At 37.0% G+C, this 69,485-nt stretch overlaps 13 protein-coding genes across 13 annotated transcripts; 10 read left to right on the forward strand and 3 right to left on the reverse strand.

Moving 5' to 3' along the window:
* Positions 1-1,882: 1,882 nt before the first annotated feature.
* LOC147276308 (DNA-directed RNA polymerase subunit beta, putative (DUF630 and DUF632)) lies at positions 1,883-8,329 on the forward strand. Its single transcript, XM_086255049.1, has 4 exons — positions 1,883-3,547; positions 3,761-3,933; positions 4,575-4,798; positions 6,691-8,329. The coding sequence occupies exons 1-4, from the start codon at positions 2,275-2,277 to the stop codon at positions 7,433-7,435; spliced, it is 2,415 nt and encodes an 804-aa protein (XP_086111175.1). The 5' UTR covers positions 1,883-2,274; the 3' UTR covers positions 7,436-8,329.
* A 6,058-nt stretch (positions 8,330-14,387) lies between these two features.
* LOC147276309 (serine/threonine-protein kinase BSK1-like) lies at positions 14,388-18,953 on the forward strand. The gene is made up of 9 exons (XM_086255050.1): positions 14,388-14,851; positions 14,972-15,107; positions 15,708-15,841; positions 15,954-16,059; positions 16,191-16,276; positions 16,989-17,177; positions 17,673-17,837; positions 17,933-18,046; positions 18,462-18,953. The coding sequence occupies exons 1-9, from the start codon at positions 14,525-14,527 to the stop codon at positions 18,714-18,716; spliced, it is 1,512 nt and encodes a 503-aa protein (XP_086111176.1). The 5' UTR covers positions 14,388-14,524; the 3' UTR covers positions 18,717-18,953.
* A 3,931-nt stretch (positions 18,954-22,884) lies between these two features.
* LOC147276310 (uncharacterized) lies at positions 22,885-23,724 on the reverse strand. Its single transcript, XM_086255023.1, has one exon. The coding sequence runs from the start codon at positions 23,722-23,724 to the stop codon at positions 22,885-22,887; it is 840 nt and encodes a 279-aa protein (XP_086111149.1).
* Positions 23,725-25,785: 2,061 nt separating this feature from the next.
* On the reverse strand, positions 25,786-26,738 carry LOC147276311 (uncharacterized). Its single transcript, XM_086255095.1, has one exon. The coding sequence runs from the start codon at positions 26,635-26,637 to the stop codon at positions 25,786-25,788; it is 852 nt and encodes a 283-aa protein (XP_086111221.1). The 5' UTR covers positions 26,638-26,738.
* A 1,022-nt stretch (positions 26,739-27,760) lies between these two features.
* Positions 27,761-29,911, reverse strand: LOC147276312 (uncharacterized). Its single transcript, XM_086254143.1, has 3 exons — positions 29,450-29,911; positions 28,906-28,924; positions 27,761-28,167 (listed from the first exon to the last, which is right to left on the reverse strand). The coding sequence occupies exons 1-3, from the start codon at positions 29,909-29,911 to the stop codon at positions 27,761-27,763; spliced, it is 888 nt and encodes a 295-aa protein (XP_086110269.1).
* Positions 29,912-30,908: 997 nt separating this feature from the next.
* On the forward strand, positions 30,909-31,703 carry LOC147276313 (uncharacterized). Its single transcript, XM_086254144.1, has one exon. It carries the CDS (start codon positions 30,909-30,911, stop codon positions 31,701-31,703), a length of 795 nt encoding a protein of 264 aa, XP_086110270.1.
* Positions 31,704-32,793: 1,090 nt separating this feature from the next.
* LOC147276314 (uncharacterized) lies at positions 32,794-33,588 on the forward strand. The gene has a single exon (XM_086254148.1). The coding sequence runs from the start codon at positions 32,794-32,796 to the stop codon at positions 33,586-33,588; it is 795 nt and encodes a 264-aa protein (XP_086110274.1).
* Positions 33,589-36,037: 2,449 nt separating this feature from the next.
* On the forward strand, positions 36,038-36,949 carry LOC147276315 (uncharacterized). Its single transcript, XM_086255216.1, has one exon. It carries the CDS (start codon positions 36,038-36,040, stop codon positions 36,947-36,949), a length of 912 nt encoding a protein of 303 aa, XP_086111342.1.
* A 2,586-nt stretch (positions 36,950-39,535) lies between these two features.
* LOC147276316 (uncharacterized) lies at positions 39,536-40,516 on the forward strand. Its single transcript, XM_086255083.1, has one exon. The coding sequence runs from the start codon at positions 39,551-39,553 to the stop codon at positions 40,400-40,402; it is 852 nt and encodes a 283-aa protein (XP_086111209.1). The 5' UTR covers positions 39,536-39,550; the 3' UTR covers positions 40,403-40,516.
* A 1,727-nt stretch (positions 40,517-42,243) lies between these two features.
* Positions 42,244-43,101, forward strand: LOC147276317 (uncharacterized). The gene has a single exon (XM_086255787.1). The coding sequence runs from the start codon at positions 42,259-42,261 to the stop codon at positions 43,099-43,101; it is 843 nt and encodes a 280-aa protein (XP_086111913.1). The 5' UTR covers positions 42,244-42,258.
* Positions 43,102-44,847: 1,746 nt separating this feature from the next.
* On the forward strand, positions 44,848-45,702 carry LOC147276318 (uncharacterized). Its single transcript, XM_086255786.1, has one exon. The coding sequence runs from the start codon at positions 44,848-44,850 to the stop codon at positions 45,700-45,702; it is 855 nt and encodes a 284-aa protein (XP_086111912.1).
* Positions 45,703-49,272: 3,570 nt separating this feature from the next.
* LOC147276319 (endochitinase 2-like) lies at positions 49,273-50,909 on the forward strand. The gene is made up of 3 exons (XM_086255785.1): positions 49,273-49,708; positions 50,073-50,223; positions 50,313-50,909. Exons 1-3 carry the CDS (start codon positions 49,303-49,305, stop codon positions 50,713-50,715), a joined length of 960 nt encoding a protein of 319 aa, XP_086111911.1. The 5' UTR covers positions 49,273-49,302; the 3' UTR covers positions 50,716-50,909.
* Positions 50,910-61,088: 10,179 nt separating this feature from the next.
* Positions 61,089-62,562, forward strand: LOC147276320 (endochitinase-like). Its single transcript, XM_086255224.1, has 3 exons — positions 61,089-61,415; positions 61,668-61,818; positions 61,908-62,562. The coding sequence occupies exons 1-3, from the start codon at positions 61,112-61,114 to the stop codon at positions 62,308-62,310; spliced, it is 858 nt and encodes a 285-aa protein (XP_086111350.1). The 5' UTR covers positions 61,089-61,111; the 3' UTR covers positions 62,311-62,562.
* The last annotated feature ends 6,923 nt before the right edge of the window (positions 62,563-69,485 follow it).

Below are 69,485 nucleotides of genomic sequence, written 5' to 3' on the forward strand. Positions count from 1 at the left end.
ACTCTTTTGGTAATGAAATCCAAGTCCTCATATTTGATAGGGACATATCTTTCAAAATAGAAGCATCAATATGCTCTCTTTAACGATTACAAAATCCTACTAAAATGCTAGTTTATGTTACTTCCCTCACAATTGAGTATTTCTTTTGTGGATCTAGTAGAATGAATTGACAAAATTAGGGAGTTTATAGAGTCAAGTCATGTCCCTAGTCTTTTCATCAATATCAGATAAAATTCAAACTATGTATAAGGATAACATGTATAAATCAGGAAATTATGTATTAAAAGAAAAAATAAATAGAGTAAAGTCCTAGTCTAGTGTTGCTTTTCATTTTCACTCTAAATCTTATGTAGCTGGAAACAAATAGTGTTGATCATGTAACACATGAACATTGAATGTGGAAAAGATTATTAAAGAAAGAGGAAAAGCTTGCTTGTTGCTTCTAGACACCGGCGTTGCAAATTGGATTCTCTTTTGGGGTGCTAAGTTCTGATTTATTTGTTTCTTTGATACATTAGTAATTTAGTACAAGCACAATGTTCAAGACCCATGAATGAATATATTGGAATTCTTGTTATATGGTCCCAAGACTCCCAACCTTCTTTTCACCTTTAGCTACCTTCCCTACTACCCTATATATGTATGATGCTATCTCTTAGATGCCAACTCACCCTACAGTTTTATTTTTCTCATTTTTGTTTCACTTTTCTTTCCTCTAGAGTAATGCCAAATTTTGAGTTGAACATATAGTTTTTTGCCAAATAGTCTAATGTTTGGTTATTGTTAAATTATAAATTTGGACTGTAGATTCAAATAATAGCCAATATAATTAATGTTCTAAACTTGTAGTCTACCAATATAAAATCTTATATTGCTAGACTACCAGGCATTATGGCAAAAAATCCTTTATGGCAGTTAGATATTTATACATTCTCTAATCCTCTAATTAGTTTTTTGGTGAGTACCCAATGCGAGCTAAGCCAAGAGGCAGTCATGCACTTCACATGCAACTCCCATTCAAACAAAAATATGACAACCCATTTTTATCATGTTCACCAAGATGCCAAATGACATGATTCTTTTCAATTGGGTGAAACAAGAACTATTTAAATTCATTTCACTATCACATTTGACTCCATCTGTTAATTGGTACCAATGGCCAGCTCATTCATGAGCCACAACTATTTACACCTTAGATTTGTAACTGAAATTACCCAAACCAAGAATAAATGAAATAATTAACATTATAATCCTAATGGGTATTGATGATTCATTAATGATAGGTATTTCCAAGAAGCAGCAGTACTTTGAAGGCTTGAACAATTGGGTTGTCTAAAAGTGTAAAAATACAAGTCCACTGAGAAAATCCCAGGATAAAGAGAGAGAAACCGCCAAGAAAACTACAGGGGTATTTCTGGAAAATGGTACCCGCGCGAGAAAATGTGCAGGCGGCAACAGGCGTCAAACTTTCCGTCAAACCAAACACCCACCCCATACCGAGTCTGTGTGTTTGTCCCAGTCTTTCTAGCTTTGGTCCAAATCCAAAGCCCCCAAAATAGAATATTTTAGGCCCTCCCTAAACCCCAAACCCAAAACCCCCCAATTTCAATTGTGTGCTTGTGCTATAATAAAAGTTGTTACTTGCTAATCTACTAATCTACCTACTAACCATAAACCCATCTGAGTCTCAAATCCACTAATCAGTTGTTACCCAAATTGTTTTTGGTACAAAGGCGGGCGAGTTATTACCCAAATTTTAACTTAAAAAAAATTATATAAGAATATCAGATATGGTCTAAAAAGTACATACCCATAATAAAATAAAATGAAACAAAATAAAAAATTATTTTTTCACATTACTACTACACAGTCTACACCGACGCATACTCTCTCAGTCTCTCACACATAAACACAAACACAAACACAAACACACTGTTCACTCTCTCTCTCTCTCTCTGCTTTCTGTGTCTCTGCTACAAGCCGACGACAAACTCCGCGCTGGCAAAGATTCCCTTCTCCCCTTTGTCCTCCTCCTCCTCCTTTCCCTTTTGCTTTTCTCTTATCTTCCTCCCCACAAACCCTAAACTCGAGATTTTCCCGAGAAACAAACACCCCCCAACGGTTCCCAACAGTTCTCATCATCATCATCATCATCGTCATATATCACAATCACAATTACACCCGCCATGATTTTGTTGATCTCTTCTTGACCCACTACCCCTCATAAAGTCACTCTCTTTTCTCAGCTGGGCTGAGCTGAGCTGAGCTGAGTTCATGGGCTGCACGAGCTCCAAGCTCGACGATCTCCCGGCCGTCAAGCTCTGCAGCGAGCGCTGCGGCTTCCTCGACGAGGCGATTCACCAGCGCTACGCCCTCGCCGAAGCCCACATAGCCTATATTCACTCTCTCAGAGGCATCGGCCATTCTCTGCACAATTTCATCGAACAAGAGGTGGGCAATTCCTCTGGGTCGCCTCCCTCTCCCACTCTCAACCTCCCTCCTCTCCGCAAAGGCGATCCCGCCGCCGTCGTCGCTTCGAAATCGTCGCCGCCTCGCCACTCTCACTCCAATTCCGGGTCCCACCTCCACTTCCACTCCGACGACGACGACGACGATGACGCCGAATCGGGCTCGCTCCACCACTCGGACCACTCCTCGCCTCTGCATGGTGTTGGCCATATTGATTACATGGGTTCTAATCAAGAAGGTTTCACTTCGTACCCAGATGGGTATATGCAAATGAATTACATGAGGAACAAAGCGACGCCGTCTGTGGTTTATAAACAAAAACCCATGAGCCCAGAGACTGTTTATCATATGGGTGAATCGTCTTCTTCCTCTGCATATCCTCCTTATCCTTATTCGAATGCTAGTGCTAATCCTTATCCGTATGATGGGTATTCCAATTACGGTGGTGGGAATAGTGGGTATTATGGTAATTCTTCTCCGCCGCCTCCTTACGGGGCTTTATCGCCGTCACCAGCTTCGCAGCCCACTACGTCAAAGCCACCTCCTCCGCCTTCGCCGCCACGAGCTTCGGCTTGGGATTTCTTGAATCCGTTCGAGGGCTACGAGAAGTACTACTCGGCGTATACGCCGAGCCGGGACTCGAAGGAGGTGAGAGAGGAAGAGGGAATTCCCGATTTGGAAGATGAGGAGTACCAGCAAGAGGTGGTGAAGGAGGTGCATAGAGAGCATAACCATGTGGCCGAGGGTGGTGGGAAGCATTCCAAGGCCGTCGTGGACGATGGGGTCCGCGGCGGCGTTGACCCACAGGCCTCGCTTTATCAGGCGAGGCCAAGTGTCGAGAATGATGGTGGTGGGGTTGAGTATGAGGTCCATGTGGTGGACAAGAAAGTTGTGGATGACGAGGAGAGGCGCGAGGACCGCGCCAATGGAGCTGCTGCAGCTGCATTCAAAGGGTCTCGAGATGCTTTCGAAGTGGCTCGGGAAATTGAGGCTCAGTTTCAGAGAGCCTCGGAGTGCGGCAACGAAATTGCCAAGATACTTGAGGTGGGAAAGCTTCCCTATGGTCGAAAACATCACGGTGGGTACGAGATTATACACTTTTTAATAGATTACTATAATTATTTGCTGGCTTGCTTGATCTGTCTGGAAAGTTTTATGCTTTTGGTGTGTAGTAATTTAGTTTCCGAAAATGGAAAGATTATCGATCAGGATTTTTGTGTTGTTTGGTTGAAATTGAAACTCTATTTAGCAGAGATTTGACTTTTTGAGTTATGTGGGTCTATATGATCAGTTGCTTCCAAGATGTTACATGTGGTTAAGAGTGCTGAGCCATCTTCCTCCACCGAAGTGGCTGAGCCTGCTCAATTGGGTTTTGATGAAGAATTGATGATGAGGTCAAGAAATCTTTCTTCTACCTTGCACAAGCTGTATCTTTGGGAGAAGAAACTATATAATGAAGTCAAGGTATGCTGTTTTAGTTTGTTCCTGTTTCTAGCTCCATGTTTTTATGTTCATTTTTGTGCCTTTGAATTCTTCTGCGCCATCTGAGTTTCCTTGAAAAATGAAACTTTTCCTTTTATGTGGCACCAGTTACATGGTTCACGACCCTTTGTTCTTCAAAGTTCTCTAACAAGTAAATAATATAATGTCTGTTTGAAATTTATTTTATATTCCTTAGACATAGTAATTTTTTTTTTTCTGCTTAAATGTGAAATTGAAGTATTGATATTTTTCTCTTTAATCTAGATCTCAATAAAAGGAACTTCTTAACCGGTGGTCTGACCATTGCATGTTTCCCTCCGAAGGCCTCTTTATTGGTATTTGATGTTCTCATAAACATAGGTCATGATTCACCTACTAAAAGTAGGCTCCTCTGTGTCCAACATGGCTTTGTCTGAATAAATCATAGCCAAGTTTTAATTTTTATTCAATCATTAACCATTAAATGAGTTTGACCAGGTCTTTTGGTGATTAACGTTTGCCTTTCTTATAATCTAGTTTTAGAGCTTTTGGCACTGGAAATGTTCCATATTTCTATTCTTCCTAATTTGTGTCTTTGTGAGCTGTGGCCCTGATGATGGGTTTCCATTTTTATAATTTTTCAGGCTGAGGAAAAGATGCGGGTAATCCATGACAGGAAGTGCCGTAGGCTGAAGCGCTTAGATGAAAAGGGAGCGGAGCATACCAAAGTTGATTCAACTCGAACTTTGATAAGGAGTCTGTCCACAAAAATAAAAATCGCAATTCAAGTTGTTGACAAGATATCTGTGACCATAAATAAGATCAGGGATGAAGAATTATGGCCACAACTAGACGAATTAATTAAAGGGTATGCTATTCTACCAAGTTCCGTGTCAATTCTTTGCAAGCTCTTACCCTCTTTTGTGTTGTGGTATGTACTTGTGTGAGTCACAATCCCTGCTATGAATATTTGCTCCTTATTTAGAGTATGTATACGGTGTTTCCAAGAAATTTCTATTTTTAAATTGTGAGCCTTTTTTCTTGATTTGAGTTACTTTGGTGATGCTAGTTTTTGTTTATATGATTGTTTGTTGCTATATCATTGGCTATGTATCTTGTATAAAATTACAAGTAGAAATTTCAAATTTGAAACATCACAATCAGTCTTATGAATATCATGATGTTTTCGGTAATGTGAATCTTCTAATAAATTTCAGACGAAAAAAGAATACTTACCCTAAATGTGAATCTTTTAGTATACTTACTGAATCATTCTATTTGCTAGCCCTTGATACTTGACATGTTGATTTATTGATCAAATAATTAGTTCCATGGGATTGATGGGGGTCCATTGATACTCTTTCTTATATTTTATCTGTTGTGAGAATGTTCTTCAAACCTAGGAAAGAAAAATGCCTCATAAGGGCAACGATTTGTGATTAGATGTTAGAATTGATTAAGCCGGAAAGAGACAGAGGGAAAAGTTAGAAGAGAGGAAAAATCTTTATCGTAGTTTTCTAGTGGTATTTGTTAATTTGATTCTCTATTCACCCACATTGAGATCCTCAAGTAGGACTTTTTGAATCCCTTGTGACAAGTATAAACCTTTCCAACTGTTTCCAAAATTTGAAATAGGGCCTTAAGTCTCATATTGGAAGTTCTATATTATTGATTGGTGTGTTAAAGAACACCAACCATAATGTGAGGTTTCCTATTAAGAATTAAAGTACTTATAGTAATCAGCAACCTCAATTTAGAAAGCCCAAGTGTCATGTGTACTTGCAGCAAGGGTACAATTCTTTCTTGTTAAAGGATTGGAAATAGGGAAGATTGGCTAGGAGGTGAAGATAGTTGGGAAGCTTATATTTATCATAAATGTAAGTTTAAAAGTGAGAACCATGGTGCTATTGAGTCAAAGGTGATGCTTGGCTGCCAATTTTGGTATAATCACCAATAAAATTCTTGGGAGAAAGTCCTAGGAGAGTGGAAGGAGTTTATGGGAAAAAGAGTATGTGTGCACAGGTGTAGTAACATTTCTGGTTGTGGTTACTGTATTGGTATTTATGTTCCATTATGGGACGAGGCTTTGAGACTATTGTGGCTTTGCACATTTTAATGGAAATTATTCATAGTAAAGATGTCACCTCTTTATCAGTTTGTATTGGTGAAGGTGGTCCCCTTTGCATTGTTTGAAGTGTGTTTACCAAGTCCTTTTTGGGATGATAGAGAAATGATTACATATGGCCTAAAAGACTCATTCATTTTAACATTTCATTGACCTTGGCAAGTTGCTCTTCCTCTGTTTCATCTGGCTTCTGGAGTTCTTCCTGGATATGCGAGCGTGTCACGTCTTTATGCTGTATGCTGCCTTCTAGCCCACATAAAAAGAGGGATAAACTCTATAGGAGAAGGGCTGCGAATTGAGTTTGTGAGGAGCTATGATTATGAAATCAATCTTAACAAAAATGTTTAATCCTATCTAGGTGTATGATTATCCTCTTAACTTCCTGGTTCTCCCAAAAAAGAAAGGGACAAATTTTGTGGCCACGTAGTTGTGTGCTTATGTGGGTTTGACACAGTTGTTGTTGTTTCTGATCACATATACGTAACCTTTATGCTTTCATTTTCTCAATGATTTCTAAGTTGAGATTTATGTACTTTGTGGACAAAAGAATGTGAAAGTCATCTGTGTGAATGTGCGATTTTGCAGTTAATGGCTTTTGCTTTATTTTCTTATGGGTGGAACTGGTGTGATTTCAGGTTAACCAGGATGTGGAAATCTATGCTTGAATGCCATCGTAATCAGTGCCAAGCAATTAAAGAATCCAGGGGTTTAGGTCCTATTGGGTCTGGAAAAAAGCATAGTGATGCTCATCTTGATGCCACATTGCAGCTTGAGCATGAGCTTATTAACTGGACATTCAGATTCTCTACTTGGATTAGTGCTCAGAAGGGTTATGTGAGAGCTTTGAATAATTGGCTTTTAAAATGTCTTCTGTATGAACCTGAGGAAACACCAGATGGAATCGTTCCCTTCTCACCTGGTAGGATAGGTGCACCTCCGGTTTTTGTAATCTGTAACCAGTGGTCACAAGCTTTGGAGAGGATATCAGAAAGAGAGGTGGTCGATTCTATGCGTGTTTTCACCACGAGTGTGCTTCAGATTTGGGAACAAGATAAGCTAGAAATGCGCCAGAGGATGATGGCAAACAAGGATCTAGAGAAGAAAGTTAAGAACTTGGATAGAAAGGACCATAAAATACTGAAGGAGGTTCAGGCATTAGACAAGAAATTAGTGCTAGTCTCAGGGGATGGTGACAGTCTCTCAGTTGATGGACAGATTGTTTATCAGAGTGACACTAGAAATAGTACTTTACAGGCTAGTCTGCAACGCATTTTTGAGGCCATGGAAAGGTTCACTGATAACTCCACAAAAGCTTATGAGGAGCTTTTGCAACGTGGTGAAGAAGAAAGGCTTGCTAGAGAGCCCGAGAGAGTTTCATAGGGCTATGTCGTTAGATGGAGTTACGACTATCCTTTTTGCATTGGTGACGTGGTTTATTATCTGCAGGTTCAGCCATTACGATGAATGATTGGAAGGTCAAGATCCTTGAGGTGTTATTGTCATGGAGTTTAAAAATTGATTCATTGGCAAAAACCTTTCACTCCATCTGTTGCGGCCATTTGGTGCTTTGCCTAGTTAGCGTTGCTGGGAGAAGACATGGTTATAATCAGGATGATCTGTAAGAATTCAGCAGCAAACCACATTTGCGGCTTATATTTGGAGAACTTCAACCTTGATGTCGAGGTAAGATTTATTGAGACAACCAGTACAATTGATAGGCAATTTACACAAACAGAGACAAGGGGCCAGAATTTACACAAGCAAGGACAAGGGGCGACAATTTACACAAGCAAAGATGCCCTAGGGGCAAGGACAAGAAAAGTTATTACGATATTGCTGATTATAAACCAACTTGACCTCTGCCTGACACAACAGAAAGGATTCTAAAGCTGATTCTGGGCAAAGTATTTACTGAAGCTATATTGCTGGTAGAATAGCATCAATGAGCAATTCTCAGTGCTTTATGAATCAGCCAAATATACTTTTGCAATTTGGCAGTATGTGAGGGTTGCATGGAAATTGGAAAGTGGGTAGGCTCCTGCCCACTTTCACAAATCAAAAGGACAAGACCACAAGAAGTGCACAACTGGGCCAAAATGATTCAAGTAAGCGGGTATCGTTTTCAGTTTTGTATGGTGATGAGTTTAGTGCAAGTCTGTATGGCCTGTTTGGAGTGACGCAAGTCCTCCTGCATATGCCCAAAAATAATTAGATGTTGTATAATATTTATATTCTTTCCTTGTTCTTATTTGTTCAGTTTTTCATTTATATTAATTATTGTACAGACACCCTTTGGCATTTGAGCAAAGTGACGGGCACCTTTAATAAGACAATGAACCCAGTGAATAAATTTTCTTTTTACAGCAACAACATTCATGTGGATGGATGGGAGTGAAAGCCAGTAACATAACACAATCATCAAGTATACAATTAAATAAAAAAAGAGATCAAGATTTAGAACTGGTATTACACTATTACACAAAGAGTCAAAGACAATTGGTGATTTTGATTAGTGCAACAAATATGTAAAACATAATTTTTCAACATGCTTATAATAAATAAACTCTAGTCATATATATTTAGATGAATTCAGAAAATTAAAGTATAATTTAGGGTATAATGTCATTCAAAAAATGTGTGATACAATTCTTACTAATGATAAGAGGATAGAAATGTGCTATTCACACTTAGGAAGTAATTCGGCACACTCCTCTATTGTTTTTTATTATTTCAACTTTCCTTTAAGTAAAATATTAGATATGGATATTATTAAATATTTTGTTTGTGATCTGGCCATTTTGGTTGCCAGCAGCCACACTTCGGTTTCATATGTGGGCTGTAGAAAAAAGAGACTACAGTTGACAGTTGACAGTTGACAAATGCATTGCAAATTCTATGCTTCTTTCCAGCTGAAGTTCACCTTCATAGTTTCATGGCTTTGAAAATCATTAATTACGTTTAAAAGTCCAAAAGAGGTTTATGGGGTGGTCCACACTCCACACCACACTTCACAGCCAGCCATCTAAGGCCTAAGGGGGACTTCTTCCTTGAAATGAGAAATCATTTATTGGCCTTTTACATATGCTGATTAAACCACTCAACATTTGTTTTTCTTCTTCAAATTGTAAACAAACATGTTTTAGACTTGAAAAAACTGTAGACCAAATGTTAAAAAAAGACTTGGAAAAACCAAGATGGGGTTCATATGTGAGTTGAGCTAAAGGAGACAGTTTGAAGAATAACCCTTTTAGGTTTTCATTAAAGACTTTTAACATTTTTAAATTTTTTTAAAAATTTAACTATCAAATGGTGGTTGAACTTGAACCTCCAATAGTGCTCGAATCTTGTTAAATAATGAGGGGTATTCCAATACTTCTCAAAGAAAACTTGAGCACTATTTGAGGATCAAAATTCTATAAATTTTAAAAATTATTGAAAATATTTAATTAACTCAAATTTGAATTAATTTTTCAAATTTCTCGAGCTATAGGTAGACTTATCATATTTTCATCTTCACCCTCCATCTTGATCCATATCTTGTCTCCCATCCCCAATCTCATCTTGATCCACATCTTGATTATGGCACAAACTTAACATGATGCGAAACATATAACTGGAATATATTTTGAAGAAATTCTCTGACCCTTTTTGGCATGTATTTGGTGTATAACATGTGAACATTTTGGGGTAATTTCCTAGTCTGCAAATTGTAGAGCAAAGCTCCTCTAATGTTGCAGTTCCCAATTCCAGATCACCATATAATAAAATGGGTTTTGCTGGTACAACCAGAATAAAGCTTGTGACTAAGACTATCATGGAGGAAAATAACAATTTTTTATAGCTCTTCGATAGCCTAACTTATTCTCTTTTTGCGAGTGGAATTAAAGCAATGGACGAATCAACAACTACCACTCCAACCAGTCTTTTCTCAATTCAGGGTCACTAAACAGCTCAATGACAATTTTTTTCACTCTATTTTCCTTTTCCTTTGGTAACTGTGCAGAATCTTCAGATAGATATGATCTAGCTACAGAGTTTTGATGCCAATCTCGGGTAATGTGCATGTACTGTGTTTAGGGTTTTCTACTGTATCTTGGGTAACAAGAAAAATCTTTACTACTCTTTTTTTTTTTTTTTTTTTTTTTTTTATGGAACATAAAATCTTAAGATAGAAAGTTAAGTTATATGCAATGATATTGCTAATCACAGTATCAAGTAAACTCAAATGAATTTGTGTTTGTGAATATATATAAGATGTTTAAGTTTACAGTTGGCTTTATACTTATTTTTTTTTGTTCTTGAATCACTGTGTATACCTCATGAATTTTATCATATACACTAGAATGCATTATAATTAGCATGTTTTTCATATCTAAGGTCCATTGTTGGTACTTTTATGGAGTAGTTGAGGTGAAAAAGGAATGTACCACCTACACCAATGTGTTGTATATGATGATATATCAAAAGGTGGTATTTAGGCATAATTCACTATTGAAGGGTGCGTACAAAATGATTCAATGAATGATACTGTTAACAGTGGCGGATCTACATTGGGGTCAATGAGGTCACTTGACCCCATGAACTCAAAAAGGCTGAGTATGATGAAAAATCTTGATCCCATGAATGAAGTTTGTGTCTTGGTTGTAGCCATGGCTGGCAGGGGCAAGATTGCAGAGCAGGGGAAAGAACCAGAGCCTGTCGCTGTCGCTCGTCGCCCCTTGCTCCCTTGCTGTAGCCGTCGCCCCTTGCTCCCTCGCCGTCACCCGTCGCCTCCTGCTGGCTGTTGCCTCTGCTCGCAAGTCACAAGCCTTCCTTCCGCCCCTGTTAGGTTTATCTTGCCCCCATACCAGTGAATGTCTAGATCCGCCACTGACTCTTAACACAGTAATAAGTGGCCTGTCATGATTTGTCTCCACAAAGAAATTAATAGGATCTTTATGAGTTGCGAATATATGCTTCCCATCATATTACACTTAATACACATCAAGACATGCATATGTATAAAAACCAAATCGAACCACCAAACAAGTTCTGGTATCCATTGGACCATAAGCAAAGCCAAACAAGGAAAAGCAACATAGGACAACTTAAGTACAGAAAAATCAGTTGGCTTTTCTTATATACAAATCAATAATTCAATTGTGGTACAAAATAACAGGTCATGAGATTCTATGTTTGGTCCAAACACATTAAAAGGTGAAACCAAATATGAGGAGTCTGCTTGTGGAAGCGCATGTACACCACTTTTACTGGTCATTGATTCTGTAATTTGCCTGTCACTGTGTTCGTATATGCCTTGTATTTTAATTTTATGGTCAACTACACCAAGAAACTTGTTATTTGTTTATACATATTTTCTTCTTTCTTTCATTTGTAATGATAATAATCGACACACTTGGGGATAATTTAATTGATGATAATAAACCTTCTAAATTTAATTTTAAACAGGGGAAGTCTTTTGTGGGGTTTAAGGAAAAAAAGAAAAAAAGAAAAGAAAAGAAAAGAGAATGATAGAATCTTATTACTATTATAATAAATTTAAGAAAGTCCCTTCAAAAATGTTATTTCTCTAATTAAAACCTATGTCTTTCATTTTTCACAAGTTAAGCCCTTTGATTAGTTGACAAATAACTAACTTTTCATATATTAATTTCATAGTCAGCATTTTCTAAAATTTACATATTTTAAATCTCTTTTATGCCCTCAACCTCATGTCAGACGTTTTTTCATTATTTGACTTTTTTCTTATTAACTGCTATAGATGTTACTTAAATAATAGTGCTTATAATGCTCATGATTTTTTTAATGTTTTTTTTTTTTTTTTTAATTTCAAACATGATCGAATTTTTCATAAGCTACCAAACAACCTGCACATAGAATTCTACTACATCTATACATCAACACACAAACACCAAAAAATTATATTACTCATATATCCATTAATTTCTATTCATTGTCGTTATAACTTATAAGAATTAATATGTGTACTAATGAACCAACATAATAATTATAGAGGGCTGCTATTTGCACACCCTCTTTTTTCTTTTTGCACACCCCTTTTGAAAAAAAAAAAAAGCCTCAAGAAAAAGACCACTTTAACCCTCCCCTCACCCACACACCCCATTCCCATCCCCCCCTGTACACACCCCTCCATCTTTCTCAAGCTTGCACAGCCACGCCCACCACCATTCTCCCTCTCTCTACCATCTATCCCGACCACCCCAGCCCCGCCCCAGCCCACCCCAACCCAGCCCCGACCACCCCAGCCCCGCCCCTTCTCACCCCAACCCAGCCCCGACCACCCCAGCCCTCCAGCCACCGCGCGCAGCGGCTTCCAACCACCGGCGTGCCCTTTTCTCTCTCTCTCTCTCTCTCTCTCTCTCCGAGTAGCTGGTTCGGCGAGCACTTGCCGAACGGGTCCTTGATGTTCAGTGGGTACCTACCGAACAACACTCACATCGTTCGGCGGATGCCTGCCGAACGAGTGTGACATTTTCGGCGGGCCAGTGTCGAACGGATGCGCAGCTGCGCGCGGGAGGAGAGAGAGAGAGGAGGTGGTGCTGCTACAGGGCTGGGGTGCGGGAGGGAAGGAGGTGGTCCGGTGAGGGGCTGAGTGTGTGGGTCGGGGCTGGGGTGGGCTGTGAGGGGTGGTCGGGGCTGGGTTGGGGTGGGCTGGGGAAGAGAGAGAGGAGGTGGTGCTGCGGGGGGGGGGGGGTCGGTGCAGGGGCTGAGGGGCTAGGTGGGTTGGGTGGAGGGGGAGGGAGGGAGGGGTGGGTCGGGTGAGGGGGTTGAGGGGCTAGGTGGGTTGGGTGGAGGGGCTGGCTGGCTGGGGGAGGGTTGGAGAAGAAGAAGAAAAACAAAAAAAAAAACAAGGGGAGGGGGGTGTGAACGTGAGAAAAAAGAGAGGGAAAGAAAGAAGAGTGTGTAATGAAATGAGGGTATTTTAGTAATGGGTTAGGTGTGTGTTGAGAGATTTTGAATTTGAAGTAAGTGTGTGGGGTGTGTAGGAGAAAAAAAGAGAAAAAATGTGTGCAAAAAGAAAAAAAAGGGTGTGCAAATAGCAGCCCTCTAATTATATTACCTACACCAAAAGATATATATATATATATAATGAACCTACATACATTCTTATAATCAAATAAGTAACTTACAACAATTAAAAAACCTACATGAAACAAATCACCTACACTAACAAATCAATATAATGAACCTACAAAGAATTCTCAATTGTAGGTTTTTTATTTGAGCTACTTAATCATGGTCTAAAGAAGGGATCTATATATATCACACCATAAAAGGTGTCTTAATTACACAATTTAAACAAACATTAATTATATAATGGCATAATTTGTAAATAATAGGGAATTCATGGAATATTGTTATCCTACATGGAGCACGATTTTAAATATGAACTTTAACTGTTAAAAAAAAAGTAATAGTGACTCTTAAAATATTTAATTTAATGGGCTAATGTCTAAATGGTGAGATAAAATTTGGTGAGTTAAGGCTCTTTGAAGTTTAGCTTAAGGCTTAGTTTGAGATTGCTGTGAGAAAAAACAGCTGTGAAGTAAAGCAGCTGTGAAGTAAAGTCAGCTGTGAAGTAAAGCAGTTGAGTGTTTGGTAAACTATATTTTCAAAAGTGTTGTGAGTACAAAAAGTAATATGAAGGTGTTTGGTAAATTGTAATGTAAAACTGTTGTGGCTATTTATAATTAATAAAATGAGAGTATTATGGGTAAAATAAAATTTTCATTGTTGCTGTGATTCACTGCAGCTTTCAAAAACACCTACAAACTTGCTTTCTATTTTTGCTGTGGGGAGTTGAGAATTGTGGGGCAAAGCACTTTTTTATTTTTTTTACCAAACACCAAAACTGCTGTGGGTGATTGAGAATTGTCATCTACACCAGCTTTTGAGTTCTCCACAACAATCTCAAACGGGGCTAAGTGGTGCGGGAGAGTTGGATAATGGGTAGGACTAAGGTAGGTTAATGGTCTTCCCTCCAATATAATTAGAAAATTGGATGAGATATCAAAGTTTACAAAGAAACTAAATAAATATGTACAGTTATTAGGCTTAAAATCAAATTGGGTATAAATAAATATATTAACTAATGTATATCCTCTCATTGAAACCCTATCTTATTGGCAGAAAAATAATTTAATCAAGCTTATTTATTTTTTCTGAAAATTAGAAAATAAAAAATTTAGTAAAATTGTTTTGTGAAGAAAAAGAGAAAGGTAACTAGAAAAACTGTAGCAGCTAGAAATCCTTTTTTATTACCACAAACCTCAACATTAAATTAAACTAGCAGGAAGCTGAGCTGACAGAACACACACACAACAAAACCTGTCTCCCTCTCTAACCCACAAGCCACTCAAACAAACAGGTACAGCTCAGCTCAGCTCATGGTTTTCCTCTAGTTTTGTCTTTCAACCCCAAGAAGCTGAACAGAGCACAAACCGAGTCATGGGTTGCTGTGATTCCAAGTTTCTAACAGAGACGCACCCAGAGAAGGTCCCAACCCAGCAACAGGCCCACAACAACCGGACCCAGGTCCACAACCCGCCGCTCTCCGCCGGATCCGACCCAGAAACCGGCGGAGCCCCACCCTTCTCGGAATTCTCTTTCTCGGACCTCAAAGCCGCCACCAACAACTTCAGCTCCGACTTCATAGTCTCCGAGAGCGGTGAGAAAGCCCCTAACGTTGTCTACAAGGGTCGCCTCCAGAACCGCCGTTGGATCGCCGTCAAGAAGTTCACCAAGATGGCCTGGCCCGATCCCAAGCAGTTTGCGGTATGAGTTTTCTTTTGCTTTGGCTTGTTTGGTTTTTTGGGAGATTTTGGTGGTTTTTGTGTCGGTTTGTCAAGTGGGTATGTGAAATTTTTTTGTGGGTTTTCGGTTTTGTTCTTGTAGGAGGAAGCTTGGGGTGTGGGGAAGCTGCGGCATCGGAGGCTTGCAAATTTAATTGGGTATTGCTGTGATGGGGATGAGAGGCTGCTTGTTGCTGAGTACATGCCTACTGATACTTTAGCTAAGCATTTGTTTCACTGTATGTGTAAAAACCTTTCTTTTCTTTTTCCTCTTTAGGCTTTAGCTGGTGTTATCGAAAATGCCCACTTTTTAGCTCAACTTCTAAGATTTCTCAGTGACCCTTTTGTGAATTACCTCTAAATACATAGTTAAATGGAACCTTAAATAATCAAACATTGAAATGAATGATGGCATTGGCATTAGATTTCTATAACATGAAATGGTTGTGTCATTGATTTAGTTTGTCTATTTTCTTCTGCATGTGATGAGTCTGCTTTGGGGGACTCTATTTCACCTATTTCTTATGCATGTTGTTACTTAGTACTTTAGTATTGCTAATCCTAGACGATGTTTAAATTGTCTTTCATTTTTGGAAGTTGTGGCGAGGAAGTTCTTACTAGAGTATTCTATTTAATGTGGCAATAGTCTACTTTTCTTGGTATTGTTAATTAGCTTAGGATGTTATTGTTTATTCTTTCGTGTCATATGTGAATTCAAGCTGAAATAATATGATAGTTTTCTAAGTTTTTTCATACACAATCAAGTTACTTTTGAGTTTTAGTGACTGCATTCTGTTACATCTTACATTACATTTTTGGTCTCTGTTTGTTCCTGACAGGGGAGAATCAAACCATTGAGTGGGCCATGCGTTTAAGAGTGGCTCTTTATATTGCTGAAGCTTTAGATTATTGTAGTACTGAGGGCCGTCCATTATACCATGATCTGAATGCTTATAGGGTTCTCTTTGATGAGGTATTCCTTTCTCAAATTTCATGATATCTTAGTTAACAATGTATGCCGTTTTCAGTTACTTAAATGTTCATACTATTTTGGGTGATAATGTAGTATTTGAATGGACTTGTAGGATGGTGATCCTCGTCTTTCATGCTTTGGCTTGATGAGAAATAGTAGGGATGGGAAGAGTTACAGCACAAATCTTGCCTACACACCGCCTGAGTATTTAAGAAATGGTAATAACTTCTCGAGTTTTAAGTTTCAGCCATCAGTGTGATCATTTTTCTTATTAGTATTCTAGTTTCCTATCTGAAGGGTTTTCCTGCATGGGATATGCTGATTCAGTAGTGGTTTATTTATAATGTAGGAAGGGTCACTCCAGAGAGTGTTATTTATAGCTTTGGCACTGTCCTTCTAGATCTGCTAAGTGGAAAGCACATCCCTCCAAGTCATGTAAGCGGGTTACTTTATAATATGTGGTATTCAAATTTTACAGCAAATGTATCCTACGCCTTTGCTTGCTTGTGCAAGCTAGAGCCTTTGATGCTATAGTCATCTTGGAGTTGCCAACTAGAAGTTGTCACTCAAAGTTGAAATTAGTTGATTACAACTATTTTGCAGTGGTCCTGCTTATACGAAAATTGATCGTTGGAATAAGATATACAAGTGTATTCCTATCTTTGATTGTTCAAGATCTCAGACATGTTATATTTGAGCATCAGTTGTCTTCATAACCTACTCAACTTATAACAAACAACTATTGTTGAACAAAATCCCACTTGATTCCCTCCCCACATCATTCACCCATCTTGAAATTATGCAACACACAACACTCCCTTCTTCTATTTGCAAAACTATTGTTAGTTTTCTTAATTTACATAAATCTCATCTTGGAAATTATGAAAATGGTATCCAGATTATGAACTATAATAATATTTCAAATACGTTTGGGTCCTCCATCATGCTGGAAGATAAGCAAATATGTGTGGGTCCTCCGTCATACTTCACATATACGTTCACATTTTAAGAAAAAGATAGATATATATGAGATTACTTAGGATGTTAAGAAGATGACAGTGATGATATTTGCTCAATTAGTGCTGGTGTTCTATACGATACAAGATAGATCCTCTAGTATATATTTGATGTCTATTCATATAAACAGGCTCTTGATATGATACGGGGAAAAAACATCATTCTCTTAATGGATTCACACCTGGAAGGGAAGTTTTCTACAGAGGAAGCAACGGTTGTTGTGAATCTTGCCTCTCAATGTTTGCAATATGAACCTAGAGAGCGGCCTAATACGAAGGACCTTGTTGCGACACTTGCTCCCCTGCAGACCAAACCTGATGTAAGGGACTTATCTCTTATTGGATCTTTAATACTATAGTTATTAAACAAAACTGTTACTTTTTTTCAGTGCATCATACTTATGCATTGTGCTTAATTTAGTACTTGTAATTTCATACATTCCTAGCTTTATAAAGTTGTAAATTTTCTTTATGGTGTACACAGTCTTTCAATGACTTAATATGGCTGGATGCACTTAGGAATCTCTTTATACTCCACCTGAAAATGATTGAGACCCATGGATTGGAAATGATGCATGCAAACATGGATTTTGTTGAATGCTGTGGCTGGCATCCTTGCATTGGCTGATGACTTTCACCTACTTTGGGGCATTCCCCTGAGGTGCATCCACATATTTTGACAGGGCCAAAAACTATGTTTACAATTTTCCCGATATGGGGTCAAATATGTTTTATATTGGGTTCTCCTGCTCCAAGTATGATAAAGGAACACTAATTCTGATTGAGAATCTAATTACTGCAATTCTGGGTTGCAGGTTCCATCTTATGTTATGCTTGGAATTCCAAAGCATGAGGAAGCCCCATCAACCCCACAACGCCCCCTTTCAGCAATGGGTGAGGCATGTTCTCGAATGGACCTCACAGCAATCCATCAGATCTTGGTTATGACACACTACAGAGATGATGAAGGAACCAATGAGGTAGTTGAATGGTACAAGATTGTCTTGGATATCCCTGTTCATTCAATTTAAGCTAAGAGATTTTTTTTTTTTTTTTTTAATTTGGATGGATTCAGTTATCTTTCCAAGAGTGGACTCAACAGATGAGGGACATGCTAGAGGCGAGGAAGCGAGGAGACTATGCATTTCGTGACAAAGATTTTAAAACTGCCATCGACTGTTACTCCCAGGTATAACTTTGTAGTTCGTGTATTTTTTATTTATTTATAATTTTTAACTTTTTGGGTTGTAAATATGTCATGAAATCACATGCAAATTGGTGGAAGGTCATAAGAGTGGAAAATTTTGTATCTTCAACTTTACGATATTGTTTTTCCCATTAATCTTTTTGAATCTAATCAGTGCAGCTGTAGTCTTTAGTACTCTTATGTTGATTGAGATGACTATTCGGAGCATTTTGTTATATTTCTGTGTTAGGCATGGGTTCATCGAGGAAATGTAAAGGATACTAAGAAGTTGGTTTCTTATGTATTGTAATATGGTATAATGTCATGTTCTAGTGCATTATATTCTCTTATAATCTTGAACTGGGGACTTAAAGCAGCAATGTTCACTTAGTGGTTACTTTTGCTTTTTGGCGTGCAGTTCATAGATGTTGGAACTATGGTGTCCCCAACTGTTTTTGCACGGCGCAGTTTATGCTATCTATTATGCGAGCAACCAGATGCTGCCCTTCGAGATGCAATGCAAGCCCAATGTGTTTATCCAGACTGGCCCACGGCTTTTTACATGCAGTCAGTTGCTCTTGCCAAGCTAGATATGCACAAGGACGCTGCTGACATGTTAAACGAAGCAACTGCACTTGAAGAAAAGAGGCAACGAGGTGGCAGGGGATCATGAAGACCAGCTCTGTAATAAGTGATAAATCCCTCATTCACCACTCCCAATTGACAATTGTTGTTGAGGCTACCCAAAATTTGTATAAAATCTGAGCTGGGAATCAAAATTGTCTTCACAATTTAGAATGTATTTATAGAGAAACACGTTTTGTTGCACCAATGAATGTGTGCTTTTTTCTCTCTTTTCAGTCATGTACAAGTACCTATGGCAAAATCTTTCCAATAATTTTCTGCATTTCCTTTGAGTGAGTCGAGCAAATTAAAAAATCACTTCAAATCAAACAAATGAGCAACATAATGATTGCTCCAGCAAAATCCAATTTTGCTCGAGTAAAATGAAAAATCATATTTCAGTGCAAAAACTTTTATGTCTTGTAACATCCACAAGTACTTCAATTCCTCTTCACATTCTTGGGGGGAGATGTTGCTAGATTTCTTTGTTTGTGACTGATGAGGGTGTAGAATGCAGCGTCCGCCTTGAATTCACTTATTTCTATATTCCTCACATACCACAGGTTTGGAATACATGAATTTGGAAACCAAGAACAGCTGCTTTGCTAGGTTGTGCTTTCGATGCGGATATATAAAGGTCAACATGGATTCAAACACCTTGAAAGTGACTCCTTCGACCCATCTTAATATGCTGACTATGGCCATGGTGTCATGGCCGTTGTTTAACGGAGGAGGCACATTACTAAGGTTTAAAGCAGGTGAGTACAAAGTCCTCCCTTGAATGCCATTAATTGTTGATTATTGATTATCTGCCTTGAGACATTTGGAATCTTGACAGCCTTGACATTTAATATGAATTTTTCACAAATCCCATGTGACCTCAATCATAATTTAAGAAACTCTTGTGAATTTACCTCTCAAATTACTTTGATAGCTTCTTCTTCGCCTTTTTGTTTGTTTGTTGTAATTAGCCTTTCAGTTGACATCCTAAGACATATTTTGACGTTTTTAAAGTCATACCCTAAAGTTTCTCAAGTCGTCCCATAGGGCATCTCAAGTTGTTGCTTAGGGTATCCCAAGTCGTTCTTTGAGAATTTCAGTTTGTAGCTTGAGATATTTTACATATTTATACCATTGATACAGTTCAAATTGTACCTAATGACATCACATGTCATGTTTTGACGATTCCAAAATCATACTCTAAAGTTTCTCAGGTCGTGTTTTACAAAACCTCAAGTCGTTCTTCAGGGCATCTCAAGTAGTTTATGGAGAATTTCAATTCGTACCTTAAGACATTTAAAATGTTTATACATTTGATGCATTTCATATTGTACCTAGTGACACCCCAAGTCATATTCATACGCTTCATAAGTCATATTTAAGAGTTTCTCAAGTCATTCATTAGGACATATCAAGTCGTTCTTTAAGACATCTTAAGTCGTTTCTTAGGGTATTCCGAATCGTTCCTTGAGAATTTCAGTTCGTATCTTGAGATATTTTAATTGTTTATACATTTGATGCATTTTAAATTGTATACAGTGACATCCCAAGTCATGTCATGACGCTTTTAGAGTCATATCCTAAGTTTCTCAAGTTGTCCCTTAGGGCATATCAAGTTGTTCTTTAGAACATCCCAAGTCGTTCCTTGAGAATTTCAGTTCGTAACTCAAGACATTTTAAATGTTTATACCCTTGATGCATTTCAAATTGTAACTAGTGATATCCCAAATCATGTCTTGACGCTTCCAAAGTTATACCCTAGTATTCTTAAGTCGTGTCTTAGAGCATCTCAAGTCGTTACTTAGGGTATCCTAAGTCGTTCTTTACGAATTTCAGTTCGTAGCTTGAGACATTTTAAATGTTTATACCCTTGATGCATTTCATATTGTACCTAGTGACATCCTAAGTCATGTTTTGACGCTTCCAAAGTCATATCCAAGAGTTTGTCAAGTCATGCCTTTAGGACATCTCAAGTCGTTACTTAGGGTATCCTAAGTCGTTCTTTAAGAATTTCAGTTCGTAACTTGAGACATTTTAAATGTTTATACCCTTGATGCATTTCATATTGTATTAGTAACATCCTAAGTCATGTTTTGACGCTTCCAAAGTCATACCCAAGAGTTTGTCAAGTCGTGCTTTTAGGACATCTCAAGTCGTTTCTTGAGAATTTCAGTTCGTAGCTCGAGGCAATTTAATTATTACACCCTTAATGCATTTTAAATTTTACTTAGTGACATTCCAAGTCATGTTTTGACGCTTCTAAAGTCATATCTTAGTCTTGTTTAGGGCATGCCAAGTTGTCTCTTAGGGCATCCCAAGTTGTTCCTTGAGAATTTCAGTTCGTAGCTAGAAGCATTTCAACTGTTTATACCTTAGATGCATTCAAAATTGTACCAAGTGACATCACAAGTCATGTTTTGATGCTTCCAAAGTCATACTTTAGAGTTTCTCAAGTCGTTTCTTTAGGCATCTCAAGTCGTTGCTCAGGATATCCCAAGTCGTTGCTCAGGGTATCCCAAGTCGTTCCTTGAGAATTTCAGTTTGTAACTCGATACATTTTAAATGTTTCTATCATTGATGCATTTCAAATTGTACCTACTGACATCCCAAGTTATGTTTTGACGCTTCCAAAGTCATACCATAAAGTTTCTTAAGTCGTTCTTCAAGGCATCCCAAGTAGTTTATGGAGAATTTCAATTCGTAGCTCGAGACATTTTAAATGTTTATACATGATACATTTCATATTGTACCTAGTGACATCCTAAGTCATGTTTCGATGCTTCATAAGTCATACTTACGAGTTTTTCAAGTCGTACCTTAAGGCATCTCAAGTCGTTCTTTAAGGCATCCCAAGTCGTTCCTTGAGAATTTCAGTTTGTAGCTCGAGGCATTTTAATTGTTTATACCCTTAATGCAATTCAAATTGTGCCTAGTGACATCCTAAGTTATGTCATAAAGCTTCTAGACTCATACTCTAGAGTTTCACAAGTTATCCTTTAGGGCATCTCAAGTCGTTCCTTAGAGCATTCCAAGTCGTTCCTTGAGAATTTCAGCTTGTAGCTCAAGACATTTTAAATATTTATACCCTTGATGCATTTCAAATTGTAACTAGTGATATCCCAAATCATGTCTTGACGCTTCCAAAGTCATACTATAGAATTTTTCAAGTCGTGCCTTAGAGCACCTCAAGTCGTTTCTTAGCGTATATCCTAAGTCGTTCCTTGAGAATTTCAGTTCGTAGCTCGAGACATTTTAAATGTTTATACTCTTGATGCATTTCATATTGTACCTAGTGACATCCCAAGTCATGTTTTGACGCTTCCAAAATCATACTCAAGAGTTTGTCAAGTCGTGCCTTAGGACATCTCAAGTCGTTCCTTGAGAATTTCAGTTCGTAGGTTGAGACAATTTAATTGTTACACCCTTGATGCATTTTAAATTGTACTTAGTGATATCCTAAGTCATATCTTGACACTTCCAAAGTCATATCCTAGTCTTGTTTAGGGCATGTCAAGTCGTTCTTTATGGCATCCCAATTTGTTACTTGAGAATTTCAGAATTTCAGAATTTCAGTTCGTAGCTTGAAACATTTAAACTGTTTTTACATTTGATGCATTCAAAATTATACCAAATGACATCGCAAGTCATGTCGTGGCACTTCCTAAGTCATACCCTAGTTTTTCTCAAGTTGTGCCTCGTGCCCTACGTCTCGCGTGTTGCTTCCTGCATATTGCGTCTCGCGTCAGATGTGACCTCAATCATAATTTCGAAAAACTGATCTTGTGAATTTACCTATCAGTTGACATAGCAAAATTTACCTATCTTGGTCTCAATATTTTTAAAACTCTAAAACTAATGGGTTTTGTTCCACAAATGCTTTGTACTTTTTTTTTGAACTTATAGCTAGTCCATTTTAATCTTGTAATTGTGCTCTAAGGAGGATCTTTTTTCATTAATTTTCTAAATTGACACCAACACCGTGAATAGGATGATAATTGGAATATATAGAATGCAAATGGTAGAATTTTAGTTTTAGACTTTTAGACTTTTAGTACTTGCGAGAATTCAGGATAATAAATTAACTTTGTGGATCCGGAAATGAATGCCAGTGAAGAGATAAAGAGTACTGGCAAATAGAGTATCATTATGTATATCAATTTGATATCGGAGGATGTATACATTTATGTATTGCATGTACAAAATTGAAAATCTAATATCTAGTGGTTTAGGATGTTGAGAAGGGAAACTCTTGTTTTGATCATTTGCCTAAATAGGCAATCAAGTCCTTCTTCTTGATCTTGAATGCATGACTCCAGCTTGTCAAGCTGGTTGTGTGCATTATCTGCAGTTTTCGGATTTGATTTGCTTGTCTTGATGAGTGAGTGCAATGCAGCGTCCACCTCTGCGAATTCATTTACTTCTTCTTCTTCACAAGCTACTGTCTTTGAGTGCATGATCTTGGAAACCAATGACCAGCTGCTTGGCTGTGACTTTGGCCCAGAGATGAAGGACAGCACCGACTCAAACACTGTGCGAGTGACTTCTTCAACATCTCTCAACTTGCTAATAATGGCAATAGTCTCGTGGTCTTTGCTGAGGAAAGAAAAGGTGGATTCCTTCAGATTCCCCATAGCCTTGTGGATTGCCTTTTTCACAATCTTCCTGGAGGTTAAGTACTTCCTAACCTCGCTTGTGCGCTCAGTATCACCTCCCCGCCTTCTTCGTATGATGGATTGAAGTTCCTGTACGCATTCCTTAGTTTGCAACAGGGCATCCTTGGCAGTGCCACAAATATCCAAGAGCCTGAGAGAGCCATCTAGTAGCTCATTGGCCCATTTCTCATGTTGCTCTTGGGCTAAGGCTTGTTGGGTAAGCGGCAATTGAAGTAACTTATCAACACAATCATGCAAGTCTTGTAGACCTGATAGTTTGTGGCTTATTGATGATGATGTGGAGGTGGCTTCAGAAGAACTCAATCTACACAATTGTGCATCAAGTTCTTCAATGATGGGGTGTGGCCTAGAGGGGAAGCTGTTAGAGCGAGTGTGGTAAGCCATTTCTTCTTTTTATCTTTTGAGATGATGGAAGACCTTGGAGATGTAGATTGATGTGCTCAATTCCACATGCATCTGTTTAATATATAGTGTTGGTTGAGGAGGGGGACATGGCATCTCCTCCACAATCAATCATCAGTGAGAGGTAACATGATTTCGATTTGGATCTACATGTTCTCAAGGCAATGTTTATGCATTGTCTCTTGCCACCCCAACATACCAACTCTTTTGTTTTTGGTCGGACAACATACCAACTCATGAATTGATTAATTGTGCATATAAAATCTCAACTAATACATGGAGAGGCAGAAGCCATCCTTGTTATATGATTAAGTCTTACACATGCAGATTCAATTATCATGATCAATATATGTGATTAGTTAATTCATCTTATTTACAGGTCCTTGACATGATTGTTGTGCAAGGAGCAGGCAAGATGTGCATTCTGTATTAATTTTTGACCATGCATTGTGTTTCCACTATGTATGAAAATGGTTAGTGGCAGACTAGATGAATTAGCCTGTTCCCCAAACGGATAGAAAACTAGCACAATTTTGCCTATTGGAAGTGTGTGATACTGTGACCTGAGTCTGCCATGTGAGGAGTGCCATTAATTAGACCCATTGATTTGTTAATCTAATCTGTGTTTGATTATTTCACAGGACACGATTGGAAATTGACAGATTAGACATCCACGTAAATTGTGAAATTAGATGGTCTGCTCTTGAGGGCAAGCAAGGCACGAGTGGATTGATGCGTTTGCACGTGAAAGCAAATATATTTAATGCTAATTGAAAAACCTGTCTAAAAACGATCTTTTGGGAGTAAAAAATGTGACAGAAAAACATGCTCTGGAATCGACCCCCCCAATGGCTGGGGTCAATCCCTCATGTTTGGGATCGACCCTTGGCCTATGTCTGTGGGGGATCGATCCCGACAAGACTGGGATCGAGTCCCTATATCTGGGATCGATCCCTCCATGTATGGGATCGATCCCTCCATGTATGGGATCAATTCCTCCAAGGCTGGGAGTCTGGGATTGATCCCCTATGATTGGGATTGGGGATGACAATTTTACCCATTGGCCGGGTACTCGTAATACCCATACCCGACCTGTCTAAAGATTTCTTTACCCATATCCGCAAAAATATAAGCGTGTATTACCTTAACCCGACTGGTACCTGCTTCATACCCGTTTCAACTATTGTGGGTAATACCCATACCCAATTAACTTGATCTTTTTTTTTTCTTAAATAAAGAAATTACGTTTTAAAACCACTTTTTTCATTTAAAATGTCTTTTGGAATAGTTATGTGATCGAGAGTTAAAATTTTTTTTGTACTTGGTAATATATTTTTTCATTTAAAAACTTTGACTGATAAATCATATGAATTTTATGGATTTCAAAATGATTGTATTGAATGAAGCAAGCAAAATCATATCATATCATAGGCTTAAACCTTTTTGAAGTCTCTACTTTGTTGAAAAATAATATGAGATCCTGTTGTCCCTCTCTAACAGAAAACAGCCAGCATTTGTTTATTGCATGCTTTCCTTGTAATGTCATTAATTCAAAATATGGATTATCTCCCTTGAGACGATTGGAATCTTGACAGGCTTTACATTTGATATAATTTGCAGTAACCCCATGTGACCTCAATCATAACTTCAAAAACTCTTGTGAATTTACCTCTCAGTTGACACACTAGAATTAACCTTGTAATTAACATAGCTTTTTTGGATTTTACTGCTAATCCATTTTAATATTGTAATAGGAGTATAGGACTATAAGGAAGTTATTTTTTTCATTAATTTTCTAGATTGACACCAACACCATGAATATGATGTGAATTAAAACATATAGAATGCAAAGGGTTGAATGTTAGTTTCAGTACTTGCAGGAATTCATGATAAAAATTAACTTTGTGGGTTCCGGAATTAAATGCCAGTGAAGAGATAAAAAGAGTAGTGTCAATTTGAGTATAGCATTATGTATATCAATTGGATATCAGAGGATGTATACATCTATGTATTTCATGTACCAAAAAAAACAAAATCAAATATCTAGTGGTTTAGGATGTTGAGAAGAGAAACTCTTATTTTGATCATTTGCCTAAATAGGCACTCAAGTCCTTCTTCATGATCTTGAATGCATGACTCCAGCTTGTCAAGCTGGTTGTGTGCATTATCTGCACTTTTGGGTTGAGATTTGATTGTCTTGTGTCCAATGAGTGAGTGCAATGCAGCATCCACCTTTGCAAATTCATTTACTTCTGCATCTTCCTCACAAGCTACTCTCTTGGAGTGCATGATCTTGGAAACCAAGGACCAGCTGCTTGGCTGTGACTTAGGCCCAGAGATAAAGGAGAGCACTGATTCAAACACTGTGCGGGTGATTGCTTCAACATCTCTCAACTTGCTAACAACGGCAAATGTCTCGTGGTCTTTGTTGAGGGAAGAGAAGGTGGATTCCTTCAGATTCCCCATAGCCTTGTGGATTGCCTTCTTCACCATTTTCCTGGAGGCTATGTATTTCCTAACCTCACTTGTGAGGCCGGCACTTTCACCTCCCCGCCTTCGTATAATTGATTGAAGCTCCTCTACACATTCCTTGGTTTGCAACAGGGCATCCTTGGCAGTGCCACAAACATCCAAGAGCCTGATAGAGCCATCTAGTAGCTCATTAGCCCATTTCTCATGCTGCTCTTGGGCTAAAGCTTGTTGAGTGAGAGGCAATTGAAGCAACCTATGAACACAATCATGCAAGTCTTGGAGACCAGATAGTTTGTTGCTTATTGATGATGATGATGTGGAGGTGGCTTCTGAAGATCTCAATCTACACAAATGTAGATCAAGTTCTTCAATGATGGGGTGTGGCCTAGAGGGGAAGCTGTTAGAGCGAGTGTGGAAAGCCATTTCTTCTTTGTGGGAAGATAGAAGAGACCTTGTAGATGTAGTTTATGTACAATTCAGATTGATGTGTTCCTTTCCATATGCATCTGCTGAATATATAGTGTTGGTTGAGGTGGGGGACATTGCATCTCCTCCACATCAATCATCAGTGAGTGGTAACATGATTTCGATTTGGATCTGTATGCAATGTTTATGCCATGTCTCTTGCCACCCCAGCATACCAACTCATGGACTGATTAATTTAGCACATAAAATCTCAGAGTATTCCATTTATAATGTAACAATCATTCAATCAAAGTTTAACATATTGGACAGCCATCTATAAAATAAATATGAGATTGCACGAGTGGCATTGACCCTGTGTCTACTAAAACGTGGAGATGCGAAAACCATGCATCGTAGCCAAACAAACTCAATTATGATGAGCAATTTATGTGATTAGTTAATTCATCTTGTTGCGCAAGGAGCATGCAAGATCTGCATTCTGCATTAGTTTTTGACCATGCATTGTGTTTCCATATAATAGAAAAATGATAAGTAGCAGAGTTGATGACTTGGACTGTTCCCCAAACAGAAAGAAAACCAGCACAATTGCCATTATAATTAGAAGGGTTTGAGATCTGAGTCTGCCTTGTGATTCATTAGTTAGTCCCCTTGATTTGTTAATTCTAATCTGTGTTTGATTAATGATTATTTCCTGGGAGATAACTTGAAAGTGACAGATTTTACATCCAGTTACATTGCCTTGAAAACTTGTGTGGTGCTCAGAGAATTTTCTTTCGGGTTAACTCATTGAGTAAGCGATAGAATAAAATCATTCAGTGAGTTCTGCAGCAAATACTTCAGTTTTTTATGTTACTCAAGTTTTAAAACACTTAATTTAGGTCAAGATTAATTTCTGCAGCAAGCAGAATTAAAAAGACTCTAATCATAACAGATAGCCCAATTAAGTATTAAAACACTTTAGATCAAGATTTAAATGTAGGAAGAAATATATACTTGAGAGAAATTATTGATTATCTGACATAGTGTAGAGCTTTCATTTACAAGTATAAGCCATCAAATTTACAGGCTCTGTGCAAAAAGAATTTTGGATGTACCATCTAGTATTAATTGGATTTCTAAACTAGTGGTTGAGGATGTTGAGAAGGGAAACTCTGGTTTTGATCAAACGCCATGAAAGGTGTTCAAGTGACTCTTCTAGATCTTGTATGCACAACTCCAAATTTTGCAGTTGGTTTTGTGCATTCTCAATAATATTATCAGATTCTTTTGTCTTGTGACCAACAAATGAGTGCAGTGCTGCATCCACCTTTGCAAATTCATTTGCATTTGTTTCTTCTTCATCTTTACATGCTGCCACTCTTTTCTGGTGAATCAAGTTGGAGACTAGTGACCACCCACTTGGCTTTGATTTTGTCTTTGGACCCCAGATAAAAGATAACATGGATCCGAACACAGTCTGAGTAACTGCTTCCACTTCTTTCAACATGCTAAGTGTCACGGGCTCACTTTTTATGCAGCGGAATTTGCCTGTGCGGCGCCAGGATTCCTCTGAATCAAGGCCAGCCATCCTTTCTCTATGCTCTTCTTAAGATTTAGACCCATTTGATGCCTTCTCAAGGTTTGCCAACAAGAACTACTCCTCTGAGTCTCACTCGTAGCGACTATACGATTGCTTCCTTGTGCCAAGGTTCTTAGCCAAGACACTCACCCGATCGATAGGTTCTTATGACGCTGGCATTCCATTCTCACATGTCGGGTCTTACTTTGTTTCCACATCTTAACTGTCATGGTACTAAGGGCTAGCTCGCTCCCATAGTCCTTTCCTCGAGTTGAACATGCAAGCCAGCTTGCAAGCATGCCACCCGAGTGAGCAACTCTTCTCTGATGCCCCACATTAGCTTTCTCTCGTTGGCACGGGGTCGCCCCTCCCGTGCCTGCTATCATCATATATTGCGCATGGCCGAACCCAAGCCGATGCCCTCGTTGAGTACTACATGGCCAATATGCACCATGGAGTCTCCGGAAGTTCACATGTAGTTTGCGTGTTGTGCATACGGCGTGGCATAAGGCAATTCCCTTTGTAGCCTTGTGTGCGCGCGTGCCCAGCGCAATACAAGCACTCTTGCTCGCTTGTATTGTCTGTGGGACCTCCTGTCCCACTGAGATACATGACCGCATTCCGGGAGTCATGTGCCCGCCCTTTAGGTCCCCAAAGGTTCCTAGAGTAGCTTGCTTAACGCTCCATGCCCAGCGCAATACAAGCACTCCTGCTTGCTTGTATTGTCTGTGGGACCTCCTGTCCCACTGAGATACATGACTGCATTCCGGGAGTCATGTGCCCGCCCTTTAGGTCCCCAAAGGTTCCTAGAGTAGCTTGCTTAACGCTCCATGGGTGTGGGCTTCGGGGGTGGTGGAGAGGCTGACACAATTCCTCCCCCTAAAGAGCATTTTATGCTTTTTCTCACAAAGCAGGAAGAAACATTAACTTGTGCGAGGAGTCATACTTGGCCATAATTAATTTATTCGAGCTCCGAATGACAAACCGTTAGTTGCGTTGGACTCGTTTCGACTTCCTAGATTTACCGGTATTTTTAGATTTCCCAAATTCCAACTGGAAGACCCCGAAACATCCAAATTACGAAATTACCCTTCCACACGCGCAACCCGGCCACTCTTCGCCAAACGAATGCCATTCTCTTGCCATTTGACCCTCCATACTTCATATTAATGTCACAGAAGCACAACTCTAAGTGCGGACCGTGACACTAAGCATGGCCGCAGCCTCATGCTCCTTATTGAAGGTAGAAACACCCTTCAAATTCCCTAAGTCCTTGCGGATTGCCTTTTTCATCACCTTCCTGGTTGCCAAGAATTTCTTAATGTCACTTGCAAGCTCAGTTTTACCTCCCCGTCTTCTACGGATGATTGATCCAAGTTCTAGTGTGGTTTCCTTGGTTTGGAGCAAGGTATCCTTGGCTATGCTACATACATCCAAGAGCCTAAGAGATCCATCCAATAGCTCATCGATGCATTTCTTGTTTTGCTCTCGGGCCAAGGCTTGTTGAGTGAGTGGCAGCAAAAACAATTCATCTACACAATCATACCAATCCTGAAGGCCATTTAGCTTTTGGCTTATTGATGTTGAGGATGAAGGGGTGGCTTCAGAAGCCCTCAACCAGCACAACTGCTCATCAAATTGTGAAATGAGAGGGTGTGCTCTTGAGGGAAAGCTGTTAGAGCGAGCATGGCAATTGGGTTTTGTGGCAGCCATTTACTTTTTCTAAAAAGAGAAGAGAAGGTTTTGCAGTTGAATGTACAATTCGGTCTAGTGATTTACCTTTCTTCCATGGCATCTGCTTAATATATACAAGAAGATGAGGGGAACAAAGAGAATATCTCAACCTTCTTCAATACCAGCCAGTTTTGTTGTGGCCAATTGTCTCGGCGATGTCTATGCAATGTCTCCCCATCACCGGCATCTTGATTCATGCCGAATATTATTACATATAAAATCAATAAGTAGCTGTGAACCAAGCGCCTCCCAGACCTGTATATCAAGTTGTCTAGCCAGACACTCATGGTCAGCCTGATGAGCATCTTGTTAATGCATATAAGGTGGTTTTCTGGAACACGTTATAAGATATATAGAATATATAGCAGATGAAAATGCATTTCGATCATCAAGAAGAAAAACATAAAAATGCATATGATATAAAAACCCAGTTGGTGGAAATTCAAATATGGTGAATGATTCTGACACAGACAATGTGGCGACATGATTCTAATTAATTAATGTAAAATATTGTGTTGGATGATAATTGCAATTCATTAAATTTAAATATTTCCTGGGCAGAGTGATACAGAACTTGGAGGCAGGCAGGCAGAGCTGGAATGCTTGATAGAAGAGTTATTGCCTTTGTTTTATATATTAAAGATGGTACACGTCCACTCGTGAGCTACATATTTTATGTGCAATATATCACATACTGTTACCTCATTGAAGATACTCATGCTGTTTTGAAGTAAAATATAGTTTGGTGATGGGTTGGTGATCCGGTGGTGGGGAGACATTGCATGAACATTGCTGACAAAGTTTTTGGATCCAGATCGAAATCATGTTGCTATTCATTGAATTGTGAAGAGGATGAGTTGCTCTTGTCTCCAATAACGTGTAATATATATTGAGCAGAGGTCAAAGGGAAGGAAGGCAATACCAAATCGAACATTCAACTGCAAGTTCAAGACCTTCTCTTTTCCATTAAAAGAAAATGGCTGCCTCTCCTTTAAACTCAAAATCACATATCCATGCTCGCTCTAACAGCTTGCCTTCAAGCTCACACCCCTATGTTACAGAATTTGATGAGCAGTTGTGCAGATTAAAGGCTTCAGAAACCACCTCTTCATCATCATCATCTATAAGTCAAAAAATCAGTGGTCTTCAAGATTTGCATGATTGTGTTGACAACTTTCTTCTGTTGCAACTCAGTCAACAAGCCTTATCCCAGGAGTGTGGAGACAAATGGATCAATGAGCTACTGGATGGATCTTTGAGGATCCTGGATGTGTGCAGCATCCTTAGGGATGCCTTGTTGCAAACAAAGGAAAGCACACATGAACTTCAATCAATTATGTGCCGAAGACGGGGAGGTGACATGAGCTTCATGAGTGAGGTTAGAAAATACCTTACCTCAAGGAAGGATGTCAAGAAGGCAATGAACAAGGCCTTAAAGGTCAGGGAAAGTAAGTGCACAGACAAAACCCATGAGACTCCAGCTGTGGTCAACATGTTGAAAGAGCTAGATGCAGTGACTGTCTCTGTGTTTGAATCCTTGTTGTCCTTTATAGCTGCTTCAAATTTGAGATCAAAGCCAAGCCGTTGGTCATTAGTTCCCAAGCTGGTGCAGCCCAAAAGAGTAGCTTGTGAGGATGAAGAAGTCGAGAATGTGCAAAATTGGCTCCTGGAATTGGAGACAAACATTCAAGATATTGAAGAAGGACTTGAGTGCCTGTTTAGGCGCTTAATCAAAACCAGAGTTTCTCTTCTCAACATATTCAACCATTAGGCATGAAAATTATCATGCAGTATAATGGGATACAATTTTGTATAGATTAAACATACATACATGTAAATGAATGAGATATATTTGTATTTTCTGTTCAGATTGAAAAGTAATATACTCTTCTGACACGAAACATATCTGCTCTATGTCATTTCTTTGTCCATCTTTTTTAGCTCTCCACTTATCTTTTCCCATGCATAAATCACCCATCAAACAAATAAACAATTAAGTAACTTTACTGAATGATCTCTTTCAAAGGTTAAAAATACATTAGGGTGAATAAACTGAATCATCTTTTTTTTTTAGACAACGGCTTTTAAACCAGTACTGTAAAACTTAGTGTCAGGAATTTCGTGCAATGTAATTGATATTATAGTTTCCAAGATTCCAATTTTCTCAACTGTCAGGAGATGATTAAAACCAGATCAAGATAATTGAGACTCACATGGTAGCTGTAGCTCCAGCAGAAGTAAGAATAATAAGTTCCACATGTATGAATGTATGATCGATTTGAATCTCCACATGGCTGCTTTTCTTTGTGGGGGACAGCCCCATATAATAAGCTACTTCCTGGGCAGAGTGATACATGATTTTACACATGATTGTAATTAATTAAGTAAAATACTGTGTTACATGATAATTGAAATTGAATTTAGGCTACTTCCTGGGTAGAGTGATACATAACTTGTCTCCAGGGAGGCAAACAGGCAGAGCTGGATTGCTGGATGGAAGAGCTATTGCTTTTATTTTATATATAGAAGATGGTACAATACCACTCGTGCACTACACAATTTTTGTTCAATGCATCACATGATACTGTTACCTAATTGAAGATACTCTTGCTATATTATAAGTAAAATATAGGTGGGTGATCTGGTGGTAGGGAGACATTGCATAAACATCGCTGATATAATTTTTGGATCCAGATCGAAATCACGTAGCTACTCATTGAGTTGTGATGAGAATGAGTTGATCTTGTCTCCCATACCATGTAATATATATTGAGCAGATGCCAAAGGGAAGGAAGGCAAACTGAAAGACCAAATTGAGCATTCAACTGCAAGTACAAGGCCTTCCCTCTCCAAAAAAGAAGATGGCTGCCTCTCCTTCAATCTCAAAATCTCATTACCATGCTCGCTCAAACAGCTTACCTTCAAGATCACACCCCTTTGTTACAGAATTTGATGTGCAGTTGTGCAGATTAAAGACTTCAGAAACCACTTCTTCATCATCATCATCTATAAGTCAAAAACTCAGTGGTCTTCAAGATTTGCATGATTGTGTGGAAAAGTTGCTTCTTTTGCCACTCACTCAACAATCTTTGGCCCATGAGTGTGGAGACAAATGGATCAATGAACTACAGGATGGATCTTTGAGGGTACTGGATGTGTGTGGCATCATTAAGGATGCCTTGTTGCAAACAAAGGAAAGCACACATGAACTTCAATCAATTATGCGCAGAAGGTGTGGAGGTGACATGAGCTTCATGAGTGAGGTTAGGAAATACCTTACCTCAAGGAAGGAAGTCAAGAAGGCAATGAACAAGGCCTTAAAGGTCAGGGAAAGTAAGTGCACAGGCAAAACCCATGAGACTCCAGCCATGGTCAACATGTTGAACGAGTTAGATTCAGTCACCGTTGCTGTGTTTGAATCTTTGTTGTCCTTTATAGCTGGTTCAAATTTGAAATCAAAGTCAAGCCATTGGTCATTTGTTTCCAAGCTGTTGCAGCCCAAAAGAGTAGCTTGTGAGGTTGAAGAAGTTGAGAATGTGCAAAATTGGCTCTGCGAATTGGAGGCAAACATTCAAGATATCGAAGAAGGACTTGAGTGCCTGTTTAGGCGCTTAATCAAAACCAGAGTTTCCCTTCTGAACATATTCAATCATTAGGCATGAAAATCATCATGCAGTATACTAGGCATCCAATTTTGCAGAGTTTAACCACACATACTTGTATATGAATGAGATATATTTGTATTTTCTCTTCAGATTCTAAAGTAATATACTCTTTTTACACAAAACATATATCCCCTATGCCATTGTTTATCCATCTTTTTTAGTTGTGCAATACTGATGATCAAACAAACTTCAAAGTAATTCAACCAAGTCCCTTGTTTTAGTTCTCAAACAATCTTTTCCCATGCATAAATCACCCATGAAAAAGAATAAACAATGAAGTAACTTTTTTGAGTGATCTTTTTCAAAGGTTAAAAAACTTGAGGGTGAATAAACTAAACCATTGCTTAAGTCATCAAGATGTTCCTATCTTCTGCCAAAAGAAAAAGAAAAAAAGTGATGCTTTTAATGAATTTCGTGCAATTTAATTGATATATATTATAATTGTCAAGATTCCAATTGTCTCAACTGTTAAATATTAATATATGATTAAACACAGATAAACAGATAACAATCTTTAAGAATCACATAGTAGCTTCAGCCGAAGTAAAGAAAAATAAGTTTCACACATATATGCACGGTGGATTTGAATCTCCACGTGGCTGCTTCTCTTTGCGGGGAACAGGCTGAACAGCCCCATATAATAAGCCTGAATTATTTTCTTGCATCTCAGAAAGACACAGAGAAGTGGTGTATGCAGGTCTTGCCTCCTCTGCATACTCACAATTTGAAAGACTATTCAATAAATATGTCAACTATGCAATGGAAGTTCAACTTGTAATATTGGTTATGTTAAGCTGGAAATTTCCTGATTATTTGCTATCATTTGCTGTACGTGATTAGTTAATGACGAGATCAAAGAACAAGAAAATAAGTGCTAATACAATAACCAAGTAAGGTGCTGGAAGTGCATCACAAAATTGGGACCACTTCAAGTATTCATCAAAAGCCAGCATGTCAAAGCAAACAACAAGTTTCAACAAATAGAACTACTTTCGTCGAATAACATGATCTGGATACTAATTTCAACGAATCAGAAATAAAACTAAAACACAAAAAAAAAAAAAAAAAAAAAAATTTCATTTATTGGGTTTTAACTTACCTTAATTTCAACCCCAAAAAACCTAACTTCACCGAATCACAACAATCAAAACACAGGAATTTAACCCATACATACCATTTTTTGGAACCTCTGTATGTTTTCTCAAGTTGGGTTGGGTCACCCTCCAATGCCCCATTTTTCCGTCTCCATCAAAGTGCAAATAGAGAGGACTGACAAAATGGGTACTGATGATTTGAACTCAATCAACACAATCTTGCATGGTTCAGCTTTAACTTTTTAGGTTATAGTACCTAACCACTGATATATTAATTGGTTATTTCAAGCTTAGATTAGAGGCATGCATGGGGATCATTGTGCAAGTAATTTTTCTAGTTTTGCTCTTGGAGAATATTTCATGTTTATGTACTAATATGGGTACTTGTTGCAAAACTCAGTCACCATCTTTCTTTGGAATCAAGTTTCAATCTTTAGACTCAGATAAAAAATAAAAAATAAAAAAAAGTTTAAATCTTTAGAGAGATATGCAGTAGAACCCACAACAGAGATAAAAATTCCTTTTTTTGTTTTTTGTTAGGCCATTTAGCAAGTTGATAAAAAGGCAATCAAATTGTTTGTCATGCATAGTAAAAAATATTTAACATTATAAGTACCATTTATCGAAAGAGCATATTTAACACAACCCTAAAAGTTGAGAGCTGGAAGATAAAATAAGCATTGCGGATTTGCTGCAGCACCAAGGAAAGTACTACACGTGATGATGATGAGGATTGGCAGGTGTTTGTAATCAATGTAAAATGTTGCACTCTCCCATCTACCTGGTAATAATGTAGTGTAGTACTATGTGTCTTAAGTAGCCACGTGTGCACACGAGTGAAGCATCCCCATCTTGTCTCCCGGAGAGGTTGGCCTTGGCCTGCCTAAACTACAAGTGGTTTCATTTTTGTACTTGTCTGCAAATTAATGAATAGATCCCATCACACAATGCAATTTTGAATCTGCATAATAATTTAAGCCAGCCCCTCGTGCAGAGCCCCCATCACTAAGTAATAATTAAATTTTGCATATGAAGCCAAAAGAAGCAATATTTCATGACTTGGATTGGAGATACTCTGAGATATGTGCAAGTCAAAATAATGGGGTGGTGAGTTGTAGTTTTTGAGGTGTTGGGGAGCATTGCATAAACATCGCTGAGATAGTGTTTTAGATCCAAATCGAAATCATGCTATAGATCATTGATATGTGATAGGATAAGATGCTGTGTGTCTGCCTTACCCCACTATATATATGTAGAGCAGGTGTTGAAGGAAAGCAACAAGGAAAATTTGCTAAACACAACTTTCAAATCCATCTTTAGCTCTCTCTTTTTCCTAGCAAAGAAAAATGGCTGCAGCCTCACCTTTGAACCCGAAATCCAATTATCATATTCGCTCTATCAGCTTGCCTTCCAAACCCCACCCGCTATTTCAACAATGCGAAGATCATTTGTTGAGAGTGGTGGCATCATCTTCTGATGCCAGCTCTCCATCATCATCATCCATAAGCCAGAAGTTAAGTGCTCTTCTGGATTTGCACAACTGTGTCAATGAGTTGTTTCAGTTACCCCTCTGTCAATCAGCCTTTGTCCGAGAGCGCAATGAGAAATGGGTGGATGAGCTTTTGGATGGTTCTCTTAGGCTCTTGGATGTGTGCACAGCAGCCAAGGATGCCTTGCTACACACCAAGGAATGTGCACGTGAAATTCAATCCATTATGCGCAGAAGAAGAGGCGGTAAAAGTGGCTTCACAAATGTGGTCAGCAAATACTTAGCCTCAAGGAAGGTTGTCAAGAAGGCAATCTGCAAGGCCTTGGTGACTTTGAAGAGTTCTGAGAAAAAAAGCACATTCTCTTCCACCAACAAAGATAATGTGACTGTGGCTTTGATTGGTGTGTTGAGAGAGGTTGAAGCAGTCTCTCTCACAGCATTTGAGTCCCTCTTGTCCTTCATCTCTGGAGCAAAAGCACAATCAAAGCTGAGGGGCTGGTCTTTCGTTTCCAAGCTGGTGCTCAACAAAAGAGTTGCCTGTGAGGAAGAAAAGGCGTGTGTAAATGAGTTTGCTGATGTAGATGCTGTATTGCTCTCCCTTGCATGTCAAGAAACAAGCAAATCTGACAACACCATGGACAGCGAGAATGTGCAGAGTGAGCTGCAACAATTGGAACTGTGCACTCAAGATCTAGAAGAAGGCCTTGAGTGTCTGTTTCGGCGTTTAATCAAAAATAGAGTTTCCCTTCTCAACATCCTCAGCAACTGAGAAAATTTTTTGTTGCACTATCATCATGGATATCCAAGATTTTTGTTGGCCTGGATAGTTCCCCATGAATATTTGTACAAGAATGAAATATACATGTAATGTCTTTTGTAATACAAGATGATATTACTCTTTTACTTAAATTTCTACTGCTCTTGTTTCTCTCTTTATCATGAATTCCTGCAAGTACTGGAACTTTAATATTCTACCATTTTCCTTCTTAATATTCCAATTATCATCCTATAATGGAAAAAAGAACTTCCATATGGATGAATTACAAAATTAAAAAAATTAACTGTAAATACCCAAACCAAGCTTAGCCCCCCCCCCCCCCCCCCCCCCCCCCTCTTCCAACAAAAAGAAAGAAGCTGTATTAATTACAAAGTCAATTCTGCTCTGTCAAACTAAGTTCTGAGAGGTAAATTCACAGGAGTTTTTGAAATTATGATTGAGGTCACATGGGATTTGTGCAAGGCAAGGCTGTCAAGATTCCAGTTGTCTCAAGGGAGATAATCAATAATCAACAGTTAATTAATAAGATTCAAAGGAGGACTTGAATCACACATGCTTTAAGAACTAAGCATATGCTGGCTGTCTTTCTGTTAGAGGACAACAGGATAATTTGGCATGCTCACTCAGTATCTCAGAGTATCTTTCAACAAAATAGGAAGAAAAGGTGAAGTCTATGATATGATGTTTCTTAATTCTTGTAATACAATGTTTTTAAAATCCATAACATCCATATGATTTATCTTTACCAGCCAAAGTTTTTTTTAAACATTGTTTCTCCATGTAGTCGTGGGGTGAGTGTGGTACTTATTTTAATCCTTGGTTGGTCAGAAATGATTAAAACTTGTGCAAGTTGTGGTTCCAATTCAAGAAGTTAATTTCTGATTACTCTGAATCTTCTTAAGCCTCATAATCTGAAATTGATCACTGATCATATTTATGCCTTGTAAAACTTAGGAAATGAAAAGAGAGTACGTGGCTAGTGGCTACATACAACAACCAAAACCAGATAGGCAGATAGGTAGATAGCAGAGAACTTCAAAATAAGCATTTTCATGCTAAGTTTTATGAGGTGATGGGCTTCACCTTCGGGCTTTAACTCATGTAAATTAATTTACATCTTAATTATGTCAATTAACTAATGCTGGACATTTAGCTTCATCTCTGCCTTGTTTGTAGATCGAATATCTTCGATTACAATGACAGATAGTATTGAGAATTAATTTGTTTTCACGTGCAAACGTTTTACATAAAAATAACATTATTGGTGTTGCTTGAAACAGAAGAGAAAATATATAAATACACATTGGAAGACACTAAAGAATGGTTATTGCCTTTTACTTGGAAATGAGGAAAATGTGTCAATCCACTCGAGCCTTGCATATTTTATCACCACTGTTCCAAATATAATATTGCATGGTGTCAGAATAGAGCACCATCCTAAGGTTCAGATCCCAGTGATATGATTTTATTATTTTATGTGTAAAAACAATTGGGTATGAGTTGAGATGCCAAATGCATAGACATCATTGAGGTAACACTTTCTTTTTGTATTAGAGAAGGTTAAGAGATTCTCTTTGTTCCCCTCATTGTCTTCTACATATTAATAAGCAAGGAAGAGAGGAAAATCACTAGACTGAATTGTAAATTCAACTGAAAAACGTTCTCTTCTCAGGGTAGAAGAAAAAATGGCTGCCACAAAACCCAATTGCCATGCTCACTCTAACAGCTCGCCCGGAAGAACACACCCTCTCATTTCACAATTTAAATGAATGTCAAATCTGTCTATATATTTTAATTCCCAGTTATCTCTTAGGAAATAATCAAACACAGATAAGAAGAAACAAATCAATGGGACTAATACATGGCACTCACATGGAAGACTCAGATCGATCTCAAATCCTTCGAATTATAGCAACAATTGTGCTGGTTTTCCTTCTGTTTGGGAATCAGTACAAGTCATCAAGTCTGCTGCTTGCCATTTTTCTACAATATGGAAACACAATGCAAGGTCACAAATTAATGCAGGTTGCAGGTCTTGCATGCTCCTTGCGCAACAATCATGTCAAGAACCTGCAAAATAAAATGAATTAATTAATCATATAAATTGATCAGCATAATTGAATTTGTCTGTATAAGCTTAAGCATATAAGAAGGATAGCTAGGATGCATGGTTTTCACCTCTCCACGTATTAGTAGACACAGGGTCAATGCCACTCGTGCTATCGCATTTTTAATTTATAGATTGCTGTCCAATATGTTAATTATGATTGAATGATTGCTATATTATAATAGGATATATACTATGTGATTTTATATGCTATATTAATCAGTTCATGAGTTGGTATGCTGGTGCGGGAAGAGACATAGCATAAACATTGCCTAGCGAACATATATTTATAAATCCAAATTGAAGTCATGCATGTTACCGCTCACTGATGATTGAAGTGGATGAGATTCCTTGTCCCCTCCCTGAGCTCCCTCCACAAACACTATATATTAAGCAGATGCATATGGAAAGGAACACAACAGTCTGAATTGTACATTAACTACATCTACAAAGTCTTCTATCTTCTCACAAGACACAAAGAAGAAATGGCTTACCATACTCGCTCTAACAGCTTCCCCTCAAGGTCACACCCCATCAATGAAGAACTTGATGAACATTTGTGTAGATTGACATCTTCAGAAGCCACCTCCAGATCTTCATCATCAATAAGCCACAAACTAACTGGTCTCCAGGACTTGCATGATTGTGTTGATAGGTTGCTTCTATTGCCGCTCACTCAACAAGCCTTAGCCCAAGAGCACCATGAGAAATGGGCTAATGAGTTACTAGATGGCTCTCTCAGAATCTTGGATGTTTGTGGCACTGCCAAGGATGCCCTGTTGCAAACCAAGGAATGCGTACAGGAACTTCAATCAATTATACGAAGGCGCGGAGGTGAAAGTGCTAGCCTCACAAATGAGGTCAGGAAATACTTTATCTCCAGGAAGATGGTGAAGAAGGCAATTCATAAGGCTATGAGCAACCTGAAGGGAATGGCAAACAGATCCACTTTCTCTTCCCCCAACATGGACCATGAGACTATTTCCATTGTGAGCAAGTTGAGGGATGTTGAAGCAGTCACTCTCAAAGTGTTTGAATCACTGCTGTCCTTCATCAATGGGCCAAAGTCACAGCCAAGCAGCTGGTCATTGGTTTCTAAGATTATGCACTCGAAGAGAGTAGCTTGTGAGGAAGAAACAGAAGTAAATGAATTTGCAGAGGTGGATGCTTCATTGCACTCACTCATCAAGACAAGCAAATCTCATCCCAAGGATACTGCACACAACCAGCTTGACAAGCTGGAGTCATGCATTCAAGATCATGAAGAAGGACTTGAGTGCCTATTTAGGCAATTGATAAAAAAAAGAGTCTCCCTTCTCAACATCCTAAACCACTAGATATTAGCTTTTCGATTTTGTACATGAAAAACATACTTGTATACATCCTCTTTTATCAAATTGATATACATAATGATATACTCTTCTGCTCAAATTTTTACAATCTTTTTTCTATCTTCAAAAGCATTCATTTTCGGAGACCACAAGGTTAATTATACTGACCACCAAAAATTACTGCAAGTACAGAAACTAAACATTCTACCGTTTTGCTTCTAAATATTCAAATTATCTTCCAAAACATGGTGTGAATTTAGAAAATTAATGGAAAAATTGAATTCCTTCTAGACCAACTATAAGAAGAAGCTATGTTAATTACAAAGTCAATTCTGCTCTGTTAACTGAGAGTTAAATTCACAGGAGTTCTTGAAATCATAATTGAGGTCACATGGGATTTGGGAAAATGATATTAAATGTCAAGGCTGTCAAGATTCCAATTGTCTCAAGGGAGATAATGAATAATCACCAATTAATTACAATCAAAGGAAAGCATGCATGCAGTAAACATTACATCTTCATGTTAATAATGGTAGACATGAGGCTTCATCTCTGCCTTGTTTGTAGATCTAATATCTGGGATTACAACGGAAATTAGCACAGAAAATTAGTTTTTTTTTTTTTTTTTCACATGCAAACGTGCTGCATAAAAATAACATTATAGCCTTTATAGGTGTTACGTGAAACAGAATGGAAAATTTATAAATACACATGGGAAGACACTAAAGAATAGTTATTGCCTTTTTCTTAGAAATGAGGAAAAGGTGTCAATCCGCTCATGCCTTGCTTATTTTAACACCCTTGTTCAAAATATAATATAGCATGGCGTCAGTATCACATTCACAAATAATGTTATCAATTTCTGCTTGTATCAGAGAAGGTTGAGAGATTCTCTTTGTTCCCCTCATAGTCTTATATATATTATGCGAGGAAGAGATCAGGTAAATCACTAGACTCAATTGTACATTCAACTGAAATACCTTCTCTTCTCCTAGTAGGGAAAACAAAAATGACTGCCAACAAATCCAACTGACATGCTCACACAAACAGCTTGCCCTTAAGAACACACCCTCTCATATCACTATTTAAATGAATGTCAAACACAGATGAAAAGAAACAAACCAATGGGACAAATTGTTAAATACATGGCACTCACATAGAAGACTCAGATCTCAAACCCTTCTACTTATAACGACAATTGTGCTGGTTTTCTTTCTGTTTGGGGAACAGTACAAGTCATCAAGTCTGCTACTTACCATTTTAATTATATGGAAACACAATTCAACTATTCAAGGTCACAAATTAATTAGGTTGCACGTCTTGCATGCTCCTTGCGCAACAACCATGTCAAGAACCTGCAAAATAAAATGAATTAACTAATCATATAAATTGATCAGCATAATTGAATTTGTCTCTATAAGCTTAAGCATATGAGAAGGATAGGTAGGATTGCATGGTTTTCACCTCTCCACGTTAAGTAGACACAGGGTCAATGCCACTCGTGCTATCGCATTTTTAATTTATAGGTTGCTTTTCAATATGTAATTATGATTGAATGACTGCTATATTATCATAGGATACTATATGATTTATATGCTAAAATAATAAATTCATGAGTTGGTATGCTGGTGTGGGAAGAGACATTGCATAAATATTGCCTAGGGAACACATATATATAAATCCAAATTTGAAGTCATGCATGTTACCACCCACTGATGATTGAAGTGGATGAGATTCCTTGTCCCCTTCCTCAACAAACACTATATATGAATCAGATGCATATGGAAAGGAACACATCAGTTTGACTTGTACATTAACTACATCTACAAGGCCTTCTATCTTCTCACAAGAACAAAGAAGAAATGGCTTACCATACTCGCTCTAACAGCTTCCCCTCTAGGCCACACCCCATCATTGAAGAACTTGATGCACATTTGTGTAGATTGAGATCTTCAGAAGCCACCTCCACATCATCATCATCATCAATAAGCCACAAACTAACTGGTCTCCAAGACTTGCATGATTGTGTTGATAGGTTGCTCCTATTGCCGCTCACTCAACAAGCCTTAGCCCAAGAGCACCATGAGAAATGGGCTAATGAGCTTCTAGATGGTTCTCTCAGGATCTTGGATGTTTGTGGCACTGCCAAGGATGCCCTGTTGCAAACCAAGGAATGCGTACATGAACTTCAATCAATTATCCGAAGGCGGGGAGGTGATAGTTCTGGCCTCACAAGTGAGGTCAGGAAATACTTAAGCTCCAGGAAGATAGTGAAAAAGGCAATCGACAAGGCTATGGGGAATCTGAAGGAATCCACCTTTTCTTCCCGCAACAAAGACCGCGAGATTATTGCCATTATTAGTAAGTTGAGAGATGTTGAAGAAGTCACTCGCACAGTGTTTGAGTCGGTGCTGTCCTTCATCTCTGGGCCAAAGTCACAGCCAAGCAGCTGGTCATTGGTTTCCAAGATCATGCACTCAAAGACAGTAGCTTGTGAAGAAGAAGTAAATGAATTTACAGAGGCGGACGCTGCATTGCACTCACTCATCAAGACAAGCAAATCTCATCCCAAAAGTGCAGATAATGCACACAACCAGCTTGACAAGCTGGAGTCATGCATTCAAGATCAAGAAGAAGGACTTGAGTGCCTATTTAGGCAAATGATCAAAACAAGAGTTTCCCTGCTCAACATCCTAAACCACTAGATATTAGATTTTTTATTTTGTACACGAAGTACATACATGTATACATCCTCAGATATCAAATTGATATACATAATGATATACTCAAATTGACACTACTTCTTTTATCTCTTCACACGCATTCAATTCCGGATTCCACAAGGTTAATTTATTATCATGAATTCCTTCAAGTACAGAAACTAACATTCTATATATTCCAATTACCATCCTATTCATGGTGTTGGTGTCAATTTAGAAAATTAATGGAAAAGAAAAAGTACAAACGTTTGTGCAGCAGATTGAGACCAAGATTAGACACCACCGCGCCCCAAAAAAAAAAGCTACGTTAACTACAAAGTAAATTGTGCTATGTCAACTGAGAGGTAAATTCACAAGAGTTTCTGAAATTATAATTGAGGTCACATGGGATTACTGCAAATTATATCAAATGTCAAGCCTGTAAGATTCCAATTGTCTCAAAGGCAGATAATCAATAATCACTAAGTTATTGACATTCAAAGGTGGAGTTGAATCTTGATTATCACACGCTTTATGCACTAAACATGTGCTGGTTGCCTTTCCGTTAGGGGGACAACAGGATAATTTAGAAAGTCTATTATATGGTCATGCTTAATCCTTGCAATACATATTAATTATACAATCATTTTGATACCCATAAAATTGATATGATTTATCAATCAAAGTTTTATTTAAATATTATTTCCACATACCATTATTGCTATTGCATGAAAAGTAAAACAGAAGAAAAAAAGTATATAGATACACATGGGAAAAAGTATTTAGACACATGCATCACATTTTCTTGCATAATGAGGAAAAGGTGTCAATCCACTCTTGACTTGCTTATTTCATAGAATGGTGTCAAATCAATAATTAAACGCATGAGGCATTATCTTAAGGTTAGTTCATAATAACAAGTTTTCAGAAAAATTTAAATGAATGCCAAATCTGTCAATTTTCCATGGCAGACAAATAAATTTACTTTCATGTGCAAATGTGTCAAACCATTATTGCTATTGCATGAAACAGAGGAGGGAAAATAAATACAGATGAGAAAGACACTAAAGAATAGGTATTGTTATTACCTTTTCTTGTATGAGGAAAAGGTTCGACCCATATATAATAAAATTGTATGGAGCATTATCTAAGCAGAAGGTTCAGATGCTTAGTGATTATATATAATTGGGTATGATTTGAGAAGCTAGTGATGGGGAGACATTGCATAGCTAACCAGCCACTTACCACTTTTCTACACTATGAAAACACAATGCATGGTCACAAATTAATGCAGAATGCAGATCTTGCCGGCTCCTTGCTAAACAATCATGTCAAGGACCTGCAAAATAAGATGAGTTTACCAATCACATACATTGAACAGAATAATTGAGTTTGCATGTATAGACTTAAGCATATATGAAGGATGGTTTTTGCCACATGTATTAGATGTTAATTATTGAATGATTGTTACATTATAATACGATACTCTAAGGTTCAATATGCAAAATTAATCAGTTCATGAGTTGGTATGCTGGGGTGGGAAGAGACATTGCATAAACATTGCCAAGGGAACATTTAGATCCAAATCAAAATCATGTTACCACTCACTGATTATTGAAGTAGATGAGATTCCATGTCCCCCTCCTCAACCAACACTATATATTATGCAGATGCATATGGAAAGGAACTCATCACTCGGAATTGTACATAAATTACAAGGTCTTCTATCTTCCCACAAAACACAAAGAAGAAATGGCAAACCACACTCGCTCTAACAGCTTCCCCTCTAGGCCACACCCCATCATTGAAGAACTTGATCAACATTTGTGTAGATTGAGATCTTCAGAAGCCACCTCCACATCATCATCATCATCAATAAGCCACAAACTAACTGGTCTCCAAGACTTGCATGATTGTGTTGACGGGTTGCTTCAATTGCCGCTCACTCAACAAGCCTTAGCCCAAGAGCACCATGAGAAATGGGCTAATGAGCTACTAGATGGCTCTCTCAGAATCTTGGATGTTTGTGGCACTGCCAAGGATGCCCTGTTGCAAACCAAGGAATGCATACAGGAACTTCAATCAATTATCCGAAGGCGGGGAGGTGAAAGTTCTGGCCTCACAAGTGAGGTCAGGAAATACTTAACCTCCAGGAAGATGGTGAAAAAGGCAATCCACAAGGCAATGGGGAATCTGAAGGAATCCACCTTCTCTTCCCTCAACAAAGACCACGAGACTATTGCCATTGTTAGCAAGTTGAGAGATGTTGAAGCGGTCACTCGCACAGTGCTTGAATCAGTGCTGTCCTTGGTCCAAAGTCACAGCCCAAAGTCACAGCCAAGCAGCTGGTCCTTGGTTTCCAAGATCATGCACTCAAACAGAGTGGCTTGTGAGGAAGAAATAGAAGTAAATGAATTTGCAAAGGTGGATGCTGCATTGCACTCACTCATCAAGACAAGCAAATCTCATCACAAAACAGCAGATAATGCACACAACCAGCTTGACAAACTGGAGTCATGCATTCAGGATCAGGAAGGAGGACTAGAGTGCCTATTTAGACAATTGATCAAAACAAGAGTCTCCCTTCTCAACATCCTAAACCACTAGATTTTAGCTTTTTGACTTTGTATATGAAAAACATGTATACATCTTTTGATATCAAAGTGATACAGTCTTTTGAGTATATATTTGCTTCCTCCATTTCATGAGCGTTTATTGCACAAAATCTTTGATGAGCATTTCAATATTTCATTGGAAAAGAAACTATTATTAGTTCAATCTTTTGGGGTTTCTAGGTTGCACTAATGCCACTAATTAAACCCAATTGAATTTCTAATTTAACAATAATGAATAATTTTCTCAGTTCTTCCATAAGCAAACAAACCCATGTGAATTTTTAGGCCACAGCAATCATCAAAATAATTATAAAATAAAAAGAAGTCATCTTAAAAAACAGAGCTGGGCACCCATGTGATTTTGATTAGCAATTTGAGTGAATATCAAACTTCAGAGTTGTCAAGATTCTTCTTGTCTCAACAAAAATGATCATACACACTCAAAACTGAATGGCATTTACCTTAATTGGTCACAGCTTACACGTGTTAAGCAATGAAAACAGTGCTGGCTAGTTTTCTGTTACAGGGACAATGGAATCAAGTTCCAATCTCTTGCTGTTCCTCTACATAATGGAAACACATGTTAAACTCATCTTTGCAGTTTCTGTCTGCCTCTTCCACAGCAATCACCTCTGGAGTCTGGACAAGTTTCAAGAGTGAACAAGTAAACCATCTTTAAAAATTTTGGTGAGCTAAGTGGCCAAAAAAAAAAAAAAAAATTGGTGAGCTTCCATTGGAAGGACAAAGCAAGTTTCAGATGGGCTGAAACACAAGTCTAGTACTGTCAGCTGCAGCCCAAAAAGTGTCAACTCTAAACAGGCCTAAATGGTCCAATTGGCCTGCTGAACTTTTCAACTTGAACAACCCACATCCACTGAGAAAACAAGTCATCAGAAATAAAGTTGGGGATAAAAAGCAAAAAGTTGGGTCTAAATAGACCCATCCACCCTTTGGTATAAGATGGAATAATTCCCAAGTATATGCCAAATCATATTCTTAACAAATCACATAGTATAATGATTGATGATGGGGTAGGAAGCTGGGACTTTTCAACCTTGAAGTTAATTTATTTTTCTTGAATGTTATAGTTTGTCATGTATGGTTAGATGCGGTTGCCGGTCCTTCTTGGTTAGGCCCGACTTTGTATAAGGATTATCATGATTTAATAAAACAATTCTCATTCCAAAAAAAAAATGTTATAGTTTGCCTAATTTTCACCTTGCAAGTTACCATCAATCAAACACATGGATATTGAAAAGGAGTTACCCAATTTATATGTAATAAAGCATGCATTTTAGTAGAAAAATGGCCAACCTTAGAACTAAATTTGACACGAATCCTAAGCTGGAAAGTTACTATGAAAAGAAGAAAAAAATGTTTGTTTCTTATTAATGCAATACATAAAATTTATTGCAAAGCAGATAAAGAAAAGGTCATTTTCATAAGCCTAAATGGTGTTCAAGATAAGGGTGGTATTGTAGCCGACACATTCATCTTGGAAGTCAATCCATTAAACTAAGATAATAGAGTAGGTGGGGTCAATAATCAATTAAAGTGGTCCAAGTGCAAGGCATCAAAACCAAATTCTGAACTTCATAGCAGCCACTTTTCTACTTTTGGATAGAAATGCATTGAATAGTATATCACATTTCTAATAGAAGTGTGATCCACTTGTATACTCTTATAATCAACGAAGAATTCAAGAATCACTATGACAATCATATAGATACATAATAGCAAAAAATTAGGGTTATAAATGAGTTGTTTATGTTAGACAGTTGAGAATATATATGATATATCGTTTCATTTGCCTATCCGGTATATATTGATATTACCACAGATTAAATTTATTTGAGAATACTTCATACAAAATACTTTTAATAAGTTATGCACTCGTATTTTTCTAATCCGTTAGCTCATTCATTTCGCTACATACACTAATAAATTTAAAAAGATTTTTGGCACCGCAATAAATTTGACAAGCACACGCAAAGAGCAAGCCCAATGCACTGGTTGAAGTGCAAGACTTGCAACTTTTGCTGAAATGGGTATTCCCAATGCATGGGTCAACTTGGTGTAGTTGCACTTCAAAGTTCATCTCAATGAAGTTTCAGTTGAGTTGAACTGGCTCAGTACATGAGGCCAAGCCAAAAAGTGAAGGGTAGAGCCTAGAGGTGATGTGCAAGAGCTGGTGAGATGGCAAGGAAGAGGGACCTACGGTACTTAATTTGCAGCTGGGTTGGATGTTAGAAACTTAGAAAGTAGACATGTGACACTTAGATGTAGAAAATGTCAATATTTACAATAAGTTGCAACTATGGAGTTGCACTCCCCATTGGGAACCCACATTTGGGGTTCAACTCTAAAGTAGAAAATGAGTTGCAACTAATGCAACTTTAATATAAAAAATTGCCTTGAACTGCAACCCGCATTGCGGCATTGGGGTTTGCTCGAATGAACCAAAATGTACGTCCAAATGCAACAGAAGCAGGCAGAGTCTTGCCTATTTTATTTCTTTGTGAACGTCATGCTTCTTCATTCAGGTTCGTCAGTGACTTCATCTGGAGATCTCTCTACCCAGTCTCATGTGTACAGTATATCCATATAAGTTCACTTTTGCTTATATTATTATATGTATTTCTGGCTAAGTATTTTATTATTTAACTTTTGAAATTATGTGCACTCTCTGTTTAATTGGGGATTTGAAACTTTATGCATAGAGACATGAATATCAATCACTCACGTATCCTCATAACTAGCATTCATGAACAAGAAGTTTAAAAAGGCCCTAGAAGCCGCCCTCATTACCGTGCCCATATTTTCTTTTCGGATAATGTTAGATGTACTATAGTTTTTAATACCACATTTTTATTGGCTTTTTAATAAAAGTGAATATATAAGTAGATATCACTTTTATAGAATTGTGGACATCACTTCTACACATATGATGTAAAAAATAAAATTTTAATTCTCTTTTTGTTTTGTTTTTTATGTTTTTAATTTCAACCGTATAATATAAATTTAATAATTTATGTAACTTTATTCACAATTAAAAAAGTGTTAAAAATCTATTTCATTTTTTTTCTTTATCTTTTTTTTTGGGGGGGGAGGAGGGGGGGCCAGGACAGAGACATGAATGTCAATTACTCACGTATCCTCATAACTAGCATTCATGAACAACAAGTTAAAAAAGGCCCTAGAAGCCGCCCTCATCACCATGCCCATAATTTTTTATTTCTCCTTTTAATTTATCTTATTTATCTTAATCGTATAATATAAATTTAATGGTTTATAAATTTCATTCACACTCAAAAAAATACTAAAAAACCATTTTCTTTTTTATTTCTTACTCTTGAATAGTAAATATAGGACTTAAATAAACAAAAACAAGCAGAAATCCGAATCCTAAAAATATAGTCTAGCATTTTTGTTTTCTTTTATCTTTCATGAATTACTAGATAAGACTGAAAATTGTAGTAGCAACCCACCATTGTTGACTTAACTTTTCCACCGCTCTATATATATATACCCCTCATGCATCCACTCTCAAACATCAACCAAAACACAAATAAACGAATTAATAGCATCGAAAATGTGGTGTTGGGGTTTGTTGTTGGTTTCTGTTGTGTTGTCCTCCATCCAAGGAGGCTCAGCAGAGCAGTGTGGAAGGCAGGCTGGGGGTGCTGTGTGCCCGGGAGGGCAATGCTGCAGCCAGTACGGGTGGTGTGGCAGCGGCGGTGATTACTGTGGCACTGGCTGTCAAAGCCAATGCGGCGGTGCTAGCGGTGGGGACATTGGGAGTCTGGTGTCGAGTGGCACCTTCGATCAGATGCTTAAGCATCGAAATGATGGTGGTTGCCCTGCCAAAGGCTTTTATACCTACAATGCTTTCATTGCGGCTGCCAAGGCCTTCCCTGCCTTTGCTACTACAGGCGACACCGCCACCCGTAAAAGGGAGATTGCTGCTTTCTTAGGCCAAACCTCCCATGAAACCACCGGTCAGTAATTCATTTACTTAAGCAGCTGCAGAGCAGCACAAGCTAGCTACATACATGTACTTTAGGCTAAACTAAAATTTTGGTTATAATTACGATCAGATTACAATTTTTGTCAATTAAATTGAAAAATCTGCACGTGTTGCTCGCACATATTCATGTATCTGTGCAATTAACCCACATAGAATTACTAATAATAGCTTTGCATGTGAGTAACGCGTGTGCATTTTAAATTTTATTTAAAATATACTAATTTCAGCATTTGAACGCTCACTCACATTTCGCATGAATAAATCTTCCAATTTTTGTGCGGCACTATGAGCAAAATTTTTTAATTGAATTGTATGTTTGCATGGTGATTGTGCAGGGGGATGGGCAAGCGCACCAGATGGTCCATACTCTTGGGGATATTGCTATGTGAAGGAGCAAAACCCATCAACTTACTGTGCCTCGGATCCCAATTATCCATGTGCCTCTGGAAAGCAGTATTATGGCCGTGGTCCAATTCAACTTTCTTGGTAAGCAAGCATATATACCTAAATTTTGTCCCACATCGAAATTATGTACCAAGATTAATGACATTTACACTATCACAACATATATATAGGAACTACAACTATGGACAGTGTGGAAAAGCCATAGGGGCAGACCTATTGAAAAACCCAGACCTTGTTTCCTCAGACCCTGTCATTGCCTTCAAGACAGCACTCTGGTTCTGGATGACCCCACAGTCTCCCAAGCCCTCGTGCCACGACGTGATCACCGGCCGGTGGAGTCCGTCCGGGGCGGACAAATCGGCTGGACGGAACCCAGGTTATGGGGTCATCACAAACATTATCAATGGTGGACTTGAGTGTGGTAAGGGTCGGACTGCTCAGGTGGAGGATCGCATTGGGTTCTTTAAGAGGTATTGTGACTTGCTTGGGATTGGGTATGGTAACAACCTTGACTGCTACAACCAGAGGTCTTTTGGGAATGGACTCAATGTTATTGAAATGCCCCACAATTAATTGTGGCCTAGTCAATGTATGAGTTTTTTGTTTTGTTTTTGGGGGTTTTGTTGTCACTATACTTGTGACACTGCTTCATGTTATAGATATGTAGTTAATTAGTTATGAGAATAAAAGGCACATATGATCGCCCCATGATTCTATTTTTACATTTGCAATAACTTTAAGAATTTAACTAGTTATTAATTTAAAAATATTTCTCTCCACAGTTTGAGTTGTTACAAATTCAAAGGTTTATCTATTTTAATCATTTTGTTACTAATATCCTTGTCATAAAAGAAAAATTGTGAAAACTTGGGTGCATTGATAAAAATATTTGGGTTCATTTAGAATTTCACGTAGGCTTTTTGATGGTCTTTGTTGGGCCAAAAAGGTAGGGAAAATTTGGAACTAGCTTTTTTTTTATTTTTTTTTTTATTAAGACTTTTTGTTCTTTTGTTTTTAAAGAGTTTTAGAATACAACTCCGGAAACTACCCGAGCCCCTCTTTTAATAGTGTTTAAACTCTATCAAGTAGAGAGGCCAAAAAAACAAATTCTGTCATATAGTATTTGAAGGGGATTCGAGCACTACTTGAGGAGAGTTTGAGTGTAATTAAAATTTATTTTTCTAAATTAAACTTCTAAAAAAATGTCTTCAAATATCACAAGTTTGACTAATTTTACAAAAATCCTTGAAAGGGTTTTATCAAATAGTTAACAAAACTAAAAGAGAAAAGGGTCAAAATAATAACACTTTGTGGCCATGGAGAAAGCAAGCCCGATTACGACATGGTCAGCATTTCTGCTTCAATAGCAAAATACGTATCTTTAATTTTTAACTAATAACCAGGGGTATTTATCTGACACAAAAAAAAAAAAAAAAGCACAATGTGAAACAAATTAGCAATTCTCCATTAATTACCACCATATTTTGAAGTACAAGGAGGCCCAATTTTTCATATATAGGCCATTCTAGTTTTGTCTATGAGACCTCTCCTACTTACCATTGAACAATGTAAAAAGATAGCATTGCTCTCCTTCAAGAGAAACAACAAGAATTGAAATGGATTCTGCTGCTGTGATATTGTTAGTGAAGCAAGGTAATATTGATTTACAAGGAGCTTAGTTAAGGCTTGTAAGGAGCTTCGGTTGAGGAACTGGAGGTGTGAGTTGGGCCATATTTACAAGGAGAAGAATTGTGGGGCTGATGGCTTGGGAATTTTGGTCACTCCTTGGATCTTGGGCTCATTGTTTTGGACACCTTGCCTGATTGCTGTGAGCCTCTCCATTGAGGATTTAGTTGGGTACAATAGGGCATTAGGGCCCATTTTCTTTCTAGTTAGTTCTATTTGTTGGACCTAAAGCTGTTCTTTAACTAGAACAGTAAACACTTGACCATTGACAAAAGCTATATAGTGCCTAGGATTTGAATGAATATGTCAAATAATTTAATGAAGAAAATGAATAACTTATTCTAATTTGAAGAAAGAAGATGGATTAGCGAGGAGAAACTTATCCCCATGAATCTCTCATTTTTGTGGGGATTGGAAGCGATAAGTTTTCCCTTATAACTAATTTATCTTCTTTTCATCTTGTTCCTTGAAGTTAGAAGCTTCTTATTTGAATACACATGAATCTAGCAATTTAATATATCAAAATCAATCCTAAACATCAAACGAGACAAGTCTATAACTATCTCTTTTGCACTCAACTTATAAACTCTTTTTTCTGAGTGAGGGATGACAAAATATCCTAATTGTTAAGATGTGACCAAAATTTATCTACACTACCCTACTTTATTTTATACTACACATCAAGATCAAAGTAATTAAACCATTCTTAAAAGGGATAACTTTTGCTAAAAAGTAAAAACTAAAAGAGATTACTATTGATCAAGGTAGATCATTTAGTATGTGGTTTAATAATTTGAACAATTTAAATTTTTTGATTCCTGTAAAAGAATTATCTCTACAAAAATTCAATAAAATTAAAAATAATTTTTGTCATTTAATTATTGAACTTTTCAGTATTTATTCGAAAACACATGCAAGTGTTCTTTTTCGCTCATTTATTTTTAGATAATTATATAATTATATTTGATTCATTTTTTATAAGAATATCTGTAAATGATGACCAACCAATTAAGAGTCGAAGCCATTTGCAAATATTTTTGTTTGTATCAAACAACATAAAGTTTTTGGCAATATTGCCAAAACTCAAAAGCACTTCCAAACGCACCATTAATTCCTTCCCCTTCACCTCCGTGGCCTCCAACACGGCCTCCCAGCTCGCGAAGAAGATAACTTAACATGCACACATACTAGTATAACAAATGAATCAAAACCAGTGCATAAACTGCCAGAATCTTAATTGGTTATTTTATTTCTTTGTGAACCTCGTGGCTTCTTGATTCATGGGTGAGTGGCACAATTCAGGTTGGTTTTGATATTTGGGGATTTGATCGAACTTATATGCATGGAGAAATAAGAGGATTGAATATCAATCAATCATGTGTCGTCATAACTAAGCATTCATGAACATCAAGTTAAAAGAAAGCCCCAAAAACCCCCTCATCAATATCATCCCCATAGAACACCATTCTTTTCTTTAACAATTGTCTTAGGTCAAAAATATGAATTTGAATTCTCTACTTGTCTTTGTTTTAATTTTAAACGTGTAATATAAAATGAATGGTTTATATAACTCCATTCACATTAAAAAATGCTACGACTTCGATCATTTCATCATTTGCTTTTTACTTTTGAATAATAAATACACAATTATAATTAAAATTAAGCAAAAGAAAAAAAAAAGGATCCGGATCCAAAAATATGAACCTAAATTATTGATACTTGCACTACCAAAACATATATACAGGAACTATAACTATGGAGAATGTGGACAAGCCAAAGAGTTAGACCTATTGCTACAGACCCTCTCATTGCCTTGAAGACAGCATTTTGGTTCTGGATGACCCCACAGTCACCCAAGCCCTCATGCCATGCTGTGATCACCGGCCAATGGACTAGCTCCTTCGGTTCCGGGGTACAGATTCACCACAAACATCATCAATGGTGGGCTTGAATGTGGTCAGGGTTGGAATGCTAAGGTGGAGGATCGCAATGGGTTCTATAAGAGGTAATGTGATTTGCTTGGGACTGAATATATATGGTGACAACCTTTGAATGCATGCTACACTCAAAAACAACAATGTCATTCAATTGCCACAAGATCGAGTCAATGTCATTGGATCAAGAGCCATTGTAATATGAGTTTTCCTTTTTGTTTGGGGATGGTGTTGTCACCACACTCGTAGCACTGCCTCATGTGATGGATAAGGCGCCATCATGCTTTTTTTCAGCATTTGTTATGACCAAGAAATTATAAGCTATTAATAAATGAAATTCTCCTTTTTTCTTCAAAAAAAAAAAAAAGAGATTCTCCTTCAGTTATGTTCTACTTCTACATGGTAGTGGGCTGGTAAACTTGAAGTAGACGGGATTGGTTTGGAACATCGTACCAAAGGAAATGTTGGTAAATTCGAAGTACATGGTTTCTCATTTAGCAAATTCCATTAACGGGTTTTTAGATTGTAGTCCTTTATCGATTTTTATTAGTCCGTAATTTGTAGCACCCATTTATAGAGAAAATTTTGTTGCCGCACCCACCTTTAATCAAACGCACCACCAGCACCCAATAATAAGTCTACTAATAATTTAGGCTTATTAATTACATTAATTTACATGTATGCCATTAGAACCCAGCCATTATCGCATCCTAGCAAGTCCACAGGACAGCTGGAAGCCCAACCCAACCCTTATGACGCGCGCTGACACATGTTGACACGTGCTGACGCACACTAACATCACTGTAACTGAATTTTGGTGAAATTGTTTTTTTTTTTTTTTTTTTTTCTGAAATTGAAGTTTTTGCTAAAACTCAATATTTCGCTAAAACTAAAATCAAACACTGAAATTGAATTTAATTACACTAAAACTGAATTTCAAGAATTCAATTACACTGAAACTGAATTTCAAAAATTCAATTACACTGAAACTGAATTTCAAGAATTCAATTACACTGAAACTGAATTAAGTGATGAAACAATTACACCTTGACTAAAATACAATTACACCTTAATTTAAAAACAATTACACCTTCACAAAAACAATTACACATTCACTAAAACAATTACATCTTTACTGAATTCTGTTTCACTAAAAAGAACACAGCAACCTTATAAAAAAAAAAACAACAATACAACAAGCCATCGAGATGAGAGGAATAGCAACCACAGCAAGCCATCGATATGAGTCTATCAAACAACTATAGACTAAATTCAGTTTCAGTTTGAATTCAATTTCAGTGTATTCAGTTTCATTGCATTCATTAAATTCAAATTCAGTTCACTGAATGCACTGAAACTGAATTCAGTGAAATTGAATTTAGTGAAATTGAAACCTTAGACAACATCGTCCGATCACCTCACGCGCGACAAATACATGACAGTCGCCACTGCCTCGATCTGTTTCTACAATTCTACCTGCAAATTTGATTCATCATATTTCAGAACCATAATTTCATTCAAAATTCATTTAAAACTCATGTTTCACGAACTGAAACTGTTTTACGAACTGAAACTGTTTCACGAACTGAAACTGTTTCATCAATAAATAAAGTAAATTTGTATATACTTATAAATCAATTAAAAAACCCACATTTCTATTCGATTAACAACAAATTCAACTAAAACAGATTCACAAATCAATTTCAAATTAGGGTTTTCAAATTAGGGCTTTTGAACCAAACCGTCTGCAAATAGCTCACCAATTCAAAGGAAACAAAAAAATTCAAACGAACCAAACCGTCTGCAAATAGCTCATTTTATCCTAAGCAATAAAATGGGGTTTTTTGATTCATCAACAATTGGACCAATCCAAACACACATAAGTGACGAGCACAACGAGGAGAAAAAGATGGATACCTGACACGACGGAAATGGTTGCCGGAACACAGAGACCTCCGGCGAGGTTGTCGCTGGCTTCTCTCCTTAGAAACGGAGGCGATACGGGTTGGGTTGGAGTTCTGATGGCACCAGCGCACTTAGGACGACGAGAGGAAGCCATCCCTAGCAGTTCGACAACTCGTCCTCGCCGGAATCGGCGGATCACCGGCGATGGAACTCGGCTCTGCTTAGACCCAATCCGGCATAGAAGTTTGGTTTCACGGCATGTGGAGGGCAGAAGGAGGAAGAAGGAGGACTGACGGTTGTTCTGAGACTGGTCTCACCGGCAACCGTCACCGGACGACGAAGAACGCGTCAGCACAGCCGCGCGAGGAGAGAGAGAGAATGCTGAGGAGAAATAAAGATAGAATGTGAGAGAGAGAGAGATATGGGTGGGTATTAATTGTCTAGGGATATAATTGGAATATTAGAAAAATTGAGGGTCAAACCTGGTTGGGTATTAGTTGACTAGGGGGTTTTGGGAGAGATTAAGTGACTAACAGGAGGTTGTGAAATAGTTTTATTAAGGGTGGAGGTTTATAAATAACCAAGATCAAACTTGGGGGTTTTAAATAGTTTACTAGATTTTTATAGAGGTGTTCTCAACTCAGATTTTAATGAATTTTAAAAATTTAACGAAATTTTGGTGTTCTCAATTAAGATTTTAATGGATTCTAAAAAAATCTAGGTGTTCTCAACTTGGATTTTAATTAATTGATTCCTTAGAAATCTAAGTGTCTTAAAAAATTCATGAATTTTTTTAATTAAGTGATAAATTTTAATAGATTTAAGTGAATTTGAATATATAAATTTTTTACACCGAACAAAATCCATGAGAATCCAACCAATTCTTCTTAAATTTGGATGGTATTTATGAATTTTAAAATTCATTAAAATCGTAATCGGGACACCCTATAAATTTGTCCTGAAAATCTTGATAAAGCATGGTGCTTTACTGCTTTCTTTTTCTTTGAATGACATTGACACTTTGACAGGTACATGCAGCTTCAGTGCTTCACTCATACACGATGACCTTCCCTCCATGATGCTGAAAGTGGCAAAATTGATGGATAACCTTCAGTTATTTTGAATAAAAAATGGGGGTATAATGAGTAACTCCAAATTTTTATTAATAAGACCTACAAATTTTATTCACAATTGTCTTGAAAAGTATGAAGATAGTTGTTTTTAAAAATTATAGTAAGTGACCTAAAATTATAAAACACTATAACTTTTATTTTTATTACAAAATTAAAAGAATATGTAACGAAAAAAGAGTGTTTAGTGAAAGAAAATAAGATGTGCATATATAAGAGCACTCCATAAAAAAGGAGTTACCCATTTTATATGTAATAAAGCATGCATTTTAGTAGAAAAGTCGCCAACCTTGAAACAAATTTGGACACGGATCCTAAGCTGGAAAGTTACCATGAAAAGAAGAAAAAGATGTTGCTAAACTTGCAGAGAAACAGACACTTATTGCAAAGCGGACAAGGGAGAAGTCATTTTCATAATCCTAAATGGTATCCAAGATAAGGATGGTACTGTAACCGACACATTCATCCATTAAACTAAAGATGACGAGGATATAATATCATATACATTAACCGACACATTAGGTGATCTTTTGGTTTGTAAATTTGTGAATTGTATAGACTATAGAGTTGGAACATATGGGATCAATAATCAATTAAAGTGGACTAAGTGCAAGGCATCAAAACCAAATTCTCAACTTTGATCATAGCATCCAACTGATGATTTGGTCTACTTTTGGATAGAAATTAATTGAATAATGTCTCACATTTCTAATAGAAATATGACCTATTTATATTTTCTTACTCATTGTCAAATAAAAAAAATTCAAGAATCACTATGACAACCTTATAGATGCATAATAACTAAATATTAGAGTTATCATTAAAATATTTATGTAAGACAATTCATAAGCAGGGACGGACGCACGTTATAGGTTGGGGGGTCGGGCGACCCCCCGAACGGTGGAGCACGAAGCCCCCAACCTCTAGACAGCGACACCGGCGACCGCTCGAAGAGAAGAACGGCGACCCCCACGCGGAGCAACTGCTCGATGAAAGTCCTGACTGAGCTGTGGCTCCTGCTCATCTTCTTCTTCTAGCTTTCCTGGTCCATGAAAGCAAAAAAAAAACAAGCACCACTGCACCATGTTCTATCCACCAGTAAATCCATTTGTTCCTCCTCTTCACTGTAGCCTGTAGGAGCTTGGAGATGTTTGCAATGATTTTACTCTTTTGACTTTTAGTTTAATATTGTTCTCTATTTAATTGGTCGGGACCACTTAGTTATGAGCCCTTGAATACTTCAATAGTTCTACTTATGATGAATCTCTTTTTGGGCCTCTAAATTACCCTTTATGAAATCCTTTCTTCAAAGAAAAATGCTATATACTTAAATTAGTTTATAATACTTGATCAAAATAATCGGTTGAAAATAATTTTTATAATAAATTACATATTAACATAATTTTGATTTCCTAAAACAAAACAAAAAACATAATTTAAAAAGGGCCCACATTTTTATTTTTGTACGGGCCCCTCAAATGTCAAAGACGGCCCTGGGTTCAACCGTTCCAACAAAAGCAAAGCAGCCTTCCATTACTTTTTTGTAGCCTGGCCAAATAATGCTACATTTTCAAAATATGAAACCTCATCGTGGACAATTATAGTTTGTAATGTTGTTTTCTTTATTATTGTCGTTCAAAATTTTTTTTTTAACTTTTACACTATGACCCTCCGAGTTAGGAATCTTGGATCCGTCACTGTTCATAAGATATGGTATACCATTTCATTTGTCTATTCAATACATATTGATGTTACCACAATTTAAGTTTGTTTAGAATACTTTATATAAAGTATTTTTAATGAGTTGTGCACTCATATTTTTGTGACCTAATAAAAGATTTTATTGTTTGTTTCAACGAAATACTTTAACAAAGAAGCGTTTTTAGTTATTTTTTTTTATTATATTAGAGAAAATTGAATATTAAACTTGGTTAGAATATCTAACCCATTAGCTCATTCACACTAACCACAAGAATATACATGGAAACGTTTTTGGCACTTTGAATTGAACCATTCCTTTCACTTTTTCTCTCTCTGTCTCTCCTGGTGATACCACACAGGTGGCATCAGGGATAGGTAAGTTTTGTTTTTCCTTCCCCTCCACTCCTCCCAGTTCTCGAAAAAGAAGAAGAAGATAAATTTGACAAGCGTCCAAATGCAACAGAAGCACTGAAGCAGATTTTATTTCTTTGTGAACGTAATGGCTTCTTGATTGATGGGTGAAATGCCTGCGTGGCACAAATTCAGGTCGGTCAGTGACATCATCTAAAGATCTCTCAGTCTCTGCTCTGTGCACTGTCTCTGTTTAATTGGGGATTTGAAACTTTATGCAGAGACATAAATATCTGTTTTTTTTTTTTTGCCAGGACAGAGACATGAAAGTCAATTTCTCGAGTACCCTCATAACTAGCATTCATGAACAACAAGTTAAAAAAGGCCCTAGAAGCCGCCCTCATTACCAATTTAGTAATTTACCATGCCCATATTTTCTTTTCGAATACTGTTTTAGATGTAGGCTTGTAGCAGTACCACATCTTTACCGGCTTTTTAATAAAAGTGAATATATAAGTAAACAGGCTCCTTCTGTTGAGGTATATCTCAACTTATTTATGTTGAGGTATACCTTGTTGGGGCCCACACGAGTCCTTTTGTGTCGATCTGAACCGTTCAATTTTTACATCTCCATAGATAGATCATCCTTGTAAAAAATTAGCCAAATCGGAAATCATTTGCCTATCTAACTTTGATCAAATAAATGGACGAACCAAATATTTTCGATAAAACCGTCCATTTGTTTTATCAAAGTTAGATAGGCAAATGATTTCCGATTTAGCTAATTTTTTGCAAGGATGATCTATCAATGAAGATGATCCTTGCGAACGGTTCGGATCGACACAAAAAAACTCGTGTGGGCCCCAACAAGGTCATACCTCAACATAAATAAGTTGAGGTATACCTCAACAGAAGGAGCCTGTATAAGTAAATATCACTTTTATACAATATAAAAAATAAAAAATTAAGATTAAATATCAAATCTCAATAATTTTTTCATATAGTATGAAGACATATAATATTTCAATTGAATTACTAAATTTAAATGTAATTTTTTAGATTAGGTCACAAATATGTTAGCCCTTTTATTTGAGCCTTTTTCATTTAACATTTTTATCCTTTAGCTCACATATGATGAGTTTTAGTTAAAATTTATAAATTTTTGACAAAATTACCCTTGAGACTTTTATATTATCTTAAAATTTTGCTAATGTAGTCTCAACTTCATATTTAGTTGTGACTGTACGACACTCATAACTTCAAATTTAGTTGTGACTGAACGACAGTCACATCTAAGTTGTGAGACAGTCACAGTTAAGTTGTGACTTAATTGAATTTTTTTAGAGAAATTATACTATAATATAGTATAAATAGAGGTCAAAACAATATTTTTACTCAAAATAATATATAGTATAGTGGTGTGAGTTATCTTTTTCAATTTATGAAGACAGTCACAGTTAAGTTGTGACTGTATTGATTTTTTTTTAAAATACAATATAGTATAAATTAATGTAATATTTGTGATGTAATATTTTTTTTTATTGTAGTGGCATGTGATGTAATATTTGTAAATTCTAATACATTTTACTTTATTAATTTGTTAGACTTTTCAACTAGTACCTAATCTAAAATGCTATTTAATTTTAGTACTTAACTAAAAAGTTATTGAAATTTAGTAGTTAAAATCAATGGACCTTATAAAAAGTAGGGTTAAATACACAAATAATCTAATAATTTTACTATAATTTTTAATTTAGTTTAGTTCATTAATTGTAAAAAAATATTAATTTAATCTACAAATTTTTCAAATTGTACCAAAACAGTATAAATATTAATTTTCATAAAAAAATTTAAGCCAAAATTTAAGTTGATGAATAGTCTGAAATATCTCTTAAAATGCAGTTACATATAGTACACATGATTAGTTTCATTAATTTTTGAAAAAAAGTTAAAAGTTTATATAGCTTTGTTAATAGTTTATATAACTCTATTCACAATTAAGAAAATGTTAAAAATCTATTTCATTTTTTTTTATTCTTAGATGGTAAATATATGACTAAAATTAAAAACCAAATAGAAACGAATAGAATAAAAACAAGCAGAGATCCAAATCCTAAGAATGAATTACTAGATAAGACTGAAAAATGTAGCTACCCACCATTGTTGAGTTAACTTTTTCCACCACCCTATATATAGCCCCCCTCATGCATCCACTCTCAAACATCAACCAAAACACAAACAGAGAAATTAGTACCATCGAAAATGGGGTGTTGGGGTTTGTTTTTCGTTTCTCTTGTGTTGTCCTCCATCCAAGGAGGCTCAGCAGAGCAATGCGGCGGTGGTGATGGCGGCAGTGGAGACATTGGGAGTCTGGTGTCGAGCGGCACCTTCGATCAGATGCTTAAGCATCAAAAAGATAGTGGCTGCCCTGCCAAAGGCTTTTATACCTACAATGCTTTCATTGCGGCTGCCAAGGCCTTCCCTGCCTTTGCTACCACAGGCGACACCGCCACCCGTAAAAGGGAGATTGCTGCTTTCTTAGGCCAAACCTCCCATGAAACCACCGGTCAGTAATTCATTTACTTAAGCAGCTGCAGAGCAGCACAAGCTACATACATGTACCTTAATTATCAATGATGGCTTTGCATGTGAGCAACGCGTGTGCATTTTAATTAAAATGTGTCTGAAAGCCTGTAGTTAATTTAGCATTTGAGAATGCTCGTTCACATCTCGTATTGATTTTTCATTTTTCGTAATGTAGAGCAAATTTTTTTACTTCCCATTTTCCATTTTCCATTTTGGCATGGTAATTGTGCAGGGGGATGGCCAAGTGCACCAGATGGTCCATACTCTTGGGGATATTGCTATGTGAAGGAGCAAAACCCATCAACTTACTGTGCCTCGGATCCCAATTATCCATGTGCCTCTGGAAAACAGTATTATGGCCGTGGTCCAATTCAACTTTCTTGGTAAGCAAGCATATATACCTAAATTTTGTCCCACATCGAAATTATGTACCAAGATTAATGACATTTACACTATCACAACATATATATAGGAACTACAACTATGGACAGTGTGGAAAAGCCATAGGGGCAGACCTACTGAAAAACCCAGACCTTGTTTCCTCAGACCCTGTCATTGCCTTCAAGACAGCACTCTGGTTCTGGATGACCCCACAGTCTCCCAAGCCCTCGTGCCACGACGTGATCACCGGCCGGTGGAGTCCGTCCGGGGCGGACAAGTCGGCTGGACGGAACCCAGGTTATGGGGTCATCACAAACATTATCAATGGTGGACTTGAGTGTGGTAAGGGTCGGACTGCTCAGGTGGAGGATCGCATTGGGTTCTTTAAGAGGTATTGTGACTTGCTTGGGGTTGGGTATGGTGACAACCTCGACTGCTACAAGCAGAAGTCTTTTGGGAATGGACTCAATGTTATTGAATTGGCCCACAGTTAATTCTGCCCCAAGTCAATGTACATATGATCGAAGTGCTGTTGTTGGGTAGCTTAGTTGAAAAAGTAGTAAAATTACCCACAATGTACTAAAGTTCGATCCTCCTTTTTTAAATAAAGAAAAATAAAAATCAATGTAAGAGGTTTTTTTTTTTTTTTTTTAGGAGTGGTGTTGTCACTGTACTTGTGACACTGCTTCATGTGATGGCTAGTTATGAGAATAAAAGGCACATATATCATGCTGTTTTAGCATTTGAAATAACTTTAAGACTTTAACTAGTTATTGATCTAATATTATTCCTCATAATATTTAAGACGTTACAAATTTAAATATTTGAGCACCAAATGATATAAAACACTACTCAAGAGTTGTTCGAACACATTATTTTTTCATGATTATTAGCTCATTAATAATCTGGAGTTTCTTCTTATTTGAGAAGTTCAAGCACTATTCAAGAGTTATTTGTCTAAAACTAAATAAAAGGGCGAAAATTCTTCAAATAACACAAAATTTGACTTGTTTTTTTTTTTTCTCAAAAAGATTTTATCAAATAGTTAATAAAATTAGAAGAGACACTACTACAAAAAGGTGTATTCTTGGCGGACAATGCTGGCGGATTAGAGGTGTCCGCCACAAATGCTTAAGCATTCCTGGCGGACGATATTATCCGCCAGGATTAATCAATTCTAGCGGTTTATTCCGCCAGTATTGATCAATACTGGCGGAATAAACCGCCAGGATTGAGTGCCTTAACCTAATCCCTCTTTCTTCTTCTCTTTTCTTTTCTCTTCTTCCTCGCGCCGCATCTCCCTCCTTCTTCCTCTTCTTCTCTTTCCCTTCTCTTCTTCCTAGCTCGCGCCGATTCCTTCATCTCCTCCATCTCCTCCATCTTTCTTCTTCCTTCATCTGCCACCACCGCGCTCAGCTGCAGCTCCACGTCCACGCTCCCCACCAAGCTCCGGTAATCTCTCTCTCTCTTTCTCTCTTATTTCTGATTTTATTTTCAGATTTTGTTAATTAAGTTTGTTTTTTATTTTGTTTTATAATTTGTTAGCTGCAGCAGCAACAACAGATGATGATGATTTTGCAGCAACAACAGCCAGTGATGCCGTTTATGCCTCAGACACACCCGCAGAGCTCGCATCAACAACAGCCTTCTAGCCAGAGTCAGCCTCCACATTCTCCCTATGGAATGTTCCCGATGCATCCTATGTACCAGATGTCGTTTATGCCGCAGTCACCTTTGCAGATGCCTATGTATCGGCCAGAGGTACCTTCTCAGCCATCTCCTGGTGGGTCACATCATTCTACGGGTGTTGGATTTTCCGGATTGCTTTCCGGCAATTTAGGCGATGATGAATTTATGAGACAGTTTGGTCCGCAGGGAGGATCAGGGTCACATTCAGCTTCTGGTTCGGGTTCTGCTGCTGGACTTGAGTAGATTACTTTTGTTTGCGTACTTTATCTTATCTTTATTGATGAAACAATATTATTTGACATGTATTGTTAGTTGAAGGATTTTATCTTTATTAGTATATAATTATTATTTGAAATGTTTTATATTAATTAATTAATTTTATATTAATTATTTCAAATATAATTTTTTTTATTTTTTTTATTTATATTCAATATTCCTGGCGGTTGTATCCGCCAGGAAAGAATTTTTCTAATTTATTTTATTATCAATGCCGGCGGATATATTATCAATGCCGGCGGATATATTTTTAATGCCGGCGGATATATCCGCCACTAGTTAATTAATGCCGGCGGATATATCCGCCACCAATTAATTAATGCCGGCGGATATATCCGCCACCAATTAATTAATGCCGGCGGATATATCCGCCACCAATTAATTAATGCCGGCGGATATATCCGCCACGAATTACTGAATGCCTTGTCAGCGTAAAATGGTATTCCTGGCGGATTTGGACACTTGTCCGCCAGGAAAAGTGTTTTGCCTGCGGTTTCAATCCTGGCGGAGACCCTATCCGCCACGGATGTATAATTCTGGCGGATTTAGCTATATGTCCGCCAGCAAATTCTTATTCCTGGCGATTTAGTTCCGCCAGGAATAACTGATTTTGTAGTAGTGAGAAAAAGGTCAAAATAGTAACATTTTATGGCCATGGAGAAAACAAGCTAGCCCGATTATGACGTGAGACCATAATATGGTCAGCATTTCTGATTCAATTGCAAAATAGGTATTATCTTCAATTTTTAGCTAATAACCAGGGGCATTTATCTGACACATTCAAAAAAAAAAAAGCACAATGTGAAACAAAATGAGCAAATCTCCATTACCATATTTTAGGTGCAAGGATATATGCCAATTTTTAATATATGGGCCATTCTACTTACCATTACACAATGTAAATGGATAGCATTGCTCTCCAAGAGAGAAAAAAGAAAAACAAGAATTGAAATGGATGTGATGATAGTGAAGCAATGCAATATTGATTTACACCCCTTATCCAAAGGCTTGTAAGGAGCTTCTGCATGTGTTGGAACCCGAGGTGTGAGTTGGGCCATGTTTACAGGAAAAAGAACTGTGTTGCCGATGGGCTTGCCAATTTTGGTCACTCCTTGGACCTTCGGCTCATGGTTTTGGACTTCCCAGTTCCCACCTGGTTGCTGTGAGCGTCTCCATTGAGGATTTAGTTGGGCACAAGAAGGCGCATTCTCTTTCTAGTTAGTTCTTCTTTAATTTTGTTGGATCCAAAGATGATCTTTAACTAGCTAGAACAACAAACGCTTGTTGAACATTAAGGGCCTCATTTGGTACTTAGAATTAGATTGAATATGTTAAATGCGCGCCTAGATTTATGTGTATTCAAGAAAGAAGATGAAATATGTCTTCTAACTTAAAAGAAAGAACATGTGAAAAAGATGAATTAGCAATAAGGGAAAACTTAATCCCACTAAGAGAAATGCTAGCTATCTTCTCTAATCTAATTTCCCCTTTGACCTACTCTATTATTCTGATCAATCTACAATGTAGTATTATGATGGAAACCATTCATTTTTTTAGATCATACTTTAAAAATCACTTATGCACAAAATCAATCAAATTGAAAATTGTTTTATGTAACTATTATCAATTAAACAAACAATTTTTATATAAATTAATATAATCTTAGACATCAAACAAGGCTAGTCTATAACCATCTATTTTGCACCAAGCCTAGAAAGTTAGAAACTCTCTTTTCGTGAGTGAGAGGTGACAAAATGTCCTAATTAATAAGATGTGAGTCATGTGACATAAATTTATCTACACTACCCAACTTTATGTTATCCTACACGTCATAATCAAAGTAATTAGAAGTAAAAAAACATTACTTCTTAAAAGGTATGTCTTTCGCTAAAAACTAGAAGAGATATTGCTATGATCGAGGTCATCTGGTATGTGGTTCAATGGTTCGAAATTTATTTTTATGATTCCTATAATAGAATTATTTCTACAAAAATTTAACAAAATTAAAATTTATTTTTCGTCATTTAATTATTGAATATTTCAGTATCTATTAGAACACACATTGTTCTTATTCGCTCATATATTTTTAGATGATTATATAATTTCATATTTGATTAATATTGTATAAGACTGATGGACCTAAGTACCTAACAAATGAGTGAAGTATTGAATTGCATTGAGTTGAACCCACTTGCAATTTGTTTTTTGTTATCAAACAACATAAAGTTTTTGTCAATATGTGTTTAATTGACATGTACTTTTTTTTTTTTTTTTTACTTTTTGTCATAATGATACTATATAAGATAAATCCTCTTACAAAAGCTAAAAAAGCCTACATACGGAGGCATTAAAGATTTGAACTTATATTACAATTTAAAAACGTGTGGGCAAAAGGTTCAAAAAATGGGAATAACATATGTATGAGTATAGTGGCATACTTCGTAAAAAATGGGAATGACACTGTATAATGGCATACTTCGTAAAAAATATGGAATAATATTGGGCATAATGACTTGTATGTAGGCGTTAAAATTTTGGACTTAAATTACAATTAAAATTCAATCAGCTGATTAGGTTCTAAAAGTGATATTTTAGGAAGCTCTTATATTTAAAATTTCCTATTATCAATACTATATGATAAAATTAGAAATTCGCCAATCATTATGTTATAACATGTATATTTATTAATACTAAGTTAGATCCTATAAATAAAATTATTTAAAAAATTCTTTAATATAAAGGGTCTGATATATATACATATATGATGTTTTAGCAAGAGAGGGACCAGCATATACATCTACAGGGTTAGCTGCATGTGTTTAATGTTTTTGTCAATATGTGTTTAATTGATCGACATCTATGTTTTTTGCCCTTTTTGTTTTATATATATAAAGCCTATTACAAAAGATAAAAAAGCCGGCCTTGTAGGTAGGCATTAAAGATTTGAACTTATGTACAATTTAAAAACGTGTGGGAAAAGGTTTAAAACATGGGAATAACATATGTCTGAGTATAAATTATATGCGTTGGAGAATGACACTGTATAATGACATATTTCGTAAAAAATATGGAATAATATTGGGTATAGTGACTTGTATGTAGGCATTAAAATTTTGGATTTAAATTACAATTTACAATTACAATTCAATCAGATGATTAGGTTCTAAAAAGAGATATTTTCGGAAGCTCTTGAATCTAAAATTCCCTATTATCAATATTAATTATATGATAAAATCATAAATTCGTCGTCCACTATATTATAATACACTTAGGCCCCGTTTGGGATTGCGGTGGAAGACCTAAAAGCTGCTGTAGATGACAATTCTCAATCACCTACAGCAGTTTTGGTGTTTGGTAAAAAAATTAAAAACTGTTTTTTCTCACAATTCTCAACTCCCCACAACAAAAACAGAAAGCAGGTTTTTAGGTGCTTTTGAAAGCTGCAGTGAATCACAGCAACAATGAATATTTTATTTTACCCATAATATTCTCATTGATTTCTATATTTTTAATTTGTTTATTTTAAATTAAAAAATATGTCCATTGTTAGTTATATTTTATATTTTAATAATTAATTATGATATTTTATTTGCACGATTAAAATTATAATATACCTAAAAAAATAATAGACATAGTTATTTAATAATGTTGTTATTAGAAAAATTAATGCTAATAAAAATTTGTAGCAAAAAATTTAAAAAACAAGTAAAACACATTTTATTTTTACCAAACAAATAAGTGAAAGACACTTTTAGCATCATATCTATTTTAGTAATTATACACAGTCACAGCACTTTTACATTAACATTTACCAAACACTTTGATACTGTTTTTTGCACTCACAGCACTTTTAAAAACATACTTTACCAAACACTCAGCTACTTTACTTTACAGCTGACTTTACTTCACAGCTATTTTTTCACACAGCAATACCAAACTGGCCCTTAGTGTAATGTTACTAATTTACCTATGTTATAATATAAGTACATTTATTAATATTATATTTTAAAAATATAAATTTGTTGCTCATCATGTTATAACATATGGATTAGTAATAAATGTACGTACCTACCGTGTTTTTGTTGGATTTCACACGCGCGTGGAGGCAATTTTGACATATTTTCGGAAGCTCTTGAATCTAAAATTTTCTATTATCAATATTAATTATATGATAAAAGGGTAAAATACATTTTTGGTCCTTGTGTTTTGAGCCAAAAGCACATTTGGTCCTCATGGTCTCAATTTTGCCAATTTGGTCTTTGTATTTTATATTTTTTACAATTTTGGTACATTATACACCTAACATAAAAAAATTTTTTAAATCAAACTAATAACTTGTTTAAATTATCAAGTTTTACTCAAGAATAATTCAAAAGCATGTATATAACCTTGAATTTTTTATTTTCAAACAAGAATTTAAAGTTCGAACTCTAAACATTTTGTGAACCTCAATTTCTTTAGCAAATAAACATGAAAATAAAAATTGAAAGTGGTTTTAGAAAGTCCACAAGATGATCTTTCAATTCCCCAACAAAACTTTTCTTGAAAATAAGAGGATAACTTTTCCCCAAATTGAAGATTTGATTTTTGTTAAAATTATCCTAAGATTGTAAACTTCATAAAATACATGAATCAAATTGGCAAAATTGAAACCACGAGGACCAAATGTGCTTTTAGCCCAAAACACAGGGACCAAAAATGTATTTTACCCTATGATAAAATTATAAATTCGTCATCCACTATATTATAACACGTAGTGTAATATTACCAATTCACTTATATTATAATATACATATATTTATTAATATTGTATTTTAAAAGTATAAATTTATCGTCCATTGTAATAGATGGATTAGTAACAAATGTACATACGGTGTTTTTGTTGGATTTGACGCGCGCCTGGAGGCAATTTTGGGATTTCTTCTTCTTTTTGATATATGGTCAAGGTAATTGTGTTAGGTATGTAGCTGGGTTTAATGTTTTAGCCAATATATATGATGAGTTTAATTGACTACCGACTATAAATAATAGCATAAACGTGTAAATTAAAAATGAGAATAACGTACGTGTGTATGAGTATAAAGGAATATACTAGCTAACCATTCCACCACCACCACCCTATATATAACCCCCCATATCCATATGCATCCACTACTACTCCTCATCAAAACAACAACCAAAACATGATGTACAAAGAAATGAATACCATAATGTGGTGTTGGGCCTTGTTCTTTGTTTCTCTTTTGCTCTCCTCCTTTCAAGGAGGCTCGGCAGAGCAGTGTGGGACGCAGGCCGGGGGAGCTGTCTGCCCGGGAGGGCTTTGCTGCAGCCAGTTCGGGTGGTGTGGCACTGGCGATGCTTACTGCAGAGATGGTTGCCAAAGCCAATGCGACGGCGGTGGCGGTGGCGGTGACGACGATGGTCCAGACGGTGATCTCATACCACGGGCCACCTTCAATGAGATGCTTAAGCATCGGAATGATGATGCTTGCCCTGCCAAAAACTTTTATACCTACAATGCTTTCATTGAGGTTGCTAACTCCTTCCCTGAGTTTGGTACCACAGGCGACAATGCCACCCGTCAAAGGGAGATTGCTGCTTTCTTGGCCCAAACCTCCCATGAAACCACCGGTAATTACCAGTTCATTTTACTTCACATTTTCTATTTAATATATGTTGTACTAGTCACTAGTAGCTACTGTGT

Source organism: Dryas octopetala, chromosome 8 (genome assembly GCF_963921425.1).
Source record: "Dryas octopetala chromosome 8, drDryOcto1.1, whole genome shotgun sequence".
Lineage (NCBI taxonomy): Eukaryota > Viridiplantae > Streptophyta > Magnoliopsida > Rosales > Rosaceae > Dryas > Dryas octopetala.

What these genes read in the sequence shown, in the direction of transcription:
- LOC147276308 (XM_086255049.1), top strand. Translation starts at nt 2,275, where the DNA reads ATGGGCTGCACGAGCTCCAAGCTCGACGATCTCCCGGCCGTCAAGCTC. An exon ending in CTATGGTCGAAAACATCACG is followed by an intron (nt 3,548 to 3,760) that starts GTGGGTACGAGA and finishes CTATATGATCAG; the next exon opens with TTGCTTCCAAGATGTTACAT. An exon ending in CTAGACGAATTAATTAAAGG is followed by an intron (nt 4,799 to 6,690) that starts GTATGCTATTCT and finishes GTGTGATTTCAG; the next exon opens with GTTAACCAGGATGTGGAAAT.
- LOC147276309 (XM_086255050.1), top strand. Translation starts at nt 14,525, where the DNA reads ATGGGTTGCTGTGATTCCAAGTTTCTAACAGAGACGCACCCAGAGAAG. An exon ending in GCCTGAGTATTTAAGAAATG is followed by an intron (nt 16,060 to 16,190) that starts GTAATAACTTCT and finishes TTTATAATGTAG; the next exon opens with GAAGGGTCACTCCAGAGAGT. An exon ending in ATGATGAAGGAACCAATGAG is followed by an intron (nt 17,838 to 17,932) that starts GTAGTTGAATGG and finishes GGATGGATTCAG; the next exon opens with TTATCTTTCCAAGAGTGGAC.
- LOC147276310 (XM_086255023.1), bottom strand. Translation starts at nt 23,724, where the DNA reads ATGGCTTACCACACTCGCTCTAACAGCTTCCCCTCTAGGCCACACCCC.
- LOC147276311 (XM_086255095.1), bottom strand. Translation starts at nt 26,637, where the DNA reads ATGGCTTTCCACACTCGCTCTAACAGCTTCCCCTCTAGGCCACACCCC.
- LOC147276312 (XM_086254143.1), bottom strand. Translation starts at nt 29,911, where the DNA reads ATGGCTGCCACAAAACCCAATTGCCATGCTCGCTCTAACAGCTTTCCC.
- LOC147276313 (XM_086254144.1), top strand. Translation starts at nt 30,909, where the DNA reads ATGGCTGCCTCTCCTTTAAACTCAAAATCACATATCCATGCTCGCTCT.
- LOC147276314 (XM_086254148.1), top strand. Translation starts at nt 32,794, where the DNA reads ATGGCTGCCTCTCCTTCAATCTCAAAATCTCATTACCATGCTCGCTCA.
- LOC147276315 (XM_086255216.1), top strand. Translation starts at nt 36,038, where the DNA reads ATGGCTGCAGCCTCACCTTTGAACCCGAAATCCAATTATCATATTCGC.
- LOC147276316 (XM_086255083.1), top strand. Translation starts at nt 39,551, where the DNA reads ATGGCTTACCATACTCGCTCTAACAGCTTCCCCTCAAGGTCACACCCC.
- LOC147276317 (XM_086255787.1), top strand. Translation starts at nt 42,259, where the DNA reads ATGGCTTACCATACTCGCTCTAACAGCTTCCCCTCTAGGCCACACCCC.
- LOC147276318 (XM_086255786.1), top strand. Translation starts at nt 44,848, where the DNA reads ATGGCAAACCACACTCGCTCTAACAGCTTCCCCTCTAGGCCACACCCC.
- LOC147276319 (XM_086255785.1), top strand. Translation starts at nt 49,303, where the DNA reads ATGTGGTGTTGGGGTTTGTTGTTGGTTTCTGTTGTGTTGTCCTCCATC. An exon ending in AACCTCCCATGAAACCACCG is followed by an intron (nt 49,709 to 50,072) that starts GTCAGTAATTCA and finishes GTGATTGTGCAG; the next exon opens with GGGGATGGGCAAGCGCACCA. An exon ending in GGTCCAATTCAACTTTCTTG is followed by an intron (nt 50,224 to 50,312) that starts GTAAGCAAGCAT and finishes ACATATATATAG; the next exon opens with GAACTACAACTATGGACAGT.
- LOC147276320 (XM_086255224.1), top strand. Translation starts at nt 61,112, where the DNA reads ATGGGGTGTTGGGGTTTGTTTTTCGTTTCTCTTGTGTTGTCCTCCATC. An exon ending in AACCTCCCATGAAACCACCG is followed by an intron (nt 61,416 to 61,667) that starts GTCAGTAATTCA and finishes GTAATTGTGCAG; the next exon opens with GGGGATGGCCAAGTGCACCA. An exon ending in GGTCCAATTCAACTTTCTTG is followed by an intron (nt 61,819 to 61,907) that starts GTAAGCAAGCAT and finishes ACATATATATAG; the next exon opens with GAACTACAACTATGGACAGT.